The sequence below is a fragment of the Emys orbicularis genome, chromosome 12 (genome assembly GCF_028017835.1).
Source record: "Emys orbicularis isolate rEmyOrb1 chromosome 12, rEmyOrb1.hap1, whole genome shotgun sequence".
In the NCBI taxonomy this organism is placed as follows: Eukaryota; Metazoa; Chordata; order Testudines; family Emydidae; genus Emys; species Emys orbicularis.
Window position 1 is genome coordinate 36,441,850 of NC_088694.1, and position 72,089 is coordinate 36,513,938.

Genomic DNA, 72,089 nt, shown 5'->3' on the forward strand with positions numbered 1-72,089 from the left:
TCTTTTGTAGCATTCCAATGGCACACAGCTAGAGGGAATCAAACTGGAAACCTATCTGCAAGCATTTACAAAAACATCTTAATCTGATTCACTTGCAGGTGGCTGTTAAATTGGGAAAATCCAAACAGAAGGCAAAAAAGTCTATTTTGATAAAGGCCAAAAAGAGAATACTTGAAAAATTCGAGATCAGGTGATGCTCCTATCATATGCTGTATCAGAACATAATTTATGTAAATTAATTAACTGGACCATGGAGGTACTTATATACTGTCACCTCTTACTCTTCCTACAGGGGTATATCAGTGATGAGCAGGGAGGTGGTATTACTGATATGTACAAGGCTGAATTCCTACTCTGTCACTCTGAGTGCAGAAGGTGGGAGCCCACAAGGATTCTAAAAATAATACTGGCCATTCCAGGCTTTATTAAACTCCTAAGGTTACAGCTTTTCTCTGACTTTGGCTTGGTAAACGCTGCCACCACCCAAATTAAAAAAAAAAAAACTTTGACCGAGGAAGGAGCACTTGGGAATTCCTCCCTGCAAGGTACCCTCAAGCCCTTTCACCCCCTCCCCCGGGGGAAAGCTGAGAAAGAAAACAAAGGAGATTAGTTGTTGCCACCAGCTAATCAAACAGCATATGCACAAACCTCTTAGGACACCAAAAATCCAATCCTGTTCTTAAAAAAAGGTAAATTTTATTAAAAACTAAAAGAAAGAAAATACATCTGGAACTTAGGCTTTTGCTAGATTTTAAAAGAGCAACTCCAAAAATCAAGCACACAAAATAGCTTTCTTGGGGGTTCAGCTTAAAGGTTACAAGCAAACAAAAGCATCTGGGGTTAGAACAGAGGAGTCCACAAGCCAATAAGAAATAAAAGAAATAACCCAAATCATTTCTTTTTAGCCATTCCCTAATTTTACTTACATATCTGAGGCTCCAGATAAGTAGGTTCAAGGTATGAATTGATAATCTATAATCATACCTGGCTTAAAGCTGCTTACAACATTACTGCTCCCTGTCCCTGCAGCCCAGAGAACAACAGACATAGGGAACGTTTCTTTCCCCATTTTAAAAAATTCTAGCCTTCCCATTGGCTCTTTTGGTCAGGTGCCCACTTTTTTTTTTCTTTACCTGGGGGACTTTTTAACCCTTTACAGGTAAAGCAAGTAAAGAACAGCTACCAAGAGGGATTTTACATGTAACTGGCTGTCTGGGTGTCCATCAAAGGGAGCTACCCCCCCCCCATACTTTATTTATCACAGCCTATCTTAGGGGTATGATTTTGAGCAATTAGACAGCTTTTTAATCTGAAACAAAAGCACAGAAGGAGACCCAGTGACTGGAAGCTGAATCCAGACTGATTCAGACTAGAAATAAAGTGGAATTTTTTAGGCGAGGGTAATTAAGCATGGGGATAACTGAACTCAAGTCCGTGTGCCTTCCCCATCACTGGGGTCTCTAAAGGGACACAGTTGTCTTTCTGAAAGATCTGCATTAGTTCAAACAGGAGCTAAGGGTTAGAGGCAGGAATTGCTGGATCAGGTTGTGTGAGCTATACATTGCAGCAGATCGCACAAGATGATCATAATAGGCCCCTAAGTCTTTAAGTCAACCAAAAGAGTCATCTAAAAACCCAAAAGCTTCATCTCTAAATAGTGACTTATATCAATTTGGAGTCATTCATGTGGATCACCCACTAGTGCCCCTGGTGCTCACTTTACAGTATAGCTGCTCCTTCCTCACCCCTCCTCCTTCTGCCATCACTCCAGCTCGGGTGCCAGGGGTAGCTGCCCACCCGCTCCCAGTCCAGCGGGGCCCATGGAGGAGATGGCGGCAGGGCCATTGCCAGGCATGGGAGAGGGACCACCCCAGGGGGAGGTTTCCTTTCCCACTGCTGTTCCCCCTTGCTGCCCCATCCCATGGCACCATCGCCCTTGCCCCCTGGCCCTGCCCCTGCTGCCAGGCCCTCCGCCTCCACCTTGGATGGCTGGGTACTCGTGCAGAGGAAGCGTGGCAAAAGGAATTCTCAGGCTCAAAACCTCCCCCTTGATGTGGAGGGGGTGGAGGCCCCCAACAAGACCATGAGGGGGGCCACCACTGCAGAGACATCCAGGTCTCAAGACAGTTCAGCAAGTGAAGCCATCCGGGAATGCCATGGCAGCGGAGAGGGGCGGGATCGCCCCCCTCTCGGAGTCTCTCCCTGAGGAAGCCTCAGATGGAGCCCCCCCAGCCCTTTTGTTACCTGTGCCCCCCATCAGTGCCGAGGTGATTGTTGCCTCAGTTGCAGGCGGGGAGGACTCTGGGGTGGTGAGGGGAGACTTCAACTCCATCATTGAGGAGATCGAGGCCCTGGGTCTGACCCCAATCACCCAGGGGGAGGACGACCCTTTGCCAGCGGGCCTCGATCTGGGTGGTGGCTTGGTTATGCCACCCCCCTCCTCCTCTTTCCCCTTTATCCCAGGCTACCACCCCCACTCTTGATATTGGCGAGCCCCTGGATTCATCCACCTGCCCAGCCGCAGATGGCACCCTGCTCGTGGCCGCCGAGACCCTGGTGGCGACAGCCGGTGCCGAGCGACCAGGCCCTGAGCCCTTGGGTGCGCCCCTCTCTGAGGCGGGGCAACCGCCTCCCTTCCTGATTGGGGGCCCTGCCGCTGATGCCATCATGCCTGATGCTGTGGTTGAGGCCTCCTCAAGGCTTCAAGCCATTCAGTGGAGTGTGGGTCCACTGCTCTATCTCGGCATTTACCTTTCTGCCATGCATCCTTCTCCACTGGAGAACTGGCAGGATTTGGAGGCCAGGGTGGGTGAGCGGCTGCGGAGATGGACAGGATTGCTCCGTTGCCTCTCCCTGCGGGGGAGGGTCCTGGTACTGAACCAACTAGTCCTGTCCATACTCTGGCACCGGCTCAACATCCTGAGTCCAGCCCTGGGGATCCTGGCCTGGCTCCTGAAAGTCGCTCTGGAGTTCTTCTGGCCAGGACTGCACTGGGTCTCTGCAGGGGTCCTGAGTCTTCCTCTGGAGGATGGAGGACAGAACCTGGTCTGCCTCTGCAGCCGGGTCCATGTCTTCCACCTCTAGGCCCTGCAGAGACTCCTTTATGGTGCAGATAGTCCGACGTGGAGCACGTTGGCGCACGCCTTCCTCCACCACCTCCGAGGGCTCCAATACGACTGGCAGCTCTTTTTTCTCCACCCGAGGGGTCTTCCGCAAGACCTCTCCGAGCTGCCAGTCTTCTACCAGGACCTCCGCCAGACCTGGAAGCTGTTCTCGGCGACCAGGTCTCTTGTGGCCACCGAGGGGGCGGACCTCCTCGCGGAGCCCCTGCTACACAACCCCAACATACGTGTGCAGGTGGCAGAGTCCCCGCTCCCCCCCCCCCCAGTGCACAGGAGGCTGGTCCTGGCAGAAACCACCAGAATCGGAGACCTTCTGAACTATGATGGGGGGACTGGGTGGATCCCTGAGCACTCGGTCGGTGCATGGGGCTCTCCAACCTCCTGACCCCCCTATGTGTGCTCCAGTAGGTGGGGGCAGCCTTGTCGCCCACCTCTCGTGTTTTCCTTGAGCAGGTACTGCAAGAGGATGCTCCCTACCCACCCCTCACCCCGGGCCCTCCGGACCTTTTCATCGGGCCCCTGTCCCGTGAGCCCTCCCAGGCCCATCCCTTCCACAATCCGAGCCGGCTGCATGCCCTGCAGCCAGTCCACTTCCAAACCATGCCAAGGAAACAACTATACATGCTTGTGCTCCACACGTTTCACTTCCTCACACTCATGTCCCGCCCTAATACCAAATGGCGGGACTATCTACCACCTGTGGAGGGTGAGGAACCCCGGTGGGCCAGCCTCTATTCTACCCTGGTCCCACGGTCCACTGGGGACATTGGTTGGTGGCTCCTCCATGGAGCCGTGAGCACTGGAGTGTCCCTGGAACAGTTCACCCCATTCCCGACTCCTGCCCCTTTTGCAGCATGAGGGAGAAGCTGGTGCACGGTTATCTCAAATGCACCAGGTTGCAGCCCCTATTCCGGCTCCTCCACTTTTCCACACACCTGTTTCTTTTCACACACCCTGTCCACGGCCCCACCAAGTCTCGAGACCTCCTCGTCAACCTCCTCCCGGCCCTGGCCAAAGTGGCCATCTACAACACCAGGAGGAGGATGCTTGACGACGGGGTGCTCTGCAACTGTGGGGCCTATTTCTGCTCCTCCCAGGTCTCACGCATCCAGGCAGAGTTCCTCTGGGTGGCGTCCGCTGGCTCCCTAGACAGCTTTGAGGAGCAGTGGGCGCTGTCTGGGGTTCTCTGCTCGGTGTCTCCCCCTGCATCCCTAGTTTTGAACCTGTGAGCTTTACTCCTGATCCTGTTATTCATTAGTTGCCCACCATCTTCAGTTGGTTCCCAGGTCCCGTGGTCCCTCCAGCAAGGCTAGGGGAGGGGCCTTTAGACATTGGTTGGCTTGTGCCCACCCACCTCCCAGGATTTCCAATAAGGCCTCATTACATGGTCCTAGTACCCATTATACAGCAGAGCTGCCCCTTCCCACCTCAACCCTCAGCTGCCCCCAGTGGCCTTTATACAGTATATCTGCCCCTTTCCTACCCCATACCCTCTGCTGCCTGCACTGGGCATAACACAGTATAGCCACCCTCTTCTGCGATGTTTTGCATATTAACACACTAATAGCAAGGGAAATCTATTTTCTCTGCATCTGTAAGTAACTTGAGTCTCAGTATAAATTCTGGCAGGCCAATACTATGTTTCTGGTCTGCGTGCTCTGTGAATCAATTCTACCAGGAGTGATCTCTGCCAGCCTGGGAGGAGGGAAGTCCATATTTTGTCATTCATATCCTTGGGGGTCTGTGATGTGTGTGTGTCTGAGGCAGAGCTCAGAGCAGCTGGACAGGGAGGCTTTTCTTTGCTGGAGAGTAGGGTTTGTGAGGGGAGATATTTGTATTAGATTTTGATATTGCCCTTTGACTGAAAGGAGGGAAAGTTCTTGATTTAACTGCACAAAAGAACTTCACAGCAGTTGCAAATTGAGTGTGTTCCTGGAGGCCTTCTGTATGGGGTTCATGGAGCGTTGTTGGCCAAGTTGTGTCCTCTCCAGCAGGAGACAGTAATCCCACCCCTTTCTCTCTCTCTCTCTCTCTCTCTCTCTCTCTCTCTCTCTCTCTCTCTCTCTCTCTCACACACACACACACACACACACACACACACACACACACACACACAGAGTTTTAAAAGCAGAAAACCACCAGTGCAGATCCAGAGTTCACATTCTTCAGGGTCTAGACACCCACACTCACATACCTGCCCACAGACAGGTAGAACATATGTTCAGAAATGTAAGCACAGCAAACTGCGGGTGTGGGGACGGAGCTTCACAGAATGCAATTTAGGGCTGGAGTTATCAAAGGAGCGGAGGGAATTCCAATGAGGTTTGTCCCCTTAACTTCCTAGAGTGCTTCCCAGAGCCTGCAAGGGCCCTAAATTGATTTCCATACAAATTGACTGCTGTCTGTCTACCAGTTACAATGCCCTCTGCCAAATTTTCACAGGGAAGTAACTTTAAAATTAAAAGTCAGGTTGACACCCTGGCACTTGGGCTGAATGGAACCAGAATAAACAGAGCCCCAAATGGGGAGTGGGGGCTGTGTCTATTTTCTCAGCTCTTTCTCTCACCTAAAGGTTTCTAACAGGGATTTGCTGTTTTCTGTGCTCACAGTGACACACCAAGATCAGAAATGTCTGTCTGGCTATCTCCACACACCCCTCTCCCTCCCTCTCCCCCATATATACACTTTATAAGAAGGGCAGGCTTGGGAACATGAACCATCATCAATTGCTGTTGTAGCAGGAGAGAAATGTTATTACTAGGGTCTGTGGGGGATTTTTTTGTTTGCTTTTTGTTTTAAATCTGAACCTCATCACCACCACCCATTTTTTCTCTCTTATTTGTATTTGGAAAGTGGAACTTCTAAACCAACCACACTCCATGTTAGCTTATTTTCTTTTACATTTCCAGGTGGAGACAGGATTTCAACTCCTAACTCCCTTAGACTCTTTGGAAATTCCACTCGACATCCCTATGGGATGATACTAAATGTTCCTTTTCTCTGAAACAGCCACAGAAAGAAGAAAACAACAGTTAGAGGTTGACTTGGTCCTCCCATCAAGACGCTCCCTGAAGAGTACGTTTGCCACTGAAGAAAGAATTCCACATCACCAGGAGCTGTACGGGGAAATCTGGGAGAAGCTATGAAAAGATTTCAATGGAGAAAGGTAAATTATTTGTCCTACAGAAACGTGTTTTGTTCGACCCAGAGTAGATTTCTTTCAATTTGACAAAACTTTCGCAATTTTTGAACCAACTTTATTTCCCAATTTCTCAGAACTTCAGTGAAGCGAAAAATCAGTCATTTGCCCACCTCCACCTGTAACCTTGGCTGAGGTTTCCAGGTACAGTCATAATACAAATGTAAAGAGTAAATCCTTGGAAAACTCCAGGGACCGGGTGTTATTTGTGCACAGGCCCCATGTCTCCACTCTATGGCAGCCTTTGGAGAGATGAGATATTTTATTGTATTTTATTTTTGGCAGGATGATAGAACTATCCGACTTTCCCATGAGCTCTCGAAGGGTGAGAAAGAAGCCACTGAGAACAGAAAGGCAAAAGTTCTGGAGTGCCTCAAGAGCCTTGGTATTGCCCGTGATGAGGTAGGGGCCCATTGTGCCTCATAGCACTAAGGAGAACAATATAGGATGTTAGTCATGTGGATGGTGATTGAGGTGCCTGGTACAGTGGGAGGAAATGCCTCCAAAATCCTGCTCTATGGAGATGTTCCCCTTGAAATACAACATTCCCAAAGCACCAGGGAGGCAACCCATGGCCACAGACATACAAACCTTATGTCCTTTGGCAGGCTCAAACTTGGGGGCCTTCAGTGCTAAAAGCACAAGCCCCTACCCCTTCAGCAGCAGTAAGGGGCTTGCTGAGGCTAACCTCTGGAGAGCTGCATACTCACGTGAATTCAGTCAGTGCTTCCTAAAGCCCCTTTGCAGTGTGTGTGTATATACCACTGTGATTTTGAGGCCAGACAGAGCCTGCAGCAGAGAACAGATGGGAAGGGGAGATTAGAGCCGTCACTGTAGCGCATAGACAGCATTAGAGGGACAGAGTTGGTTGAGCTACTAATACTTGTCTGACTTATTACTAATATTAGTAATGAATAGTGAGTATGTAACATACTTTCTACATGTATCACAGCCCCCTCTGCTGGTTGAACCTTACAGAGGGTAAAAGCCAACTACTGCTGCCCACACCCCGTGGTTACTCTGTTAGTTGGCATGGTGGAGAAATTTGAGGAACATCCCAGGATTGTTACCCATCATTGAAAAGTGGTGGTCCTTAGGGGGATGCGGACTCCTGTGGACCTCACATATTTGGGAACATCTCCCCTCTGACGGCTTTGCAAATCTCAGCCTAAGAGTCTTCCACTGCTTCTTCTTCACAGTATTCTTCCTTCATCTGAAGGGAGAGTGACCTGGGTTTTTTTTGGTGCTCAGGGTTCAGTAACCATTTGTAACGATGCTGCCTCTGGCAGGACACAACTGAGAGTATCAATTCAGGACAAATTGCTTAGAGCAGGGCAATTACAGCTCAAGGCTGGGTTTCCTTTATTATTAAGGCACACCAAACCAGCCAAACAGAGAAGACTTCGGTCTCACCCCACTGGCTAACCATAAGTCATACAAGCAATTCCCTTAGACTCCAGTTTCCCAGTATCACCACCAGTGCCACTCCTTATGGGGACGAATGGTTATGAAAACCAGTACCTCAGTAAAAGAAAAAAGGTTCTCTCGATTCCAAAGGACCAAGCCCCAGACCCAAGTCAATGTACAAGTCAGATCTTACCCACAAATCACGCTGTTGCCAATCTTTTAGAATCTAAAATCTAAAGGTTTATTTATAAAAGGAAAAAGATATAGATGAGAGCTGGAATTGGTTAAATGGAATCAATTACATACAGTAATGGCAAAGTTCTTGGTTCAGGCTTGTAGCAGTGATGGAATAAACTGCAGGATTAAATCAAGTCTCTGGAGTACATCCACAGCTGGGATGGGTCATTCAGTCCTTTGTTCAGAGCTTTAGTTTATAGCAAAGTTTCTCCAGAGGTCAGAAACAGGATTGAAGACAAAATGGAGATGCTGCTGCTGCCTTTTATAGTCCTTTTGCCATGTGGCTTGTGCTTTCTTTGTTCCAACCACAAGTCTCCCAGCACATGGCATGGAAAAACCTTAGAGTTCGGTCAATAGGCATGTCCCTGCATGCCTTGCTGAGTCACAAGGTGATCTGCCTTCTCTCAATGGGTCAGTTGTATAGCTGATGGTCCATAATGGGCCATCAAGCAGACTAGGCAGTGCTGAGACCACATTGTCTGGGGTGTCACCCAGAAGCATAGCACAAGTTTGAAATACAGATAATATAGAGCCAATACTTATAACTCTAAACACAAAAATGATACATGCATACAGACAGCACAATCATAACCAGCAAATCATAACCCCCTCATAGACACCTCACACGACAACCTTTGTATAATATTTGTTGCAAATATATAATAGTGGTTGCAGTTTATGTCAATAATGTCACACCCCTAATGCAAAATTGACGCAGGAAGGGATGACACAAACATTGCTGACTGCATCCCAAGAGCTCCCCATCCTTGGTTCTCTCTTACTACAGCTAGTATTGGTGTATAACAGAAAAGGTTTATTCAAGTCAGGTTCAATAACATGATTGAATCTCTTTACAAACTCAAGGTAAAACTTGGTTATAAAAATATTAATCATAAATTAATTAACCATTAATTATTCATTCATTAATTAACCAACAATTATTAATTAATGTTAACCATTAATTAATATTAACCATTAATTAACCATTAATGGTCTGGAGGATGGTGTGGATTGCACCCTCTGCAAGTTTGCAGATGACACTAAACTGGGAGGATTGGTAAATACGCTGAAGGGTAGGGATAAGATACAGAGGGACCTAGACAAATTAGAGGACTGGGCAAAAAGAAATCTGATGAGATACAACAAGGACAAGTGCAGAGTCCTGCACATAGGACGGAAGAAACCCATGCACTGCTACAGACTAGGGACCGAGTGGCTAGGCAGCAGTGCTGCAGAAAAGGACCTAGGGGTTACAGTGGACAAGAAGCTGGATATGAGTCAACAGTGTGCCCTTGTTGACAAGAAGGCTAAGAGCATTTTGGGCTATATAAGTAGGGGCATTGCCAGCAGATCGAAGGATGTGATCATTCCCCTCTATTCGACATTGGTGAGGCCTCGTCTGGAGTACTGTGTCCAGTTTTGGGCCCCACACTACAAGGAGGATGTGGAAAAATTGGAAAGAGTCCAGCAGAGGGCAACAAAAATGATTAGGGGGCTGGAGCACATGATTTATGAGGAGAGGCTGAGGGAACTGGGATTATTTAGTCTGAAGAAGAGAAGAACGAGGAGGGGATTTGTTAGGTGCTTTCAACTACCTGAAAGGGGGTTACAAAGAGGATGGATCTAGACTGTTCTCAGTGGTAGCAGATGACAGAACAAGGAGTAATGGTCTCAAGTTGCAGTGGGGGAGGTTTAAATTGGATATTAGGGAAAAAACGTTTTCTCTAGGAGGGTGGTGAAGCACTGGAATGGGTTACCTAGGGAAGTGATGGAATCTCCTTCCTTAGAGGTTTTTACGGTCAGGCTTGACAAAGCACTGACTGGAATATGTTAGTTGGTGTTGGTCCTGCTTTGAGCAGGGGGTTTCACTAGATGACCTCCTGAGGTCCCTTCCAATCCTGAAAATCCATGATTGTATGATTCTATGAATAGTGGATTGGATCTGCTCTTGCAGCATGGTTCCTGTATGTCTCATGTGATCTTTCCAAGAGCTAAAGAACATAGCTACTTTATCCAAACAAGCTCTGGCAAATGTTTGGAACCCAATTAACATCAAGTATCAGAGGGGTAGCCGTGTTAGTCTGGATCTGTAAAAAATGACAAAGAGTTCTGTGGCGCCTTATAGACTAACAGACGTATTGGAGCATAAGCTTTCGTGGGTGAATACCCTCTTCATCAGATGCATGTAGTGGAAATTTCCAGAGGCAGGTATAAATATGCAGGCAAGAATCAGTCTAGAGAATAATGAAGTTAGTTCAATCAGGGAAGATGAGGCCCTCTTCTAGCAGTTGAGGTGTGAACACCAAGTTAACATCAAGTTACTGTAGATATTAATGTTGTCCATAGTATAGGAATCTTGGCATTTAGTATTGAAAGCCGGTGATAGTGTGCCTCAGTTTCCCTTTTCCCATACAGCACATTAGGTTTGGAATGTCTTTTCTCCTGTGAAAAGTTCCAAGACTGTTTACAAGCACTAACTGTGAAACATTAGTATAAGGCCTTTTAACATAAAGTGTGTTCTTATGTATTACTTTTAACATGTTCAAGGGATTTTCCAAAACATAAGGCACATTGTATATTTTTACAGTTCTTGGTAATAGCAACACATTAGTTACAAAAATCACCATTAGCCATAGGCTCTGCACCCACCGGCAGCTCCCCGCCTCCCCACCCAGCTCACCTCTGCCTCCTCCCCTGAGTGCGCCACGTGCCCACTTTTCCCCACTAGCTCCCAGCACTTCCTGCCACAAAACAGCTGTTTTGCGCGGCTGGGAGGGAGGGGGGAGGAGGGGGAACGTGGCGCGCTTGGGGAAGAGGCGGGGCTGGGGCTGGGATTTGGGGAAGGGGTCCAATAGGGGCAGGGAGGGGACGGTGTTGGGAAGGGGACTTTGGGGAAGGGGTTGGAATGGCGTTGGGGCAGGGGCGGGGGCGGGGAAAGGGTGAAGTTGGGGCGGGGCAGGGGAGGAGTGAGTTCCTACCAGTGCCGGGGAAAGTTGGCGCCTATGCCATTAGCAATAACAACAAATTCATTGCAAGTGCCTATATACAACTATTTTTGTCATGCCACACCTCTGGCCCAATACCATTGGTGTTCTGGCATTTTAGGGTTACCCTGTGGCTTCTCTTTGCAAAAGTAAATTATCTTTTTCCTCCTTGTCCTGAAGGATCAAACCCTCATTTCTCTTGCTTAACAGAATTCACTGGCTGATTGGGTGTGCTCTCTTTGCTCACAGCTATTAGCAAGTCTTTCTTCTCCCTGTTAGTGAGGTGATTTGCATCAACACAGACAGGAGCCTGTTCAACAGTTTTCAGATCCTTAACTGCTACCAATTCCAAGGCTGGACTCTGTCTTAAAGAGATACCACACAAATCCAAAGAGTCTGAGGATGACAGTTTCCTTGTTCTCCCCTGCATCCTTAAGCATTCAGATGTAAAACTGCTGTGCTTTGAAACACCAGTAACCAAATCTGTCCTTAGACCCTGAAGCACAGACTGCTCCCTTAAAGAATTAGCATGGAGACATTCCTGTTCCAACACCATTGTCTTCCCAACAAGCTGGCCAAACACAGCCACTTGGTCACAGGGCTGTTTAAATTCCCTGACACTTTTCATTTCATCTGAGACCTTTTCTAAGCAATCCACACTGGATCTTTCAAAAGGAAAGTTAGTGGATCCATTCACAACAGAAAATTTCTGGCTGTTAGGAACTGAAACTTTCTTGATTAAATTACTTCCACACCCTTCAGTTGCAGCAAATTGCTTGCACAAATTACCATGAGAATTCCTTTCCCTAGGAGCTTCTCTAAGCAACAATTCACCCCTCACAGAAATTCTGCCCTTACCCTCTTCACTTACAGCTTGTTCTAAAGGAACATTTTCCTGAGCAACAACAGGCTCTTTCTGGGTCTCACTTACCTCCAGGATCACCTTTGGCTCATCAGGCGGATTTCTACACAATTCCCTTTCAGGCAAACTGATAGATTTCATAGTCAAAAGGTCAAAGGCATTCTCCTTCCCTTTGCCACACACAAGTTTAGGATTTTTTTCCTTCTTGCTACAAGTTTTCAAACTGTCACTAGGTAACACAATCAAATCACCTTTATGCTTTTCTGCAGAACTGCAATGCTCCTACTAATAAAGCCCAATATGCCATTAGCCTTCTTGGCAACAAGGGCACACTGCTGACTCATATCCAGCTTCTCATCCACTGTAATCCCCAGGTCCCTTTCTGCAGAACTGCCGCTTAGCCAGTCGGTCCCTAGCCTGTAGCGGTGTATGGGATTCTTCCTTCCTAAGTGCAGAACTCTGCACTTGTCCTTGTTGAACGTCATCAGATTTCTTTTGGCCCAGACCTCCAATTTGTCTAGATCACTCTGGACCCTATCCGTACCCTCCAGCATATCTACCTCCCCCCCTCCCAGCTTAGTGTCATCTGCAAACTTGCTGAGGGTGCAATCCATCCCATCATTCAGATCATTAATAAAGATGTTGAAGAAAACCAGCCCTAGGGCCGACCCCTGGGGCACTCCCCTTGATACCGGCTGCCAACTAGACATCGAGCCGTTGATCACTACCTGTTGAGCCCAACAATCTAACCAGCTTTCTATCCACCTTATAGTCCATTCATCCAATCCATACTTTTTTAGCTTACTGGCAAGAATACTGTGGGAGACGATATCAAAAGCTTTGCTAAAGTCAAGATATATCACATCCACCACTTTCCCCATATCCACAGAGCCAGTTATCTCATCATAGAAGGCAATCAGGTTGGTCAGGCATGACTTGCCCTTGGTGAATCCATGTCAACTGTTCCTGATCACCTTCCTCTCCTCCAAGTGCTTCAAAATGGAAAAAAAACCAGTCCTATATTACAAGTTTGTCTAAACAAACAAACAAACAAACCAACAAAAACTCACTCCCATGAATTATTGAGAGCAAGGGACATCAACATGAAGAACAGTAAAGTTAGGCACTAAATTGCTTAGTTGCTTTTGAAATGCCTTCTAGGTACTTATCTGCATCTCTTTGAAAATTCTGGTCCCGGTCTGTTGGTTGGTGCATAAGACATTAAACACAAAGGAAAAGGTTCAGAAAAGAGCAACAATCATGATATAGGGGTATGGAATAGCTTCAGTATGAGCAGAGATTAATAAGATTGTGACTTCCAGCTTGGAAAAGAGACTACTAAGGGCGGACATGATAGAGGTCTAGAAAATCATGACTGGTGTGGAGAAAGTAAATAAGAAATTGTTATTTACTTCTTCTGATAACACAAGAACTAGGGGTCATAACTTGAAATTAATAGGCAGAAGGTTTAAAACAAACAAAAGGAAGTATTTTGTCACACAATGCACTGTGAAACCTGTGGAACTCTTTGCCAGAGGATGTTGTGAAGGCCAAAATTATAACAGGATTCAAAAAAGAACTAAATGAATTTATGGAGGATAAGTCCATCATTGACTATCAGCCACGATGGGCAGCGATGGTGTCCGTAGCCTCTGTTTTCAGAAGCTAGGAATGGGCGACAGGTGTCAAAGTCAGATTCAGGACTCGCAATTTGTCAGATCACTCTGTTTATTAGCAAAGCGCTCTGCTAATACACCCAGATAATGTGAGCACTATGCAAGACTCAAACTATCTTATTTATACAGATAAAAGGGTGCGAACTTAACAAGATAACAAAAGGAAGCAGAACTGATAAGTTTACCTGGGGCTAGACATACATATCTTATTTCCTTACTAACTATTACCGATCTCCTGTTAATGTCCCACCATTAGCTTAATTGGACCCATTGTTTCATACCTTAATGTTTCTCTTCCTGACAACTATATTTCAACATTCCTTATTCCTGCTTAAAGGAACATACAGCATTTCTTTAATCCATTCTATTTTTACAATATAATTCATTCTACTTTCACACAGGGTATGGATGACTTGATGATTACCTCTTCTTTTCATTCCCTCTTGGGCACCTGGCACTGGCCACTGTTGGAAGACAGGATACTGGGCTAGATGGACCTTTGGTCTGACCCAGTATGGCCGTTTTTATGTTCTTATGAGTTTCAAAGGGCCCTAAGAGATACGGGGCTACCACTGTGTGATTATGGTTGAATATGCAGGATAAAATGCATTTGCTCTTGAGTCATCATGGGGCAAAGGTCATTGGGCACCTGATAAGGAATGCTTCCTAATATAAGGCAAACAAGTCTTGGAACTTGAGGTTCTGTGTGAATTTCTTGAAAGGATATGTACCAAGAGCTGAATAGCAGAGATGCCTCAGCATTTATAGTTCATTTGTCATTGACTCTTTTCCCTCACCCAGGATACAAAGGATGACATGCCCAATATCGCTGTTCTAGGATCAGGCGGAGGTCTACGGGCCATGATAGCCCTTCAAGGATCCTTGGTGGAGATGAAGAAGCAGGGCCTGTTGGACGCTGTCCTGTATCTGTGTGGGGTATCGGGTTCCACCTGGTAGGTGCATGTCAGCAGAAGTGAGAATGAGCCAGTTTTCCTGCACAGAGTTGGTGGCCACTGGGGCATTCTTCTTATTATTTATCTCTGTAAATTTTCAATGCATTATGGGTGAGATTTTCAAAAGCACCTAAGGGTATGTCTACACTGCAAACAGGGAGTGTGATGTAGCATGCATAGACATACCTGAGCTAGCTTTAACCTTGCTAGCTCAGGCACCAATAGCAGTGAAGCTCTGGGTATACAGCATGGGCTGTACAAGGCTGCCGAGGAACCTCAGCAAGCCCTCACAGAGGTCCATGCTTCTTCAGCTTCACTGCAATTGGCACTCATGCTAGCTTGATCAAAACTAGCACAGGTGTGTCTACTCATGCTGCGGTCACACCTCTGATTGCAGGGCAGACATACCCTGTGACTGACCCTTTGACTTGCATTCCTAAGTCACTTTTGGAAATCCCACTTTTAAGCAGAGAAGTCTGGAAAAGCATGCAAAGTGAAACAGAGCTGTGTGACATGTGTAAGGTCACACAGCAGAGCTGGGACTAGATCATGGAACTCTTGAGCTTTAACCCAGCGTCCTACCCACTGGACAGCTGCCTCCTAGCCAGGCATAGGTGACAACTCTGTGGGTGTTCTGGGGCTGGGAAATGTTAGCGGGTGCTCTGCACCCACCAACAGCCAAACTCCCCCCTCCTCACATCCTTCTCCTCGCCAGTGTGCTGTATCCCCAATGCTCCCCCTCCCTCCCAGTGATTCCCGCCCTCCCTCCACCTAACAGCTGTTTGGCGGCTCTTAGGACTTTCCAGGAGGGAGGGGGAGGAGTGGTGACCTGGCTCGGTCAGGGGAGGAGGTGGAGAAGAGGCAGGGCAGGGGCGGGGACTTGGGGGAAGGGGTGGAATGGGGGTGGGGCGAGGGTGGTGCAGAAGTGGGAAGAAGCAGGGCAGGGACTTGGGGGAAGGGGTGGAATAGGGGTGGAGTGAGGGCAGTGCAGGGGTGGGAAGAGGCGAGGTGGGGCGGGGGCAGGGGTGGGGGGGAGCTGAGCACCCACCGGGCAGAGGGGAAGTCAGTGCCTATGTAGCCGGGCATGGAGAGATGATGTTGGGGATCCAAGGTGGTGGGTGACATGATTAGAAGACATAGAGGCATTCTTGGCAGACTGAAGAGCTGTAGAAGTGAGGATCAGTGGAGACCAGAGAAATGATGTTTACAAAAACCAAGGTGACAGAGGATAGGGTTCCAGTAGTGAGGACAGTGAGAAAAGGGCAATGTGTGGGGATGGTTAAGGGTTTGGGGATTCACTGGGGTTTACCAAGAGATTTAGAATACACAGAGGGAAGGAGGGGGAAGAGTCAAACAGGTCCCCAGTATTGAGGCTTGGAAGGAAGCAAAAAGAATGGACTTGTCAACGAAGAAAGAGATGGGGAAAGGAAAATCTTCAGAAACCTCTCTCTCTCTCTCGTGCTTGCTGAGTAGAACTTTACTCTGATAGTCACCCCATTGAAGTGAACTACAGTGGCAGAAAATGAGAAGGGTGATCAAGGGTGGCCTATTGAAATGGGCTGTGTGTGTGTGTGTGTGTGTGTGTGTGTGTGTGTGTGTGTGTGTGTGTGTGTGTGTGTGTGTGTGTGTGTGACCACTGCCTTCTGCTGGGAGGGATCAAAATTTCTCCTCCCCATGTCATACACCCTGAACTCCAATGTATTTTCCCCAGTAGCTCAAGAAGAGCCCTGGGCTCTGGGTCACACTCAGAATGGCCTGAGTAGTGTGCTCACCACTGCGCTCTGTTGGATAGAGTCACAATGGCTTATTCATACATCATAGGGGCCTTGGCATTCAGCAGAGGATCTTAGCTCTATCCCTGTTATTGCCATACATTTCCCAGCGGCCATGATGACAGACAGCCGTGAATAAAGTCCTTGTTAAGTCACATATTTGTTACAATGCCAGGATGATAATTAGAATTCCCTGTATGAAAAATAAAAGGTATAAAGATTAAAAGGGGGAGGGGAATTCCCCATCCTATTCCCTTAGTCTCAGCCATATCCCTTCTGGTTCATTAAAAGGTGCATGTCTACCCTCTACAAAGACAAGGACTGGACAGAGAAAGTACAGGACTTGGAAGAACGCCTGTGTGATACACTTTCCAAATCTTCATGGGATCTTCATAAGGCATACGCTCTTGTGTGCCAGGCAGCTAAAGATGAACTCTTCTCTCTCACTGATGTCTGGGCCTCTTTCGTTGTCTACAAAATATTGAATCAGGTGGGTTGCTACGTAAATCCAGAGTGGTTCCACTGAAAAGTCAATGCATTTACTTAATGTATTTTCCCCCTGCCCCCCATTGTCAACAGTACTTGGATACAGGAGCAAAATAGTAGAAGTATAATAATAACTCCTGACAATATTTTCAAAGCTATTTGAACCCACGGGTAACTTTGTAAATGTCAGCCTCTTCCCATGAGCTCTCAGAGATCACTGAGGTATCTGAGCATTTCTAAAGAGAGGACTTCAAGGCTGTATAAGGGATTTGGATACCCATTTCCCATTAAAACTAGTGGGAGTTTGGCCTCTAAATCCTTTAGGTGGTTTTGAAAATCTCACCCTAGCATATGATCCCAAGATCCTTGACTTTCCAAAATATGAAGAGCGCTAGAAGGCATGAAAGTCTCAATCACAGTCTTGATTTTTTTAAATAGTAGGCTCTTCAATCTAGCAGAGAAAATGTCTAATACAAATCAATGGCTGGAAGTTGAAACTAGAGAGATTCTGACTGGAGAAAAACTGTCTAGATTTTAGAAAATGGGAATAATAACTATTGAAACAGCTTACCAAGGATTGTGGTGGATTCTCCATCACTGACAATTTTAAATCAGCATTGGATGGTTTTCTAAAAGATTATTCAACCCCAAATTTTGTTTGTTTTTTGGTTGGTTTCTGGTCATCGTTGGAGTGTATGATAAATGAAGGGTGGAGAATAGCTCCCTTTTATGGACACCCAGCCAGCCAGTTAGCTATAAAATCTTTCTTGGTAGTTGTTCTCTACTTGCTTTACCTGTAAAGGGTTAAAAAGTCTCACTGTGATGCATAGGTAAAAGGAAGTAAGTGGGCAGCTGGCCAAAAGAGCCAAGGGAAGGCTAGAACTTTTTAAAATTGAGAAAAAAATCCCCCTTTGTCTGTCTGTTGTTGTTCTCTCGAGGGCAGAGGCGGACAGGGCAGCAACTATGCTGTAAGAAGCTTGGGGACAGGTATGAAAAATCATCTAGGAAGATGTGATTAGGTTTCTCTCTTTTTATTTCTTTATGGCTTGTGGATTCCTCTGTGCTAACCCCATGTGCTTTTGTTTTGCTTGTAACCTTTAAACTGGACCTCAAGAAAGCTATTCTTGGTGCTTAATCCTTGTAATTGCTCTTTTAAAACCTAGAAATAGCCTAAGTTTCCAGATGTATTCTTTCTTTCTTTCTTTCATAAAATTTACATTTTTTAAGAACAGGATGGATTTCTGTGTGTTAAGAGGTTTGTGCATATGTTTTTTAGTTAGCTGGTGGCAACAGCTGATCTCTCTTTTTTTTTTCTTTTCCATTCTCAGCTTTTCCCCAGAGGTTGGTTATGAAAGCGCTTGAGGGTACCCAACAGGAAGGAATTCCCATGTGCACCTTCCTGGGCTCTCAAAAGGGTTTTGCACTTGGGTGGTGGCAGCATCTACCAATCCAAGGTCAGCGAAAAGCTGTAACTTTAATACAAGCCTAGGGTGGCCAGTATTAATTTTTAGAGTCCTTGCGGGCCCCCACCTTCTGCACTCAAAGTGCCAGAGTGGGGAATCAGCCTTGACAGAGGGTTTTTTTTATACACTTTTATTTTCAATTTACCTAATTTTTCAAGTGAAATACCATTTCAAAAGAAAACTTTAAACTGTTTAATTTCAAAACAGCCAAAATAAAGCATTTAAACTTTTTTACCATTTTTTCTCAGATGGAAGAATTCAACAAATTTGACCTGAATTCACAAATAATTTCAATGCTCTGAAAATGAATTTTTAATTGAATTTACTATTCACTGAAAACATTTTGTCTGACATTACTGCTCCCTAATTCCTATTCATTTTGATGAAACTCAGGCTATGTTTACACTGGAGCTGGAAATTTAATTCCCAGTTCAAGGAAACATACCCATTTGAGCTGTGATTTAGAACTTAGGTACATTCTCAAGGTGGTTAGCCCCTCCCTCTGCTTCTGCTGCTTCAGCTACACCGATATTTTTATCATGTTAGTGCTGGTGTATCTCCACCTGGTAATCAGACCTTCCTTCTCCAGGATAGACATATCCCAAGGCATTTACTTGCTAAGGTGCTTTTGAAAAGTCCACTACGTGCCTAATTGCATCTTTAGGTGCCTAAATATTTTTTAAAATCTGGGCCGAATTCCCTTAGGTCTATTTGAAAGTCACCACCATGGACTGTAAATACCCTGTTGTTTGTCCATACAATGCTGTGACGTTCCCCTCTGGTGTTATCTGGACCGGTGATCTGCTAGGTCACCCCAATCCTTGACTCTGGGAGGCAGCCTTACCCTGCTCAGCTGTGAGAACCCCCACTCCTGGGCTGTTCACGCACAGCCTCTGGCATGTAAGCTGCTCCTTGGATTCTGCCACCGAATGACACTAGCCAGTATCTCCAGTCCCAGAGACAACCCTAGGAACCTCAGTCTTGCAGTTATGCCTGTTGGACACTGCAAGCTTATATGAGTTTATCAATTTATCAAAGAAATTGATATGTACCAGGCTTGTTATCCCAAGGGGAGTCTCTGACACGCTTCAGACCAAACACACTGCTTCAGGTAAAATAAACAAATAGATTTACTAACTACAAAGATAGATTTAAAGTGATGATTTTAAGTCAAAGCACATGTCAGATTAGATCAAATGAAATAAAAGAAAAACACATTCTAAGATGATCTTAAAGACTAACAGATTTATTTGGGCATAAGCTTTCGTGGGTAAACCCTGAAGAAGTGTTTTTTTTAAAACCCATGAAAGCTTATGACCAAATAAATCTGTTAGTTTTAAGGTGCCACCGGACTCCTCATTGGTTTTGTGGGTACAGACTAATATGGCTATCCCCTGATACTAAGCTGATCTTAACACTTTCAGTGCCCTTACAAACATATATGCTTCTCACCACAGGCTGGCTGATTGCCCTTCAGCCAGGCTCTCCCCTTGATCAGCACTTCAATTGCTTGGTGGTGGTGGTGTCTGTAGATGTAGGTGGAAGAGAGAGGAAGAGCATGGCAAACGTCTATCACTTTTATCATGTTCTTTCTTTCCTCTTGGCTTTGCCCCACCTTCAGAGCCAGGTGAGCATTACCTGGATGATTTAGTTGGTGTTGGTCCTGCTTTGAGCAGGGGGTTGGACTGGATGACCTCCTGAGGTCTCTTCCAAACCTAATCTTCTATGATTCTGTGATTCATCACACACCCAAATTGACCAAAGGAAGGGGGGGTAACTCACTTGAGAGTCCAACAGATCCTTTTGTTGCTGCCTAGGCCATCGTCCTTTGCTCCTGTGAGGCTGGGCTGGGTTTGTCCCATACCTGCCCTGATGAGGTGTGAACTGCCTCCCTGCTCTTGGAGAGTTTTTGGCTGGGCTTATTTTAAGCCATGAAGACACATTTTCAGCCTCATAACTATATACATGCAATTATAAATTATAACATTACTATAACGTTACTGTAACAACAATTACTATAACATCACTATGACAACAATGCTCAGTGCATCATGAGCCTTCCAAAGACACCCGACATGACAAACTTTGCATTAGATACCACACAATCATATTATAAGGATGAACATGGGGGTGTAGGTTGTTTCCACGAGGTACAGAAAAAAAGCACTAGAATGAGGGAACAATGATGAAGATGATGATGGTCTCAGCAAAAAGGGTCTTTCTAATTCCTAGCCTGAACTAATTAGACAGGAACAGAATTACAGGGAACATCACCAAAACATGTGTATTTCTGTGCTCATCAATTCTTAACTTTCCAGTATGATCAGACCAAGTTATCTCAACAAGACGATGCCTCCACAAGTGGGACAAATCCTTACCCCATCTATGCGGCAGTGGAAGCAAAGATATTGCATAAAGCACATGAAAACAGCCCAGGTAAAACAATAACACACTGGTGATATTAATGAGAGAAACCACATCTGAAATGTCAAGTACTCTGGAAAAAATAAATATTGATGTTGCCTCTTGCCCTTTCTGCTACTGTAAACACTACTAGGTGGAGTCACTATTTAATAGAGTTGAATGCAATCTAACAATGTATTTTTTTAGTCTAAAAATGGCCTTTTAAGAAAATGTTTGGGTTTTTTTTGCATAAACCTCTTTACCAAAATGGTTATTGATGTTCCTCATTTAAAACAACAACAACAACAACAACAAACCTGGTTTTTCAGTAAATGACAAATTCCCATAATTGTTTCAATAGTGACTTTGTAAGTTTGTGATATATTGCCTAATGAGGAACAGTTTCAGAAATGAAAAGAACTTGGAAAACTTCAGAAAATATGAAATTGATGTTTCTATTTTTTGATTAGCTCTACAGTTAAATATATCACTTTTAGATTTGACTCATTTTGAGTATTTTTTTCTTTATACTTTTGGGTCAGAGTTAGAGATAGGTGGTTGGAGGGAGGGTGGAGAGAGGCTGTGGTGGCCCCAAAGGCTTGCTGGCCTAAGGAGGAAACACCAGATGGAGAAGGTCACCATAGAAAATGACTTGAAAATGATCATGCTAGAGCAAACAGAATGGTCAGGGAATTGAGAAATTATTGCAATCATCCATGAAGGGGAGAACAAGAAGCTGGCACTTGAAAGGGCCTTTTTATAAACCCTATCTATGTTTCACAGGCACCTGGTTTGAATTCACCCCTCATGAGTCTGGCTTTCCTGGCCTGGGGGCATTTGTGTGCACCAAAGACTTGGGAAGCAAATTCGAGAATGGGAAGTTGAAAGATAACAGCGAAGAGAAAAGTATTTGCTACCTGCAAGGTAAGCATTCAAGTCCCTGATTCTCAGCCAATAGATAGATAGGTATTGCAGGTTTGTTACCCAGGATTTTCAGAACCCAAAGCAGTGGTAACTTAACTGTTTCACTCCAGGCATTGTCAGGATGAAATCAATGGGAACACATCAATTTTCATCTGATAAATGATTGATACAAATAAGCGGTGCTTTTAACTAAAATGACAATTTATTAGATTTAAGCACATCCAGATATAAGCAATAGATTTAGAACATCCCAAAGCATTACATAGAATCTGAGATGGTATTGAGTACTTTGCAGCAGGGTGGTAATGGCCAGTTGCTTCCCCGCTGGGGAGTATGGTGTCACGAAAAACATCTCTCTGGATAGCTGCAGAGAATTTCCCCAAAGTAAACTCTATTATCTAGTCCTTTTTGTAACTAACTTTTACAAAACACATGGATCATAGTGACCCCCTACTGTGTCATCACTTCTCCCAATATAAATAAACTAGTTGTCAATCTACGTTCCTAACAAACTTAGTCATAATAAACTTCTATATTAAAGGCAGAAGCTGCAAACCTACAACTAGCATTTGACCTTGCCTCCAGAAGCCCTGCTTGTTCAAATTAACCTTTAACTATGTAGTGTTCTATTTTTTTTAATTCATGATGCCTGAATGCACATAATATGGTTGCAATTAGCTTCATCAAATTCTGGAGTACACGCACCCCTCAAATCTGGGGCAATAAGTCCACTATGTTATTCTAATGCAGTGTGAGATTTACCTCATATTATATACCTATTAGGAATGTTTCCAGCCACCCAATCCTGTAGGTCTCATTCCAATTTCAGAGCTCTCTTGCCAGTTGCTTGTATCTACTCAGCTTTCCTCCCCCCCATACTCCATTCAATCTTCCTTCTGTACCCACACTCCAATTTCCACCTCACTCATGACATTCATTCACATGTAACCCCCTTTGCTCACCCTTCTTCCACCATCTCACCTTTTTGTCAACCCACTTAGATCCTCCTGAAATGGTTACCATTTATATAGATAGCACATCCCATCCATGGATATCAATATGCTTTTCAAAAATTAGTATCAAGATACCCATTTTACAGAGAAGGAAACTGAGTCACTGAGAGGGGAAGTGGCTTCTCCAAGGTCATGATGGTTGGAAATGGGGGCGGGGAATAGAAGTCAGGTGTCCAAATGCCTAAGATACTGCTCTGTCACTAGAGCTGGGAATTTCTAAGGTGTCTAGGGAAGTTTGGAAGCCCAACTTGCATTGAATGCCAGTGGAATTTGGGCACCTAACTCCCATGGTCTCCTTTGAAAATCCCTGCCAGGAACATTCATCTTCCTATTAGTTAATATCCAGTGTAAGCATGTCTTGTTCTTTTATATTTATTTATTTAGATAGGGAATTTCCAAAGGGTCTAAAAGGATGAGGCAATTGTGCACGTGTGTGTATGTAGGGAGGAGATTTTCGAAGGGATGAAGGACAGTTAGGCACTCAACTCCCATACAAATTCAATGGGCTTTGTGGTTGTGATTTCTGAAAGCACCTAAGTGATTTAGAAGCTTAATCATAGAATCACAGAAGATTGGGGTTGGAAGGGACCTCAGGAGGTCATTTAGTCCAACCCCCTACTCAAAGCAGGACCAATCCCCAACTAAATCATCTCAGCCACGGCTTTGTCAAGCCTAACCTTAAAAACCTCTAAGGAAGGAGATTCTACCACCTCCCTATGTAACCCATTCCAGTGCTTCACCACCCTCCTAGTGAAAAAGTTTTCCTAGTATCCAATTTAATCCTCCCCCACTGCAACTTGAGACCATTACTCCTTGTTCTGTCATCTGGTACCACTGAAAACAGTCTAGCTCCATCTTCTTTGGAAGCCCCTTTCAGGGAGCTGAAAGCAGCTAACAAATCCCCCCCCCCCATTCTTCTCTTCTGCAGACTAAATAATTCCAATTCCCTAAGCCTCTCCTCATAAGTCATGTGCTCCAGCCCCCTAACATTTGTGTTGCCCGTTGGACTCTTTCCAATTTTTCCACATCCTTCTTGTAGTATGGGGCCCAAAACTGGACACAGTACTCCAGTTGAGGCCTCACCAATGCCGAATAGAGGGCAATGATCACATCTCTTGATCTGCTGGCAATGCTCCTACTTATACACCCTAAAATGCGGTATAAGGATCATTTGATGTCAATGGAGATGTGTGCTCCTAAGCCAATTAGTTGTTTTTGAAAATCCCACCCTGGGTATCAAACTGCCTTACTTCCTTTGAATATTCCAGCTTCATTCATTCATTCAAATTTGAAATATACCAATTAAACACAGTCCATCCTAGCTCTGGGTGCCTTTGACAATTCTTCAAAATACATCTCCTAATGTATGATAACTCAAGCAATTATTTATCCTTAAGGGGGAAAATAAACTTTCCAAGTGAAAAGGTAGGTAAACTCTGGATTAGGTTTCCAAGGAAGGATGTGGAATCCCCATCACTGGAGGTTTTTAAGAACAGGTTGGACAAACATCCATCAGGGATGGTCTAGATTTATTTGGTCCTGCCTCATTGTGGGGGGATACACAAGAAGACCTCTCAAGGTCCCTTCTAGACCTATATTTCCATGATCCTGAGATAAAAGTAATCCTGTTAGGATTATAAACATAATAAATACATTTAACACACCCATCTCTCAACTGACTATAGGGCAGAGATGTTCCAAAAGTTATCAAACTCTGGGCAGGGAATGTCTTTCTTTCTTTTGTCTGTACAGCACCTAATGCAATGGGGTCATTCTTCATTCCTGTGTCACATAGGCACTGCGATATTACAAATACTAATACTATTTATTAGGGCTGTTGAAAATTTGGTATTTACATTTATAGGAAATGTGGAAATTTGTTTATATTCCGAATCAGGACTAAAACACAAAATTCTGACCTTTCCCACAAAATGATTTCAATTTTGGGTCAATTGAAATGTTCTGTTTTTATAAAATTGAAACATTGCCTTCCTATTTCTGTAATAGTTTCATTTACACTGAATTATAAAAGCCAATAAATTTGGGAATGAAAGGTAATTTCAAAATGAAAAAATTGAAAGATTCTGTTCCAATAGGTCAACATGTTTCCTTTCACATTTATTTTTCAAATGAAATTTTGTCAAAATCAACAAGTTCCCATGGAAAGTTTAAATTTTGACAAAAGAGTATTTTCTGATGCAAAAATATTACATTGGAAATTTGTTGACCGCCTCAACTTACAATACGTTTTTTCAGTTATGGATGAATGTGTGAATCAAATTGCAAAAGCACATAACCCATCAGAAACTGGCCTGCCAGTGCCCCCTTGACTTTTCTACCAGTGGGGCTTTTAGCCAGGCAACTCTTTATGTAGTATTAAAGGGAAAGGGTTTAATGAACTCTTACTTGTGCCATTGTAAATAAGGTATTTTCCTTCTTGTTTTCAGGTTTATGGGGAAGTGTCTTTGGATGCATAGAGGAAAACATGAAATATTTAAAAGGTACTGACATTTCTGCATATTGAAGTTATGGACAGGTCATCAGTGGAATCAGCACAGGTCCCCATTGGAGGAGCTACTGCACCATTCTGTAGCAATGATCCCAATGCCCTACTGTTTATCACAGTGATACTGTCATGTGTCCAACAATCTTAGTATTAGTAGCAGTAGCCTAAAGCAGCCCATGGGTGTCTGCCAGTTGTGGTTGGGTTGGATTTTCAAGGGTGCCAAAGGGAGACAGAGCACCTAACTCTCATTTTTTGCCTTTCAAAATCTCCAGCATTCCAGATAATTTCCAGATTATTATATCTAAAGATGAGATTTTCAAAGCTGACTTGGGTGTTTGGAGCCTAATTTCCACTAATTTTAAAGAAGAGTTGGGCATAATCTAATCTCATGCTTCAGTCACCTGGAGGAATCAGGAAGGAATTTGTTCCCTGGTGCACATTTGTAAGCTGTTTCTTAATTATTATTAGCCTTCCTTTGAAGCATCCAAAATCAGCCACCTCTAGAGATGGGACAGCAGCTGGGGTAGGCTGATGCTCTGAGGTGGTACTGACAATTCTGTTTCTAGATGCTTGGTTGGTGAGTCATGCTACAGGTCCAACAGATTTGGGATCAGGAAGGAATTTTCCCCCAGGTCACATTGGCAGGAACTATGGGGATTTATTCACCTTTCTTAGCAGCATTGTGTGCAGGTCACCTGCTGAGATTATATAGGCATGTCTCACCTAATCATTCCCTGCTATTGCAGGACCTCTGCCTCATGTGCACCTCAGTATCTCCTGTTCTCGGGCTGTGGCACACAACAGTTCAGCACTGCCTCAGTTTAAATGAGGTCACTGGGTTCCACCAGGGATATCTGTGTGAAATGTAATGGCCTTCTCATCTCAAATTCTACGAGTGCAATGAACAATGAAATTCAGTTCCTTTAGGTGGCTTTGAAATTCTCAGTTGAGATGAAATCCTGATCTTGAACTTCATTCTGATTTTGGAACTATCTACACTTGGGCAAATTCTGGCCTCACTTACACCTGCATAAATCAGGAGCAAATGATTAGCAATCAGTGGAATTCCCCTTAGTTCATACCAGCATAAGTGACATCAGGCCCACTGTACAGAGGTGTCAGGGAAATCCGAAACTAGCTGATTAGTTACTGATGATTTTAAAGGGAAGCAAATGCTCAAGATTGGCCTTAATATTTGTGGTGGTGTTTTTTTTTTAAATAATGATCAGATTATAAAACCTAGATAATGATAAAATCCAAGGTTTGATTCTGGTTTCAGGCTGATTTTACACAGGCGTAACTCCACAGTGACAAATTGTGTCTTCATTTACAGTACCATGAATCAGGAATAATTCCAGTGAAAACAGCAGAGTTACTTTTGAATAGAGCCAGTTCAAACATTTTGACTAAACCGTTTTCCACCAGAAAATCCTGCATTATGATAATCAAAAGTTTTGTGGGAATGTGTCGATTCTGATTTTTGATGGAAAATTTTCAAAATGCTACAAAATCAAAATGGAGTGTTTTGTTTTGACTTTATCATTTTGTGTCAATTTTATTATTTCATTTGGTTTCAATTTTTATTTATTTTTTAACTAGCTAGCTAAAATATATATTAACTTATATTTTATATTATATATTTATAGGTAATATTTTTGTTACCTTATAATGCTTCACTATTGTTCAAAGGAAACATTTAGTACGGTCATTTTGATAATTCTGAATTGAAATATTTCACAATTGCAATCCTCCAAGATATTTTGAAGTTTTTACTTTTTGAATCAATTTGAGATGAAAACAAATTTCAGAATGTCCAAAGTTTCCGACAGGCTAGAAGTTCTGTTCCTTACCCACTATCCTGCTGAGTTACACTAATTCAGATCAGATCAAAACCATGTCCCTGATGTCTAGAGTTAAGAAAACCTCAAACCTTAAAGAAAAAAAAATGACTCCCTTTAAAAACCCTGGGTGACAGATCTTCAATGCCTTGTAACTGAATTTTGATTTCCTAGCTCAGTGGTTATCAATCCTTTTTTTTTTTTTTTGGAATCTGCAGAGATCTAAAAATTTTCAAATAGAGGAGCTTTGGAAATCTTAGACATAATCTGCAGTCCCCAAGGGGTCCACAGACCATAGGTTGAAAACCACTATTTTATGGTAATGACAACCTTTTGCGGACCCCTTAGACATTGTCTGTGGATCCCTAGGGGTCCACAGGTTAAAACCCACAGTCCTAGATGATATGGTTAGTGTCCTTAACTATGTGAAATGACTCATAATGTGCGTGTTTTCTTTTCTGTTTTCAGAGCTTGTTCTCCAAATATTTTCTGGAGGACTGAGAGGAAAACATGAGTATGCAGTAGGTGGAGCAGGTGAGTCATTCTATTTCTGGAACCATGGGCCAATTTTTCTTATAACTCACATTGGGTTTATCCTGCCATGACTCCACTGATATGAAAGGAGCTAGTTCTGATCTGCACCACTATGAGCAGCTATAGCTGCACTACAGCCCCCCTATCATAGATGTGGCAAACAGCAACAGTTCTTCTGCCAGTATCAGAGGTGAAAGTAAGCCAGTCCGGTCCGGTCCGGTCCGGTATGGCGTACCGGCAAAAGCCAGTACGCCGTGCCGGACCACACTGGCTTCGGCGGCGGGGATTAAAGGGCTCGGGGCTCCCTAGCGGCCGGGGTGATTTAAAGGCCCTGGGGCTCCCAGCCACAGCCGGTGCCCCAGGGCCTTTAAATCTTGAGAGGCCCCGCCTCTTCCGGATGAGGCCACGCCTCTTCCAGATGAGGCCATGCCCTCCTCAGGACTCCGGCAGTACCGGTAAGTCCTGTAAGTTACTTTCACCACTGGCCAGTATATTATCACTACTTCCCCCAACAACATTAGCTACGTTGACAGAAGTACTCTTCCATCTTCATAGCTGCGTCTACACTGAGTTGGGGGAGGAGGGGTTGTCATAGCGATGTGTGTGTTTTTTTCACTCCTGTGACTAACTCACATATGCCTTATAAGTGTAGACCAAGTCAGAGCTAAATCAAGCCATTTGCATTAATGATATATGTGAGTTTCATGGGTCTCATTCCCCCTTTCTAATGAATGTTAACACACATAGTATCTTTTTGATAAATGCTTGCCCAGAACAAAATCACCCTGAAAGCAAATATGTGACTTCTCTACATGGGAAATTTTTACCAGTTATCCAAGTATAGTTATACCAGAATAACCCTCATGTGGACGCTCTTGTTCTGGTATAAGAGTGGCTTTCTTGCATTACCTTAAACCACTTTCAATGAGCTATAATCTAAATCTAAAAAGGCAGAAATTATTATCCACAAGACAGTCACAGATTCCAAGGCCTGAAGGGACCAGTGTGACCATCTAGCCCAACCTGCTGTATAACACAGGCCAGAGAACTGTCCCAAAATAATTCATAGAGCAGTTGCTTTTAGTAAAAATACCCAATTTGGATGTAAAAATTGCCTGTGATGGAGAATTTACCATGACCTTTGGTAAGGTTTTCCAGTGGAAAATTATTCTCAAAGTTAAAAAAATTACACATTATTTCCAGTCTGAATTTGTCTAGATTCTATGTCTGGCCATTGGATCTTGTGATATCATTACAAGTACAAGCAGTGGATGTGTTATTCCTTGACTTTAGCAAAGCTTTTGATACCATCTCCCACAGTATTCTTGTCAGCAAGTTAAATAAGTATGGGCTGGATGAATAGACTATAAGGTAGATAGAAATCAGGCTAGATCATCGGGCTCAACGAGTAGTGATCAATGGCTCCGTGTCTAGTTGGCAGCCAGTATCAAGCAGAGTGCCCCAAGGGTCGGTCCTGGGGCTAGTTTTGTTCAATATCTTCATTAATGATCTAGAAAATGGCATGGATTGCACTCTCAGCAAGTTTTCAGATGACACTAAACTGGGAGGAGTGGTAGATACGCTGGAGGGTAGGAATAGTATACAGAGGGACCTAGACAAAGTAGAGGATTGGTCCAAAAGAAATCTGATGAGATTCAACAAGGACAAGTGCAGAGTCCCGCACTTAGGATGGAAGAATCATATGCACTGATACAGACTAGGGTCTGAGTGGCTAGGCAGCAGTTCTGCAGAAAAGAACCTAGGGGTTACAGTGGACGAGAAGCTGGATATGATTCAACAGTGTGCCCTTGTTGCCAAGAAGACTAAGAGCATTTTGGGCTGTATAAGTAGGAGCGTTGCCAGCAGATCAAGGGACATGATCATTCCCCTCTATTTGGCATTGGTGAGGCCTCATCTGGAGTACTGTGTCCAGTTCTGGGCCCCACACTACAGGAAAGATGTGGAAAAATTGGGAAGAGTCCAGCAGAGGGCAACAAAAATGATTAGGGGGCTGGGGAACATGACTGAGGAGAGGTTGAGGGAACTGAGTTTATTTAGTCTGCAGAAGAGAAGAATGGGGAGGGGGGGATATGATAGCTGCTTTCAACTGCCTGTAAGGGGGTTCCAAAGAGGATGGATCTAGACTGTTCTCAGTGGTAGCAGATGACAGAACAAGGAATAATGGTCTTAAGTTGCAGTGGGGGAGGTTTAGGTTGGATATTAGGAAAAACTTTTTCACTAGGAAGGTGGTGAAGCACTGGAATGGGTTACCTAGGGAGATGGTGGAATCTCCTTCCTTAGAGGTTTTTAAGGTCAGGCTTGACAAAGCCCTGTCTGGGATGATTTAGTTGGGGATTGGTCCTGTTTTGAGCAGGAGTTTGGAGTAGATGATCTCCTGAGGTCCCTTTCAACCCTGATATTCTATGATTCTATGATTATCAGTTCTGTTCATTCCCTCTGGGGCACCTGGCATTGGCCACTGTCGGAAGACAGAATACTGTCGTAGATGGTTTGATCCAGTATGGCCGTTCTTATGTTTTTATGCTGAACTAATTAGGTGGACAGGGAGGATGACTGATTTTTTTGACTGGCTGGAGGGTGTGTGAGTTAGGTGTCATGGAGGTGATAATTATAGAATACTAATGGGGTGTTGGTTTGCTTCTCATGGGAGGTCTACAAGAAACAGTATATTTTAGGCTTTTCAGTGGTACGTGGACTTATCCTAGTGGGTCCAAATGGCAAAGTCAGCATGAGGTGGCTCAAACCTCAAACTCATTGTCATTTGAGCCTGAGTAGGAAATGTCCCTAACCCTTATCTGATTGTACCTGTGGAAAATCTAGTGACTTCAGGTTTGGTAGTGTTGTCTGAAGAGGCATTTCTGTTGGTGTCCTTGTACCATTACAATCCCTCGCCACATGGGAATATCACCCGTTATAACCCTAAACCTCTGCTAAGAATTGGCTAGGTGGAGTTGTTCCAGGTGCAGAAGGTGTTTGAAGTTGATGCAAGAAGGCCATTTAGAGAGGTATGAAAGTGTGCATTGAGGGGGTCAGGCTGACAAGTGAGGAAGATAATTTTAGTGCTTTAATTTGGAGCAGACTGGACAGAGCCAGCTGCAGATGGTTGGAAGCCGGAGAGGAGCTAACTATATAATCCTAATGAGTTTTTGCATTATTTCTTCTAAGACAGCTGTCAGACATGCCTACACATGGAAGATGTGGGTATTATATTCCTCGGATCACTGGCCTGATTCACCTCTCCCATACCAGGCTTAACCCAGTTCAACCCAGTTAAGCTGGACAACCCCCCTGCAAGGAACAGAGTTTCTTGTAGTTACTTCTCTGTCTCAACTGCCTGACAGATGGAGGTGAACTTTCCTTTACCTCTGTAGGTCCAGGACCAGCTGGGTGATGCTAAGCAGTGGTAGTTGCATTTATCCTAGAATGCCCAAAAGGCGTCCTCAGAGTTTAGTCAGCAAGAAGCAGCTCAAAGCTGAAACTGGTTGATATTTCAGTATGTGTGGGGAATATTCCCCTGTCCTTCTCTGTTTGCACCTCTGGAGAAACCCATGATTGTGGGTTTGGCAGCATGGCTGAAAGGAGTTTCTTGTGGGCTCCTTGTTCCATCGCAGTCCTGCACCACATGGGAATGTCAACCATTGTGACCCCAACATTCTGTTAAGAGTTGGCCTGGGTGGAGTTGTGCTAGGTACTGAGGATATTTCAGATTGATGCAAGAAGATGCTGAGGGTGGGACCAAAGAGGGGGCTGATGGAGTCAGGTTGACAGGTGAGGAAAATGCTGCTAATGTTTGAATTTCGGACAGGCTGGCAGGGGCAGGCTTTGGGTGTTAGGAGGCCAGAGAATCAGTAACTACATAATTCTAACTGGTGGTTTGATTGTTTCTTGCAGAAAACACATCAGAAATGGCCATGCCTCCACTTGGAGGAGGTAAGTCATTATATAGCTGGATATACAGGTTGTCATTCACAGCCTTTATTAACTACCACCCCTCCCCCCCCCCCAGCTCTGCCATGCCACATGACAGTCTATTCTTTAATGATGGGATTTTCAGAAGAATGTAAAATTTAATGGAAGTTGAATTCCTACCTCCCTGAGGTTTGCTTGATAATTGTAGCCCCAGTCCTTCAAGATGCTGATGAATAACTTTAGCATCAATGGTGGGATTTTTTAAAATGAGCCTAATGGAATTAGGTGCCTGACTTCCATTAAATTTCAATAGAAGTTGGGTACCTAAATCCTAGATCTATAGGGTGAAATCCATAGGGAATACACTTCTACCTGGCATGCGCATTTATCTCTACAGGGCTCAAGTTGTTTTCACATCACCACTAGAACGCATTGAAAAGTGTTTTCTGTGAGAAGTTGGGGAAGGTTCACACAATAAACCAAAACTGAGGCTGATTTTTTCTGGATATGGTAAAACATTTCAGTTTTTGGTAAAATGTATGAGAGAAAAAATGCTCATTTTCAAAGTAAAAAACAAAAACAAAAAAAAACAAAATAATTTATGTGAAACCAAACCAGTGAATACAGTTTATTGTGTTACACAAGAGGTCAGACTAGTTGACTGCAGTGGTCTCTTCTGGCGTTGGAATATATCAATGGATTATTTTAATCAAAATTTGTGTTTTCAGTTTTTCATCTGAAAACTAATTCTTTTTAACTAAAATTCCAATTTGGTTGAACAGTCATTTTTAATAAAATAAATAAATACATAAAATTTGAGGAGTCCTGGTCAGCCCCAGGTAGCTCACACCGTAAGCTGGGTGCCATTGGAAGGTGAGTTCTAACCATTACACTCCTTCTACTGAAGTGCGGCCTGATGTTCTAGGACACCAGGTCAAACAGATTCAGCAGCCAGGTGTCTGACTCTACACTGGCTGTTTCATCCCTGCTCTCAAGAGACTTGGGCACTGAGGACATGAGTCTTTCCTCTCTCCACATCTGGGTGCTCACAGGATAAACAGCTGCCTGTTGGCCACATTATGTTCTCTTTCCTCCCAGGTACTCATTGCACTTGTACACATTGTTGGAGTGCCCTCCTCCTCCTGGAGTTTCACGGTCATGCCTCAGCTGGGGAAGACTGCGAGGGAGTCTTTGGGAAGCTGAAGGAAGTCCTGAAAGGCAAGTGGACCAGCGAGACTAGATTTACTAGATGTCCCTGTGTCTAATCATTTAAAATGGGATTTTCAAATGGGTCTAAAGTTGACTTCCTTAGGCACCTTAGGTAATCCCAATTATCAGGTGAATGAATTGCTGCCTGCTTGGTTCCATGACAACATAACAATATTTTCACAAATGCCCAGGGCTGTCCAGTACACGCAGGCTGAGGTTTTCAAAAGGGCCTAAGGGAGTTAACAGCCCAAATCCTGTTGCCTTTCCATGGGAGCTAGGCACTGAAACTGCCTTCACACCCCTTTGAAAATCCCTGTGCCCCTGAACACATCTGAAGCTTGTCCCAAATCTAACCTAATTTCACCCATTATTTAAGCAGAACACAAGGGCAAGAATTCCTACCAGAAGTGTTGTGAAATGAGTGAGACCTGGAGTTCAAAGACCTTGGCAGCAAGAATGGAGGAGTGTGCTGAATTCGGCAGGATTTTTGAAACAGAACATGGAGGCAAGTTTTATAGAAATATTTTGTCACTTAGACGGGGCTTTTCAAAGAAAGCCAGCCTCTTGGCTTTCCGAATTATTGCTCCAGAGGTGGGAACAAAGAACCAGATATGTCCTAAAAGGAAGAACATTCGTAATTTAACAATTTCTCTGCATAATTCATCATTCTGAGTGTTTCAGCTCTTTCTTCTACTGCTCCCTCCACTCCCCGTCACTTTAAGGGGAAAACCGAGAGATTTCTGATAATTCTTCTGGTAAAAATAACTAGGAGTACTTGTGGCACCTTAGAGACTAACACATTTATTTAAGCATAAGCTTTTGTGGGCTAGAACCCATTTCATTGGATGCATGCAGTGGAAAATACAGTAGGAAGATATATATAGATAGATAGATAGATAGATAGATAGATAGATAGATAGATAGATAGATAGATAGATAGATATACACAGAAAACATGAAAAAATGGGTGTTGCCATACCAACTATTACAAGTGTAATCAGTTAAGGTGGGCTATTGTCAGCAGGAGATTAAAAAAAAATGTAGTGATAATCAGGATGGCCCATTTCCAACAATTGACAAGAAGGTGTGACTAACAGTAGGGGGAATAGTTCTACTTTGTGTAATGACCCATCCACTCCCAGTCTTTATTCAAGCCTAATTTAATGGTGTCTATTCCCAGTGATTTAGATTTTTGAATTTGGCTTGGTACAATTTGGTTTTTAATTTTTCCGATTTTTAATTGCTTTAAATTTTCACAGCTGTGGGAAATTGTGGGGAGAGAGACTATAATTTAATGGCAGCAGATGCAGAGAGTCAGCAAATAAAAGCTTTATAAATAGTTAAAATGCAAACTGTTGACATCACATTAAAAATATACAAAGTTAATATCCTCAAATCAACAAATCTCACCTGTTTTTACAATTCACTTGCTACTCCTAACTTTCCTAGGCACTTTTGAAAATCCAACTCGGCACCTATCTGCATCTTTAGGTGCCTAAATACTTTCAAAACTCTTACCCTTAGATTTCAGATAAGAACATAAGAACTGCCTAATAGTCTGAACGATGGTTCATCTGGCCCATTATCCTGTCTCCGACAGTGGCCAGTCCCAGACCTTAGAACAGGCCAATTTTTGAGAGATCCACCCCTGATTTTCCCTCCAGGCTTCTGGCAGGTAGAGGTTTAGGGTTACACCAAGCACGGGCTTACACCCCTGATCATTTTAGTGAATATCATTTGACCTATCTTCCATGAACTTATCTAGTTGGGTTTTTTTTAAGCCATTTGTATTTTGACCATCACAACATTCCATGGCAATGAGTTCCACAGGTTAATTGCGCATTGTGTGCAAAAACTATTTCCTTTTGTTTGTATTACACCTGCTGCCTACTAATTTCAGCCACTCTTCACCCCTGCCCACTCACTCCATAACCCCCTTGTTCCATGCACATGTGCTACTCTTGCCTCACACTCCATCCTCATTCCATGTCCTGTCATACTAGAGATGCTCCTGAATTATGTGTATGTAAATGCAAAGAAACTTCCATTTTCAGTGGGGGCTACAACCACTCCTAATGGCCCAGCACATAGGAGAACCTGCATCATGATGTTCTGGCAGCACAGGCTCTGTCAGTCAGTCTGGGAGCTAGAAAACCAGACAGGCACACCCTGTTCTTCTGAGTCCAGCAGCCCCAGGGGAAGAATACCCTCTGTGTTTATTGAAATTATTCTACAAGGGGCACTACGCTACCTCAGTGCCTTTGGATCAACAAATACCCATCTCTGTCCCTACTCACACGTACTAAAAACTGAGGGGGAAAAAAGGAAGAACATGTCTACAGATTTCCTCTAGTTATTTGTTTTTACTTATTTTCAGCTTTGATTTTATTTTTATTAATTTATTTATTTTCCTTAACAGGAAGTGTATCGAGTGCATGTCAATTGTTTTGGAAAATCTGTATCTGTATCTTCCACTGGAGATGGGGGAGCACCCATAACTTTCTGTACAAATGTCGTAAGCAAAATGCCTTTGAATTGTACTTTCCACATGTATGTACATCCATGGGGTGAATTGCTCTCTTTTTCAAGGTTCTGTTTTGGCAGTGAATAGATTAAACAGAAAGGAATGAGAAAAGGGCAGTTGTGTTGTATAATAGGCTGCAGATGAGAACATAAGAATGACCATACTGGCTCAGACAAATGGCCTTCAAGTATAATGGGCACTAAGGGCAGCAGAGGTTGGGGGTGGGGAAGGGGTGCTATACTGTATAATGGGCACTAGGGACAGCAGAGGGTGGGGTGGGGAAGGGGCAGCTGTATAGTATAATGGGCATTAGGGGGTGGCAGAGGTTGGGTGTTGGGAAGGGAAGGTGATACTGTATAATGGGCAATAGGGGCAGCAGAGGGGTGGACATGGGAGGGGATGACTATACTATAGCCAATAAAGAGCTTTGAAGATAGTGTCATGAAAATTATCACGAATTCTGTATTTGGTAATCCCTATTGCCATATTACCCTAGTACCCCATGACAGGTAAAAATTTCCTTCTAGACAGAGACCTCTTATTATTCCCTTTGAACCAATGGAGAACAGAGGTACAAAAATGAGAAATGACTTTTTCAAGGTCACAGAGGGAGGATGTTGAGGACTATGACAATTATCACAGACCTACAAACATTCTTGTGCACGAGAGAGCATAAAAGTAGCAGTAAAAAGGGAATTTCTGTTTTTTGTTCCAACAAACTTTTTTGAATATTTTTTAATTTGCATTATCCACTCACGGCTATTTGAGAGCCAGTGTGGAAACATACTTTACAAGGATTTATTAGAAAGATATTACAAGGAGTCCACGTTTATCTGTAAGGCATGAGGTGCTCTCTGGAGCTGGTCAACATTTCACAAATGATATATTCATTGTGAGTAGAAAATGGCCATTTTCTAAACTCAACTTTTTCACAGAAAAAAATGTATCAAAGTTTTCTGGGGAATTACTGTATTGAAATCTCTGTCATTGTTGTTCATGAAAAACAGAAAATGAATCCGCTTCCATCCCTGTAGAATGAAACCACTTTGAAATTTCAACAGTTTTGGGGAGGTGGAAGAAATTACTTTTTTTCAGTTTTTGACCAGCTCTAATTGACTTTTTGAGTGTTCATGAGAAGTAAATAAAAGGGACTAAATGCAACTGAAGGGAATGTGGGGCTTTTTTTGAATACATGATTGTCAATGCATTGTTGCTGTGGTTGCCCACTCTGTTGTGAGCTAGGGTCAAAGCAGACGTTTGTCGTGCCTGGTTCTAGTATGATTCTGAATTTTCCCTGACTCAGAACTTCTTAATAAGTCATCCAGGATTCTCCTAAAATGCATACTTATCAAATGCTGGTTTGAATATGTGTTAATAGATGATGCCCATGTGCTACTGAGCCGGTTTAGAGGCTAATTTCTCAACATTAAAGCTGAGGTTTTCAAAGTGGCTAAGGGCAAGATTTTGGTGCCTAAAGATACGGACAGACGTCTGAGGTTAATGGGAGTTAGACACCCAGACTCAGATTGTTAAAGGTATTTAGATGTTGCTGTACTCAGCGTTGCAACATGTGACTGATCTGTCAATGGGGTTTTGGCTCCTAAGTGCCTAAATCCCTTTTTAAAATTGAGATGTAGTCTCCTAAATCTGTTAGGCACCACACACAGCAGCACCTAAATATCTTTAACATTCTGGGACCTGGGCACTTTTGAAAATCCCATTGGGCATCTCTGTATCCTTCGGCACCGACCCACCTTTGCAAGTCTGCCCCCTAGTGGTAATTACAGAAGCACCCAGCAGGTTAGGCACCTAACTCCCACTAATTTCAATTGGAATTAGGTACCTGTCAGTGACAAGGATGGGGGCGGTCATGCATAACAGTTAGAACAGGAGTCGGGCCTAGGGGTTACAGCAGGCACCAGTAGCTGGAATCAGAGCTGAGGGTCAAAGCCAAAGTCAGAGGCCAGGAATCAGAGCCAGTTACCTGCAGCAAGGCAAGGTGGGCACAAGGCTGAGGACAGGGTAGGAGCAGGAACTCTCACAGCCATGGGTCATAAGAACAGGTCTGCAGATCCCCACAGCCAGTCGGGTGCTTGGGCTAATCAGGTGACTCAGTGGGGGCCCAGCTGTGCTCATTAGACTGCCAAGAGGTTAAGCTAGCATGTAAGCAGACTAGCTGCAGGTCCTTACTCCTGACGGTGCCTAACCTGGTTAGGTTCCTTTGGAAATCCCACTAGGAGTTTATCTGCCAGTTTAGGCACCTTTGAAAATTCACACGGCATTCAGGAGGATTTGGGCACCTACCTCACTGTGACCCATTGGAAAAATCACAGCCTAAAACAATACTTGGATGCACTTTCGCAGGTGATGCTAAATCCACTGGCTTGGATAAGGACGAAGTCATCAACCTGATCGATGCCGGCATTGGCATAAATTCCGCCTACCCCCTTGTTCTGCGTCCAGAGAGGAAAGTGAAACTGATCCTTTCCTTTGACTTCAGCAGTAAGGATCCTTTCAAGGTAACTATTGTTATTTATTGTGATGTCACTCAAAGCCCCATTCAGGATTAAGAATCCATTGCCCAGGGCACTGCACAAATAGTCAGGACTTGACCCATGACACAATGAGGTTACACTGTAGTTAGCAGCAGTAATTTGGATTCCCTGAAGGTGCTGTGTGGATCACAATTTGAAATGTGTGGACGTATAGGATATACTGGGAATATCTACCTTATTCTCTGCCAAGGTCGCTTGTGTTTGGGATAAGGGAGTGTGATCGACCATGAGCGACTCAGTGTGACCTCTCTTTCACTTTGGATGTTATGGATGAAGAGGAAATTCCTTGAAGTTCAGTTTTACTCGGTGTACAAAATGGAAACTGCTTACTCCAAAGGTGTGCCTTTGTGTGTATCACAGTCCTATCTGATGACCGGAATGGTAATCAATAGGTTTGAGCACTTTTTATTTGTTTAGTACCTACAGAAACAAGTTTCAAAGTAGCAGCCGTGTTAGTCTGTATCCGCAAAAAGAACAGGAGTACTTGTGGCACCTGAGAGACTAACAAATTTATTTCAGCATAAGCTTTCGTGGGCTGCAGCTCACTTCTTCAGTTTTCATGAAGTTGATGGATTTCCACTCTATACGGCTAAATGCAGTGCCTTGCATAATGACAGGTTTCAAAGTAGCAGCCTTACTTGTGGCACCTTAGAGACTAACACATTTATTTCAGCATAAGCTTTCGTGGGCTGCAGAAGTGTTAGTCTCTAAGGTGCCACAAGTACTCCTGTTCTTTTTGCGGATACAGACTAACACGGCTGCTACTTTGAAACCTGTCATTATGCAAGGCACTGCATTTAGCCGTATGGAGTGGAAATCCATCAACTTCATGAAAACTGAAGAAGTGAGCTGCAGCCCACGAAAGCTTATGCTGAAATAAATTTGTTAGTCTCTAAGGTGCCACAAGTACTCCTGTTCTTTTTACAGAAACAAGAGCGCTCTAGCAGGAGGAGATGGGGTCAATAGAAATGTGAACTGAGTTCCAAAAGTCAATTAGAACTCTGCAAGCTCACTAAACTCAGGCTTACATATCACCATAAGTGATATTGTCTCCCTCTAGTGGCCACAGCTAGAGATTTTGTTTGAATTTGTAAAAACAAACAAAAAAAATAACAACACTGGTGCTTTTGGAGCTGAATGTCTGGGTTTGTATTCCTGCTTGTTACTTTGAGCTGAAGTTTTCAAGGCCACCTAATGGACTAATTTCAATGCAAACTGGGCATTCATAGCCCTTCGGAGGTTTTGAAAAGCTCAGCCACAGACTATGCATTGTTACACAAAGATTTTGGCTACACGGGTATAGGAACAGGGTCATGTGTGGTTTCCATTGGAGGCCTTCTATTTGTCAGTTCCTTAAGGGCTCTTTGGAATGTTTCCATACCATAGGTTAGGCATATTTTTAACTCTCTAGCCTGGACATATTAGTGGAATCACATTTTATTAGTAGAGTTGGTAATTTTTTATTTATTTATTTTAAAATCACTTTTCCCTCCTTCCCAGACCATCAAGAAAACTGCCGAGTACTGTGAGGCAAATAACATCCCATTTCCCAAGATAGACCCAGAAAAGCTGAAGGACACAGATACCCCTTCCAGTTGCTACATCTTCAGAGGGAAGGACGTTCCCACTGTCATGCACATCCCGCTCTTCAACAAGGAAAATTGTCCAGGTAACTTAATTGTACACCTCTTCTAAAAGTCTATAGGCTAGATTCACAAAGAGACTTAGGCACCTCATTGCCGGTTTACCCAATGAAATGTTAGGATAAGGCCTCACTGGGAATCACAAAACCCCTGCTCCACTGCCACCAGACACCATAGGTGCCTAAATTTGCTCAGTGCTTAAGTTTCTGCAGGAAAGTTCTCTCAGTGCCTATGTGTCAGTCTCTGGGCATGTCCACTGTAGCCCAATCCCGGTCTCCAGAAGCCTCTGGTGCCTGCTGGATCGGGCCCCACATGTGTGCTCTGACAAATGCAGGGGAGGGAGGCCCTCTCTCATGACTATTAGCGCAGTGGTTACAGCAGTCACCGAGGATGTGGAGGGCCCTGGTTCAAGTCCCCGCTTTGCCTGAGGGTGAGAAGGGATTTCATCTGCTACTTGTTAGCTGAACTCCCACTGAGTTGTGGGATATTCTGATGTAAGGCTGCATCAGCCGCCCCTCTTGAAGCTGTTACACTTTGGATAAATAATTGGAGAGTCAGCAGAGTAGAGGGACTGGGCCCCTCACAGCCTGTGTAAGAACTGTAACCACCAGGCTAAAGAGTCTTTGTCTCCACAGCTGAGAACCCCAAGTAAAGACAGGTGCCTCCTTCCAGCCCTGACTTGAATCATAGAATCATAGAATATCAGGGTTGGAAGGGACCTCAGGAGGTCATCTAGTCCATCCCTCTGCTCATAGCAGGACCAATCCCCAACTAAATCATCCCAGACAGGGCTTTGTCAAGCCTGACCTTAAAAACCTCTAAGGAATGAGATTACACCACCTCCCTTGGTAACCCATTGCAGTGCTTCACCACCCCACTAGTGAAAAGGTTTTTCCTAATGTCCAACCTAAACCTCCCCCACTGCAACTTGAGACCATTACTCCTTGTTCTGTCATCTGCTACCACTGAGAACAGTCTAGATCCATCCTCTTTGGAACCCCTTTCAGGTAGTTGAAAGCAGCTACCAAATCCCCCCTCCCCATTCTTCTCTTCTGCAGACTAAATAATCCCAGTTCCCTCAGACTTTCCTCATAAGTCATGTGCCCCAGCCCCCTAATCATTTTTGTTGCCTGCTGCTGGACTCTTTCAAATTTTTCCACATCCTTCTTGTAGTGTGGGGCCCAAAACTGGACATAGTGCTCCAGATGAGGCCTCACCAATGCTGAATAGAGGGGAAAGATCACGTTCCTCGATCTGCTGGCAATGCTCCTACTTATACAGCCCAAAATGCTGTTAGCCTTCTTGGCAACAAGGGCACACTGTTGATTCATATCCAGCTTCTTGTCCACTGTAATCTCTAGGTCCTTTTCTGCAGAACTGCTGCCTAGCCATTCGGTCCCTAGTCTGTAGCAGTGCATGGGATTCTTCCGACCTAAGTGCAGGACTCTGCATTTGACCTTGTTCAACAAGGACTTGGCTGCTGAACTCCCTCAGTGCTTAGCACATACCCCTCTCCTGGTCTTCTCTCATGGATTAGCTTAGGCCGCTCCCAGCCTAGTGCGCTGGCTTTCATGGATCACTTTCCAAGGAACCTGTCTCTCTTCATTCATGCACAGGGAGCCTGGGCACCTAACTCAGCCTTTGTGAATCCCAGTGATTTTCTAGGGGTCTAAAACTTAGGCACCATAACTCTCAGTGTCCCAACACCTGAAGTCCGCTGTGAATCTAGCCCCATGTGTCTGTATCGCTGATTTAAAGGGAGCTACTCCTGATTGACATTGGTGAAAATGAGCAGAGGAGCTCAAATATTGCCACCATCCACCATCTAGCCCTCTTTCCTGACTCTGACAGTGGCCAGCACCATATGAGTCAGAAGGAGGGGCACGAAGCACTGTAATAAATAATTATGAATAAAACTTTCCCAGAAAATTAGCTTATGTATGGGCTGATGCAGGGAGGTTTATATCTTTTACATTATATTTTAATTCAGTCTGATATAATCATGGATTTATAAATAATATCCAATCCTTCCTACAATCCTATTGAGAACCAGGCCCTGCTAGTTCTCTGCAGTATTGAGTTCCACGGATCACTTGTGTGCTCTGCAAAATAGTTCCCCATCACCAGTTTTAAATTTGCTGCTTTTCAGTTCATTGAGAGTCACCGTGGGGACAGAAATTAGCCCATTTGATTCATGCTTTTAAAGCCAAAAGTGCAAATCTTTATTGATCAATGTTTTAAAGTGTTTTATTTATATTTTATCAAAATCAAATGAATTTCTCTGGATTTACACCTTGTGTAATTGAGAGGAGATAATAGAATCATAGAAGATTAGGGTTGGAAGAGATGTCAGGAGGTCATCTAGTCCAATCCCCTGCTCAAAGTAGGACCAACCCCAACTAAATCATCCCAGCCAGGGCTTTGTCAAGCTGGGCTTTTAAAACTCCTAAGGATGGAGATTCCACCACCTCCCTAGGTAACTCATTCCAGTGCTTCACCACCCTCCTAGTGAAATAGTTTTTCCTAATATCCAACCTAGACCTCCCCCACTGCAACTTGAGACCATTGTTCCTTGTTCTGTCATCTGCCACCACTGAGAACAGCCTAGCTCCATCCTCTTCAGGTAGTTGAAGGCTGCTATCAAATCCCCCCTCACTCTTCTCTTCTGCTGACTAAATAAGCCGAGTTCCCTCAGCCTCTCCTCATAAGTCATGTGCCCCAGCCCCCTAATCATTTTCGTTGTCCTCCGCTGGACTCTCTCCAATTTGTTCACATCCTTTCTGTTGTGGGGCCCCCAAAACTGGATGCAGTACTCCAGATGTGTCCTCACCCAGTGCAAAATAATCGCTTCCCTCAATCTGCTGGCAATGCTCTTACTAACACAGCCCAATATGCCGTTAGCCTTCTTGGCAACAAGGACACACTGTTGACTCATATTCAGCTTCTTGTCCACTGTAATCCCCAGGTCCCTTTCTGCAGAACTGCCGCTTAGCCAGTCGGTCCCCAGCCTGTAGCAGTGCATGGGATTCTTCTGTCCTAAGTTCAGGACTCTGCATCAGATTTCTTGTAGCCCAATCGTCCAATTTGTCAAGGTCACTCTGGACCCTATCCCTACCCTCCAGCATATCTACCTCTCCCCCTAGCTTAGTGTCATCCGCGAACTTGCTGTGGGTGCAGTCCACCCACCATCCAGATCATTAATGGCATGAGTAGGCCACCTTCAGCAGGTAGTGGAAAGGAGGCATAACTCATGTCACTTACACTTCCTTTTAGCCTGTCGACATGTGAATTACATGAGATACAGACTTGTTTGGACTCAGTGGACAGATTCAGCTTTGACCTGCTGCACTGTAAATGCAAATGCAGATCCTCAAAAGGATTTAACTCCCATCAACCTTACAGCTGCCCAGCAAACAAAGGTAGCTGGCAGATTACTCTGCATTTTCCCTAGTTTTCAAAGGGAAGGGAAATAAAGTAGATAAACTGAAAGAGTTGGGAAGGGGGAACTCACCATTAAAGCATCTCCTTGTGGCCAGGGGTGGCATAGCAGCTCTCTCCCCATCTACAGCCCCCAGCTGATGGCCGCTCTGGTGGACAAAGGCACCGACTTCCCCTCTGCCCGGTGGGTGCTTGACCCTTGCCCCACCCCGCCCCCTTCCTCCAAGTCCGCGCCCCCCATTCCACCCCTTCTCCCAAGTCCCCGCCCCCCCACCCCTTCTACACCTCCTCCCCTGAGTGTGCCACATCCCCTCTCCTCTCCCTTCCTCCCAGAAAGTCCTAAGCACCGCCAAACAGCTGTTAGGTGGGGGGAGGGAGCACTGGGAGGGAGGGGGAGGAGCGGGAACGCGGTGTGCTCGGTGGGGGAGGAGAAGGAGGTGAGGAGGGGGGAGCTTGGCTGCCGGTGGCTGTGGAGCACCCGATACGTTTTTCCCCGTGAGTGCTCCAGTCCCGGAGCACCCATGGAGTTGGCACCTATGCTGGTGGATCACCTTTTCCCAGGACATGTCCCTTCAGCCAGGTCACAATGTAAATCCACCCCTTTCAGGTACCAGGGTCCCACAAATAAAAGTCCATTGTTCTTATATCACATCTCTGGCACCAAATCTGAGTCCTAGGGACGGTGCACAACCTTACCCCATGGCTTCCAGGCAACCTTGTCCCCTTCCCAATCACTTCATGCCACTTTCTCCAGTGTCTAAGGCTAGTTACACTTTGGAATGGCTTCCAAAGGATGTAGTGGAATCACCATAGAAGATTTTAGGAACAGCTTGGACAAACACTTGTCAGGGATGGTGTAGGTTCACTTGCTCATGTGTCAGCACAGGAAGCTGGACTTAGTGACCTCTTGAGGTCTTTTCAGCCTGACATTTCTATGATTCTATGAAAACCTCAGGAGTTGGCCATGTTGTTCCCATGCCTCTTTAGGTACCTGGATTCTATGCTTCTGGAATCTGTAAAAGTGTAAAACAGTACCACTGTTTTCCTCTCTTTGGCACTTACTCACCCCTTTTATTTCTAGATAAAATACATGACTTCAGAGAGAGGTATTCCACCTTTCATTTTTCCTACAAAGAGGATGATGTCAAAGAACTCCTCAAAAGAGCGAAGATGAACGTATCCAACAACAAGGAGAGGATTCGGGAGGAGATCCAGCAGATTGTGTCCTCCTCCACCAAGAAGTTTTAAAACCATGTCTCTGTTTTGCTCGTGTTCAAGAAGGACGGAAAATCTGAGCCTGGACCTGAGCGGCAATGTGACTATTTCAAACCTAAATGCAGTAGAAGGAGTTAGTTTCCCTGGGTTAGATTCACAAAGGGATTTAGGAACCTATCTGCCACTTTAGGTGCCTCAGTCCCACATTTAGGCACCCCTGGGATTCACAAAAATCTTGTTCAGGTGCTGCGAAATCCTATAGTGCCTAAACTCCCTTGGCACCTAAGTTGTTGCAATGAAATATCCTTAGATGCCTATGTTTCAGCCTCGGGGCATGTGCACTGCAGCCACCATCTTGGTGTCCAGGTTCCTAAACCCCAGAGTGATTCCTGACCTGTGAAAGACAGGCGTTCCTCTGCCTACCTCACCAATGGAGCCTGAGCCGTGATGTGAGAAGGAGGAAGATGGCCTCCCTCATAACTGTTAGCCCAGTCGGTAGCATACTCACCTGGGATGGAGAAGACCGCAGATCAATTTCTCTCTTTGCCTCATGGGGGAAGGGATTTGAAGCATATATGCTACTTATGAGGTGGGTGCCCTCATCACTGGGCAGTGGGGTAGTCTGATCGCGGGGTAGTCTTAAATCCCCCTGTTCAAGCCGTTCCACTGCGGATTAAAGACAATTTTGGCCAGACAGAGAGAAAGCAAGCATGAGAAGGAAAGGTCCTTTCATGAATTGGTAACTGGTTAAAAGATAGGAAACAAAGGGTAGGAATAAATGGTCAGATTTCAGAATGCAGAGAGGTAAATAGTGGTGTCCCCCAGGGGTCTGTACTGGGCCCAGTCCTAGTCAACATATTCATAAATGATCTGAAAAAAGGAGTAAACAGTGAGGTGGCAAAATTTGAATATGATACAAAACTACTCAAAATAGTTAATTCCAGGCAGACTGCAAAGAGCTACAAAAGGATCTCTTAAAACTGGTTGACTGGGAAACAAAATGGCAGATGAAATTCAATGTTGATTAATGCAAAGTAATACACATTGGAAAACATAATACCAACTATACATATAAAATGATGGGGTATAAATTATCTGTTACCATTCAAGAAAGATATCTTGGAGTCATTGTCGGTAGTTCTCTGAATGCATCCATTCAGTGTGCAGTGGCAGTCCAAAAAGTGAACAATATGTTGAGAATCATTAAGAAAGGGATAGATAATAAGACAGAGAATATCATACTGCCTCTATATAAATCCATAGTACGCCCACATCTTGAATACTGCATGCAGATGTGGTCGCCCCATCTTAAAAAAGATATATTGGAATTGCAAAAGGTTCAGAAAAGGGCAACAAAAATTATTAGGGTTTTCAGCTTGGAAAAAAGACGACTAAGGGTGGATATGATAGAAGTCTATAAAATCATGACTGGTGTGGAGAAAGTAAATAGGGAAGTGTTATTTATTCCTTCTCATAACACAAGAACTAGGGGTCACCAAATGAAATTAATAGGCAGTAGATTTAAAACAAATAAAAGGAAGTATTTTTTCACACAACGCACAGTCAACCTGTGGAACTCCTTGCCAGAGGATGTTGTGAAGGCCAAGACTATAACAGGGTTCAATAAAGAACTAGCTATGTTCTTGGAGGATAGGTCCATCAATAGCTATTAGCCAGGATGGGCAGGGATGGTGTCCCTAGCCTCTCTTTGCCAGACACTGGGAAAGGGTGACAAGGAATGGATCACTCAATGATCTGTTCATTCCCTCTGGGCACCTGGCATTCGGCACTATCAGAAGACGGGATACTGGGCTAGCTGGACCTTTGGTCTGACCCAGTATGGCCATTCTTATGTTCTTATGAGAAGCCTGATGGCTCTCAGTTCAGAGACCCAGGCTCCAGTTCCCCAGGTCTACAGCCTACAAAAGTGGGCCCGCAGGTGAGCTATGTGGAGGAATGCCTGTCTTCTCCCAGTTCCCGCACTGCTGTGGGGCTTAGGCATCAGTATGCCTAGAGCAGGACAGCCATGCGCATGCTCAGAGCATCTAGGGAACTCTTACTGCCAAAACTGAGTGTCAACTGAGAAAAGTGTCAACTGAGAAAAGATGTCTACAGGGTCCAGTGACAACTGAGTGGAGGTTTGGTGAATCCAAGTGAGGCCTGACGCTGTGCTTTAGGTGCAGAATATGGTAGCTGGGAGCCAAGTCCTTTTTAGATAGATAGATAGATAGATAGATTTTGTAAGACACACAAACATGCATGTTAGTTTGTCAGTGATCAAATGGCACCACAATAACACAGAAATTTACACTCTTCGGAATCATAATATTACAGCTGCCCAGCAAACAAATGTGTCTGCAAGATTTCACTGTGGGATTTCCTAGTTTACAAAGGGAAAGGAAGAAATGAAGTTTGCGCCCAGCTGTGAGCAATCTTCCAATTTTATATACATGCCTGGTAAATGATGAGTAACTTTACTGAAGCTTTAGAGTGGTAGCCGTATTAGTCTGTATCAGCAAAAACAGCGAGGAGTCCTTGTGGCACCTTAGAGACTAACACATTTATTTAGGATTAGGCCTGAATAAAGACTGGGAGTGGTTGGGTCATTACAAAACCTAAACCTAATTTCCGCAATACTAATTTCCCCCTATTGTTACTCACACCTTCTTGTCAACTGTCTGGAATGGGCCACTCTCATTACCACTTCAAAAATTATTTTTCTTCCCTTGGTATCCTGCTGTCAATTGAATTGTCTCCTTAGACTGACCTGACACTTGGTAAGGCAAATCACATATTTTCATGTATTTATACCTGCTCCTGTATTTTCCACTCCATGCATCTGATGAAGTGGGGTTTAGCCCATGAAAGCTTATGGCAAAATAAATTTGTTAGTCTCTAAGGTGCCACAAGGACTCCTCCTTGTTTTTACTGAAGCTGATGATGTTACTTCACATTTACTCTGTTAGAATCTGGCCTGTTATTTATAATGGTAAAATTTATTGCTTGTTAATTTCCAAATAGTTTTTCTTGTGCTGTGTGTGGCAATAACATTTTACAACCCTCTTTCCTTCTGCATGATGAATATTAAATAAATAAACTATAACGTCCTATCATTTTTCACCCTGTGTGTCTCAGTGCTAGAAATAGCCTCACTTTGTTCCACCACTGTCTGATTCTTCCATAGTAAGTGGGAGCACAAAGAACTAAATTCACAAAGGGACATAGGCTATGTCTATGCTTAAAATGATACAGTTGCACAGCTGTAGCACTTCAGTGTAGACGCTCACTACAGCGATGAGAGGGGTCCTGTAAGTCATTTACCTCCTCTAGAGGCAGAAGCTAGGAAGAATTATTCCGTCAACCTATTGCTGTCTACACCAGGCATTAGGTCAGAATAGCTACATCTCTGTTGATGTACCTTTTCAGTGTAGACCAGCCATTAGGCATTGTAATGCTGAGACATAAATTGCAGGTGCCTAGAAAATCACTGGGATCCACAAATCCTGAATGAGGTGCCCAGGCCCCTATGCAATGAAAAGGCAGGAATAGACATCTAAGAATGGGCTCCATATAAGATACCCCATCCTGGGAGCTGGCCAAGCTAGACCATGGGAGATGCCAAGGAGAGGACTGTGTGCTAAGCCCTGCCCCTCTCAGGATGTTCAGCACCTACCTTAGCTTGGGATGCTCAGCTCTGAACACTGTCTTTGAGTTCGGAGCTTAACGTGTTTTTTGGAAGAAGCCGGAGTGGGGGGAAGAGGAACGAACTCATGACTTTTAGCTCAGTGATTAGATCACTACCCTGGGATGTAAGAACCCCCCCCTCGAAGTCCCCCCTCTGCCTGAGGGGGAGAAAGTATTTCAGCAGAGATCTGCAACCTCTCAGGGGAGTGTTGAAAACACTGGGCTATGGGATATTCAGACATGTAGCACCCCCAGTGACTACTACTGAAGCTATTCCATTGGGGCTGAATAACAAAAGATCAAGGGGGCAGGATTCTGGGCCACTCCCTGTGACATTCTATACCTTGGGGGAGCACCCTGTAACCCCCCATATTCCTCATTTTTATATAATCGTGATCTTACATATAAAGCAGGCCTTGTGAGGTATCGGGAAAAAGATTATGATCTGCTGAAAATCATTTCTCTGTCCATATAGATGTATCATTAATGCATATGAAGTTATGAGAATTGTGTTGTATGGTTGTCACTAAAATATGTTGTAAGCTGGGGAAGCAGCCAGATATTGCCCCAGAGGCAACAGCAAGGCAAGTGACCAACACCCTGTTGGTGTCACTAGGCATAGCTACCAGGTAACTTGGGAGAGTGGAAGGCCAAAAGTGCCGATGAAACTCTTTTGCTCTGGGCCTACCTGAACCACAGAACTCCATCTTGTGAACTCTCACCTACTTCTATGCTAACTGCTTACATGCTAAAGCAAAATATGTAATGGTCAGCTTTTCTCTAGCAGACAGCTGCTGTTTTGCTCACTCACAAACGCCGTAGTGATAAGACGGTGGAAGACTGCTGCACTGCTTGCAAGGCCAAAAGATAAGCAGACGAATGGGAATTTTTCTAATTGTAACTGCTCGAGGAGGGAGGGGAGGGAGGGGTAAGAGGGAGTAACAGACAAAGGCTTACACAGAAACAGCTTGGAGTATAAAAAGGGAAATTTATTTGTATATGCTGCACTTGATTTGAGACGTGTTGGTCTCCTAGTGCCTATTCAGAGCTCTTGAATAAAGTTGGTTTTGCTTCTCCACACCTGGTGTGATTATTGGCGTAAAGCACACCGGGCAACGAACCCTGTTTGCCATCTCGGGGCCCATCTGGGCCTGACAACAGTTTTGGCGCCCAACGTGGGGCTCGAGGCTGAAATTTAGCCTTGCCCGGATCCCTCCTGGCGGCCGACGGATTACAGCGACGACCGACGCCCAGCGCGCACTGGTGACTTCATCAGGGGCCTCGGCGGAGACGTGTTTTGCTCGACCCCGGAGGGCACAACGGTGCAACGCACTCGAGTAGTGGAGAAGCAATTGGGGGCGACGGTGCAGAACCGGACCCTTGGATAAGGTAGGAACAGTCCAGTGGGGACTTTATCTGTTTTGACCTGGGGATGCCCAGAGTCTCCCTCAGTATGGGGCAGGAACAGAGTACAGCTGGCAGGGTACAGTGTACACCCTTAGAATGCATTCTGGGGAACTGGAAAGTGTTTGGATCTGACCAGTTGATTAAAAGTAAATTGAAAAGGTTCTGTACAGTTAATTGGCCTCAGTATCAGCTAGAGTGCCAAGAAAGGTGGCCACCGGAAGGATCACTTAATTACAACACGATCCTTCAGTTACTTTTGTTTTGTCAGAGAACAGGTAAATGGAATGAACATTTCTATGTGTATACGTTTATGGTGTTAAGAAATAGGACTGATATTTTGCTCAAGTGCCATTTGACTCCGACAGACTCGGTAGTAATGGCTGCTAAACCCCAGAACCCTCCTACTGTTGTAATGGCAGAATCGGTGTCCCCTTCGGCTCCTCCACCCCCACAGGCTTCAGAGAGTACCTCCCCCCCGGTGGGATTGTATCCGTTGATTACTGAGAATGTGGTAGTCTGTCCAGGAACACAGAATCGTGCAACCCAGATTGTGTCAGTACCTTTTAACCCTGTACATTTAGCTGCTTTCAAGGCAGAGGCAGGGAAGTTCTCGACGAATCCAAGCAGGTTTATTTCAGTCTTTGAAGGGTGTCTGGCTAGCCATAAGCCTGACTGGGATGATTGCAATATACTTATGAGAACCTTGTTGTCTGAAGTGGAGCGGAATCAGGTTATAGCTAAGTCTAAGGAGGAAGCAAGGAAGAAGGCATTTAAAGTTTAAAAAGAAAAGCTATTGGACACCAGAGGTTGTACAGAGTGGAATCCTCAGAAGTGAGTGTGCTTGTGCTGGTTTGTTGCTTCAAAGCTCTGTATAGAAGTTATGTTACTGAAAGGATGTATAATGGCAATGAGTATGTGTTAGTGGTTGGAGAAAAGGTGTATGAGTGAAGAGTGGAAGGTTCTTTTGTAAGTTAGAAGAAGCCGAGAAAGGGAGAAGGAAAAAGCACAGAATGAGTTAACAGGAAAATATAGCTAGCAGCTCAGTCATGCTGGCTCTATCCAAGGACATTGTTCACAGCAAGGACTTGGCTGACAACCAAGAGAAAGGGGGGCCTGAATGTGCCCAAGCAACTGTGAGATCTGCAAAATACTGCAAGGCATAATGAGGACAACAGAAGGGTTAAAAAGCAGCTTTGCTGGACAGTATTGGCTCAGGGATTTAAAAATTCCCGCCACTCTGTTCGGACAGGCTCTGGCCAGAGACTTGGAGGAGTGGGACAATGAGGACAAAGCCCTCCTTCTGCAATATGTAGATGATTTGCTAACTGCTGCTGTGGGTCTAATCCCTTGTCTTAAAGCTACTGTGAGTCTCCTGAACTTTATTGGACTCCGAGGATATAGGGTAGCTCGAAGCAAAGCTCAAATTGCACTCTCTGAAGTTCAGTATCTGGGATTTCACATCAGACAGAGAGAAAGCCTCCTTTCTGTCATTTAAGAGGCTATCTGCCAAGTTCCTATCCCTAGTAACTGTAAACGTCTTAGAGCATTTTTTTGGGCATGGCAGGTTTTTGCAGAGTATGGATCCCAGAGTTTGGACTGTGGGCTAAACCTCTGTATGAATGTGTTAAGGGAGCGGATCACGACCCCTTTCACTGGTCCCCAGAAGCGAACAGGGCATTTCAGTTACTAGGTACCTGGAAACGTCCCATGGCATATTTCTCTAAGCAACTGGATCAAGTTTCAAAGGGTTGGCCAGCATGTTTGAGGGCCGTCGCAGCCACTGCCCTAGTGCTTGGGGAAGCTGAAAAACTGACACTGGGAGGAACTGTGCAAGTGTATATTCCCCATATGGTTCAAGCCCTGCTGGATACTAAGGGTGGTCTTTGGATCACACAGGCTCGGGTTGCTCGGTACCAAGACAAACTGTTAGAGAATCCTGAAGTTACCCTGCAAACCTGTCCCTCCCTTAATCCAGCTACCCTGTTACCAGAGATAGAAAAGCAGGAACATGACTGTCTAGAAATCATAGATGTACACTACTCTAGCTGCCCAGATTTAAAAGAGCAACCACTCCCAAATGCTGACTTGGAATGGTATATGGATGGCAGTAGTACTGTTGTGGATGGGCAAAGGAGGGCGGGTTATGCTATTGTGTCTCTCCATGATACCGTGGAAGCTAAAAGTTTACCTGCTGGGACATCTGGCCAACTTGCTGAACTAGTGGCCCTAACTCGTGCACTCGGGCTGGCAAAAGACAAACGGGTTAATATCTTTACTGATTCAAAGTATGCTTTTGGGGGTATTGCATGCTCATGCTGGATTGTGGAAGCAAAGGGGAATGCTAACAGCCCAAGGTTCTCCGGTTAAGCATGGGTCTCAAATTCTCCAGCTGTTAGAAGCGGTACAACTCCCCTCAGCAGTAGCAGTGGTACATTGCAAAGCTTATCAGAGGGAAGATCAAGATGTAACCAAGGGCAATGCCAGAGCAGACAGGGAAGCCAAGCATGCTGATACCCTGAAGTCACCAACAGAGGAGAATGCCCAAATGCATGCCCTCATCCCATCAGTGGGTGAGCTTGTAGCCCCTCAGTACTCCCATGATGACAGAAACCTGGCTGACAGTCTCAGTCTCCAGGAAAAGGAGGGATGGCTTTATTCCACACAGGGAAAAATCCTCCTGCCCAAGGGCCTGATCCGACCGGTGTTGCAGAAACTGCATCAAACCACCCACGCAGGCAAAGAGGCTCTTACCCAGCTTATGAATAAATATTTTCTAACCTCTGGACTTAAACCCCTAGCATCACAGGTACAGGCTGAATGTTTAATCTGCCAAAAGAACAACCCTCGACCAGGAGTAGCAGTGTTATCAGTCACTCTGGAACCTACCCCAGGCTCAGGATTGGTGTGGCAAATAGACTTTACTGAGTTTCCCAGGACCCAAGGATACAGGTACCTCCTCGTCTTGGTGGATCGATTCAGTGGATGGCCTGAAGCCTTCCCATGTCGTAACAACACTGCCAAGACAGTGGCTCTTAAGTTTGTCAAGGAGATCATTCCTCGCTTCGGCCTCCCCCAGTGGATGGAATCTGATAATGGAACACACTTCACATCTCAAGTGGTTCAAAAGATATCAAGTGCTCTGCAAATCCCCTGGAAGCTCCACACACCATGGCGACCACAAGCCAGTGGAGGAGTGAAACGCACAAATCAGACACTCAAGCGACACCTCTCAAAGGTCTGTCAGGAGGCCTCTCTTAGGTGGCCTGATGCTTTGCCCCTTGTGTTACTCCTCATTCGTGCTCTCCCCAAGGGTAGGTTAGGGCTTAGTCCCTTCGAGATTATGTTTGGAAGGGCATGGCCTCTGAATGGTACACCGGTTCTGGCAGGGGAGTGGGAGATGGGGTGTGGTTTCTTGTCTCAGTACATGTGCTCTCTGTCTGCTGTTCTTTCTTCTCATCACAGATACACCAAAGATTCACAGCCTCTTCTGCTGGATGCCCCGGTCCACTCCTTTCAACCTGTTGACTCCGTTCTCGTGCGGACCTGGAAGGACGAACCTCTCCAAGAGAAGTGGAAGGGACCCCACATAGTCCTGCTTGTTTCCCACACAGCGGCAAAGGTCGAAGGACACAAGAACTGGATTCATCACTCTCGACTGAAAGCAGTACCCGCTCCTGAACAGTGGACTGTCCAGCCTGCTGAGAAGACTGCTAATGACGATTTGGGACTTAAGCTGTTATTCAAAAGACAGTAAGGGTCTTTGGGAATGCCTGATGATCTCTCTGAACAGCCACAGCATTCTCCACGAGAACCCTGAGCATTGGTTTTATTTTCTCACAGAAGGCCGACCTGGCCTATTGTCATAACTATAAAGGGAAGGGTAACAGTTCTCCTGTGTACAGTACTATAAAGTCCCTCCTGGCCAGAGACTCCAAAATCCTTTTACCTGTAAAGGGTTAAGAAGCTCAGGTAACCTGGCTGACACCTGACCCAAAGGACCAATAAGGGGACAAGATACTTTCAAATCTTGGGGCAGGGGGAGGCTTTTGTTTGTGCTCTTTGTTTTGGGGGTTGTTCGCTCTTGGGACTAAGAGGGACCAGACATCAATCCAGGCTCTCCACATCTTTCTGAACAAGTCTCTCATATTTCAAACTTGTAAGTAAACAGCCAGGCAAGGCGTGTTAGTTTACCTTTGTTTTCTCAACTTGTAAATGTACCTTTTACTAGGGTGTTTACCTCTGTTTGCTGTAACTTTGAACCTAAGGCTAGAGGGGGGTCCTCTGGGCTCTTTAAGTTTGATTACCCTGTCAAGTTATTTTTCATCCTTTTTTTACAGAGATGATTTTTACCTTTTTCTTTAATTAAAAGCCTTCTTTTTAAGAACCTGATTGATTTTCCTTGTTTTTAGATCCAAGGGGGTTGGATCTTGATCCACCAGGAGTTGGTGGAAGGGAGGAGGGGGGATGGTTAATTTCTCCTGGTTTTAAGATCCAAGGGGTTTGGATCTGTATTCACCAGGGAATTGGTGAAGAGTCTCTCAAGGCTACCCAGGGAAGGGAATTAGCATCGAGAGTGGTGGCAGTGGACCAGATCTAAGCTGGTAGTTAAGCTTAGAAGTTTTCATGCAGGCCTCCACATTTGTACCCTAAAGTTCAGAGTGGGGAAGCAGCCTTGAGACCTATGTATTTGGTCTTGTTATTTTTTAACTTGTTTAGTGTCAATAATTCTTATCTTCTGGGCATTTGGGTTGTTGTAATCACAATATGGGTTCAGGTTTAGGATCTCTCACAACATTCCTTTTTGTCACAGAAGCACTCCTTCTGTTACCTAATGTTTCATCCACATCGCATGCAGGATGGGGAGCCATCCCTGCAGACATGGCTACCAACTCATACGAGGCCCTAAAAATTGCCTTTGCCCGTGAGTTCAATCTCTCCAACTGTTGGATATGTGCCCAGACTCCCCACCATTCGGCTGGATTGCCCTGGAGAGTAGTTCCCCAAAATTGGTCAGACTATTATCAAAGGTGGATGGTTACCAGCAGTAGCACCTCTGACAATTTGAGTTTGCGATCTAACTGTACTGCAGAAGCTCCTTATGGCCTACACAATGGCTCTTGGAATTCCCACTATAGTAGTACTCTTAAGCCCCAGCCTATTCGTCTACACTCTCCACCCACTGGTCTCATATGTTATCAGCAAGCCAGTACAAGTAATCATACCTGGTTTGCAGGCATTAGTAGGTGCAGATTTTATATTGGTCCTGGTATAAGTCTCACTGTTCCTTTACTAAATGCCACTGGTTGGCAAACCGGCGCTGCATTCTTTGCCCTTTCCCACAAGCCACCCTATGGGACCTACAAGGTACCAATGGAAAGGCTAGTTATGGTGAAGCATTCTGGGTTTGTGGTACTAGTGCCTACAAATGGCTTCTTAATGGTTGGCATGGTAGCTGTTACAAAGGCTATCTCGCTCCTCCCCTCCACGTTCTCACCAAGGTTCCCTCAGGTCACCCTAGGTACTATCAGTCCCTGAGAGCTACCATTGAACCCATTGGTGAAGGAGACAGGTTTGGGATGATATTCCTCCCTACCTATGGAGTGGGACAGCTAACCCAACTCTACAGAAGACTGTCTAAATTTCTCACTCAGTTTGCCAGTGATACCCTGGCCATAGAGAAATGCATAAATTCTGAGCTGTACCAGCTTCGACTGCTGGCTTTGCAGAACCGCCAAGCCCTAGATTATGTGTTAGCTTTACGGGGCGGTGTATGTGCCCTTATTGGAGAAGAATGTTGTACCTATGTCCCAGAGTTGTCACAGGATATTAACAAGCATATCTTGTCAGCCAAACAGGCCTTGAATCAGTGGAAGGCCCAGGAAGGGGAACCCACTATTTTTAATTCCCTTTGGGGTTGGTTACCTGGTCTAGGAGGACTAGGGGGAGGCATTGTTCGCATCTTGTTCACAGGTGTTGTGATATGTTTTGTCCTTTTCCTTTTGCTCGCTTGCTGTAAAGTGCTAATATGTAAGATTTGTACCTCCCATACCCCAGAAGTTCCTTTATATTCTCTTATTGATAATCCTGATTGTATGGAGCTTAATCACATTTTGTCTTTAAAGTATGAGAAAACTCTGACAAAGGTTTGTTGAGTGTTCTCAAAGGAGGGGTTGTTGGTGTCACTAGGCATAGCTACCAGGTAACTCGGGAGAGTGGAAAGCCAAAAGTGCCGATGAAACTCTTTTGCTCTGGGCCTATCTGAACCACAGAACTCCATCTTGTGAACTCTCACCTACTTCTATGCTAACTGCTTACATGCTAAAGCAAAATATGTAATGGTCAGCTTTTCTCTAGCAGACAGCTGCTGTTTTGCTCACTCACAAACGCCGTAGTGATAAGACGGTGGAAGACTGCTGCACTGCTTGCAAGGCCAAAAGATAAGCAGACAAATTGGAATTTTTCTAATTGTAACTGCTCGAGGAGGGAGGGGAGGGAGGGGTAAGAGGGAGTAACAGACAAAGGCTTACACAGAAACAGCTTGGAGTATAAAAAGGGAAATTTATTTGTATATGCTGCGCTTGATTTGAGACGTGTTGGTCTCCTAGTGGCTATTCAGAGCTTTTGAATAAAGTTGGTTTTGCTTCTCCACACCTGGTGTGATTATTGGCGTAAAGCACACCGGGCAACGAACCCTGTTTGCCATCTCGGGGCCCATCTGGGCCCGGCAACAACCCGGTTAGGGTGACAAACAACCCATCAACAACCATTGTCCAGCAAAGGAGCTACAATTCAATGACCCACCTGCATGAGGCCACACCAGGGGAATTGCTCAACCTTGCCTGGAGACTCAGCAATGCCCCCAGACATGCCTGGACTTGTGCTTCCCAAGCACATAGGACTGAGGCTATAAAACAGAACACAGTGGCCACAAGCTGGGCCTTTCTCCTTCACCCACCTATGCTGCAAGCAACAAAGACATGGAACAAGACTTGAGACTCCAACAGAGGAGACTGGCCCATATTTAAGGTACAAATCTTTATATTAAGGACTGCAATATCCACTACAGTAAGAAAAACTGCTTAATCTAGCTATTGCCCAGTCTAATAGGGTTGAGAGTTTAGAGTACGTGCTTATATTTTATTTTCTTTTGGTAACTAACTCTGACTTTTAATATCATTTAAAATCTACCTTTTATAGTCAATAAATTTGTTTAATTGCTTATCTTTACCAGAGAGTTTGTATGAAGTGTGGGACAAATCTGCTCAGGTTTGACAAAGCCTGGTGTATGTCCACTTTCCATTGCTGAAGTGGTGAACCAATTAATACATTTGCACTGCCCATCTTGAGCAGTGCAAAACGGTATATTCCTGAGGTACAGTGCTGGGAGCTGGAGGGATTTGGCTCTGGTGTCTTTCTCTGTGTGATTCATGAGTGGCTCTGGGAGCATTCATGCAATCTAGCTGGGTGTGGGGCTCCACATGCTGTTGCGCTGAGTGATCACAGTGCCTGGAGGGGCTTGCTGCTGGTCACTAGCAAGGCATTGTGAGAGACAGCCCAGGTTGGAGAGAGTTAAGTGGTCCCACAGTCCCAGGCTACACCCTGGGGGGGATCCCGTCACACTCCCTTCCTAGGTAAGTGCTCTAACTGTCAGGCTATAGAGTCATTCTCATGCTCTCTCACTGTCTCTTGGACCCAGTGTCTCTCTTATCCACAGTGGAACAGCTTCAACGAAAGAGAGTGAGGCAGACCCCATATCAGAACATCTCATCACCCAGTGGTTAGACCACAAATCTTCCAGTCCTACACTTCTATGTTTCTATATTGAGAATTTATAAAACTAATAAAATAGGTTACTATTGCACTCATAGAAATTTTCATTGCTCACTTAACACTCTTAAGCTCCTTTGAAAATCCTAGCAAAATGTTTAAGAGGCATCTGATTCCTGAAAGAAGTGTGCAGTGTGAACGTACCTCCAGAGAGAGAGACACCTGCTAAGACCAGGGTGAGGGACTAATTGAAATATTTTGCTTATAATTTTCTTCAGAGATGCTTTTAACTCCTTGTTTCTCAGGCTATATCTGGATTCAGCACTGGAGTCACCACTCAATAGAACACAGCAGCCAGAAGGTCCTGAGATGATGGAGATGCAGACCTGGGTTTCATTAAATATAATATTCAATTTAGAATGAAATAGCATGAGAAAGTTGAATAAAATACTCCATTTTGATTTCAAATCATGTCAAAATTTTCCCATCAAAAATTTCATTAATCTTGATACATACCTACGAAACACTGAGATTTCAAAAAAACATAACTTTCCAATAGGAAACCATTCCATAATTTTTTTTTGAATTAGCTCTATTGGTTACAAAACATTCTAGTCCCTCTCCACTGGAATGCTCCCAGCTTAGTCCCTCTCCATTGGCATACTCTATCTTCCTTCTTTAAAGTTAGTATCAGGAGGTCAGAGTTAAATCACTTTTGAAGTAGGAAGGAGTTAATGCTATCTTTGAGATGTACAGTGTTTAATTTAATTTCATTTATTTTAAAAATAAAATAAAATGTGATGACTCAAATTAAACTTACTGGGATGGAGTTTGTAGATGACCCCTGATTTATAATGTGTTTCCTCCGCCAACTTCAAGGTTCTGCTGGTCAATAAGGGAAATGGATTGTTCAGCATTATCTATTGGTCTAAGCCTCTGTTGCTGTCTTCAGATGAGCTGCGTATAGCTAATTGTAGTCTTCACTTGCAGCAAAGGCATGTAGCTTTGGGGTAGTGTTCTATCCATGTCCATTCTTTAAGGGCTTTTGGGGATTAATTCCCTGGAACCCTGCACATCTCAGAAGTGGAGGACCAGAGGCAACACTTAACTTGATTATGCTGTGTGTTTCTAAAATTTCATCAAACTAATGTGAAAACAGAGACACAGGGCAGAATGGGAAGCCAGGGACTCCTGACTTCTAACCATGGTCATGTTGGAACGATGGCTGTGGTTCCTACCCACTGACAGTGTGTTCTTATCATTTCTCTATCAAGGCATTGTAAATATGCAGTCCATGTCCTATGCTTGTCCATGGTGTCTGGTCAGGCCAGTGCACAGGACATCTCAGACCTCGTGCAGGCCCACTTCTTTATGCATAAGTGCTTAGCATGAAAGTAGGGTTGTGAGGGAATGAAGAATAGGATGACGATTTAAACGTGACCTTCCTCAGGAAATGCAGTTCTATCGCAACACAAATGTTTGTTGGAAAGTGTCAATCTCAACAACACTTTTGAGGAATCTTTTTGACTCTCTTGTTTTGTCTTGATTATGGCAGAACATTTTGTTTCAACTATATCTTTTTGATTCAAGTTGTTTTGAATTTTATATTATATTCAAATAAAAAACAGAAATATACATAACAGGTCATGGCTCGGAGACTACTCTGAGCTTGGATATCATGTGATATAACCATGCTAAGGAACATAAAAATTATGACCATAGGTTATGGGCAGATGGCAAAAAGGTTTATATTGGCCTTACATAGAAGGAACTCTGAGCAGCAAATGTAGAACACAAATATTTAAAAGAAAGAGATGAATCAGACAAAAGCCCCAAGGGAATCATCCAAATCATGTGTATCAGAGCAGAAGAGATTTAGTAACTTTGGGATATTGAAAAAATATTACCACAAGAACATAAGAACAGCCATACTGTGTCAGACCAAAAATCCATCTAGCCCAGTATCTTGGCTTCTGAAAGTGGCCAATGCCAGGTGCCCCAAAGGGAATGAACAGAACAGATAATCATCAAGTGATCCACACCCTGTTACCCATTCCCAGCTTCTGGCAAACAGAGGCTAGGGACACCATCCCTGCCCATCCTGGCTAATAGCCATTGATGGACCTATCCTCGATGAACTTATCTAGTTCTTTTTTGAACTCTGTTATAGTATTGGCCTTCACAACATCCTCTGGCAAGGAGTTCCACAGGTTGAAAAAATACTTCCTTTTGTTTGTTTTAAAGCTGCTGCCTATTAATTTCATTTGGTCGCCCCTAGTCCTTGTGTTATGAGAAGGAGTAAATAACACTTCCTTATTTACTTTCTCCACACCAGTCATGATTTTATAAACCTCTATCATACCCCCCTTAGTTATCTCTTTTCCCAGCTGAAAAGTCCCAGTCTGATTAATCTCTCCTCATTCTGATGCTGCATCGGCATGTCCTCATCACATAACAGCACCATGGCACCACTCTACAGCTCAGTCACTGCAAAGCAGTGCCTTTGGAACCACAATCATATCAGGCCTCTCTGCTGCTTTGTCTGATGACCAGTCAGCTCAGTCTCAGCTTTTCCAGCCCCCACAGATTGAAACTGTCCATTCTAAACCGATCCCTCTATCAGACGTAGGAGAAAACCTTGTGTTGTTCCAGAAGGCTGACCTCTTCTCTGTTTGTTACCAAGGTGGCTCCGGTTGCCTGGCAATGCCACAGTAGATTATCTTTGGGAACAATTCCCATGTGGGCACCAAAGGATATAGAGGTGATTGTAATGCAGCACATGGGGAATGGTGCTGTGAAATTGATAATCTGTGTCTGTGCAGGTTCATTAGGTAGGAGTTTATAGAGGGACATTAAACAATAGGAGGAGGAGAAGAAAAAGAAGAAGAAAACACCTCTCTTTTGGTGTCATTCTCCTCTCACTTACCCCAGTTTTCAAGCAGTGCATCTCCCTTGGCTTCAGTGCAGCTATTCCTGATTTATACTGGGGTAAGTGGGAGAGGAATTGTTTCTCAATTAACTCCTTAAAATGCTTAAATCTTCATTTTTATTTTCCATGTTAACCCAGTCATTGTAATGAACTTTTAAGTGAGCACATTTCTTTATATTTCTTGATTTATTTATATTTTATTGATTTCCCACAGAAAATGAAATTGTTGGGAAAATAGAAAGAAGACAAAAAAAGAACAGAAAGTTAAAGGATTTGGATGAGAGGCAAAAAGAGGGAGGTAGGCGGGCACGGAGGGGAAAGGATGGTGATATCTCAGTTTTCATCCATTAGTGATTAATCAAAGGCTTTTAAAAGTTAGAACTATTTTTTCCAAATTTGTCTGAGGACCTTCTTCTTCCAAATGTTACCTGCTCTTTAGCTGCCCTGTCAGCCAGGTCACTGTGGCAGGCTTCTATCACTGGAGGCAGTTGGCTTATTCATCCGCTAATAGCTGGAAGCCTGTGCAGTCACACCAGGGTAATTTGGAAACTCATGTGTATTACAAAAAACAAAAATGGATGAGAACTAGCAAACTGGCCAACAACAGACCGTAAATCCCATTGATAATGGAACCTGAAGATATGCTAAAAAGAAAGAGTTCTGAACCATTCTCTTAACTCTTTGCATCATGTGATACAGACTCAATAGACAGTCTGGTGTTCAGAGTGATGTTTGGGGTTATTGTGTGTGCTGGTGAAGCTGTGTATTTGTTTGTATTGATTTATGTGTAGAATGTGTTGTACTGGAACATTTGTGTTGATTTTTGTGTGTGGTAAATAAGGGATTTGTGTTTCGGTAGTGGGCTATGTGTGATTGGGTTTATTGTGTGTGCTGGTTGAATTGCAGTGTGAATGGTTGTGATGATTTATGTGGGGGTTATGTTATGCTGGCAGATTTGGGTTGATCTGTGTGGGTGTGTGCTGCAGTGAGATGCTGTGTGTGTTTGAGATTATGTGTGAGATAGTTGTTTTATTGAGAGGGTGGTTGTACAGATTTGTCAGCCTTCTTGATGTCATTCATTATAAGCTAACATCCCCTACTAAGTAGTTGACCTGCTCTTTCATTTTTTTTCTTGCTGCTAATGTACTTATAATTCCTTTTCTTATTGCCTTTTATGTCCCTTGCTAGGTGCAAGTCATCTTGCACCGTAGCCTTTCAGATTGTGCTCCTACATCCTTGTTGTATACTTTTCTAGTCATCCTTATCTATTTGTCCATGTGTCCACCTTTTGTACAGCTCCATTTTGATTTTCAGGCTTAATATGATTCAGAATGAAACACAGTCACAATGCTGGAATCTTATTTGTATGGACTGTCACCAAGTCAGTCACAGAGAAAGGTTAGAATTTCAACCTATTTGCCCCATTTTTTCCATTGAAATTTTCTGTCTATGGCAATTCGGTGAATATGTCCCATTGAAATGACTTTCAGCCTTTCACAATCCTCAGCTTCTGCATTCGGTCAAAATTCTAAGATGGGCTAATTATCTTCTGGGTGGCCCCAGGTTCTGCATTTCATGTTTCCCCTGTATGTGAGTCATGCTCCTGCAGCCACTCGAAAATTACTAGATTCTCCTGACTAGGACATGCAGACCTCTATAACTGTGTGCCTGGGGTTGTGTGCCTCTGTGTACGTGGAACTATTCCAAAGTCTTTGTCTGAATTCAGAAATATTGGGTTCTAGCTATAGGCTGGATTTTTTAAGGCGCTGGGTTCATGAATAGGGGATGAGCACTAATTGGCGTGAGTACTCTGTACTTAGAACTATTTAGGAATGTGTGCTTTTGCAATATCAGCCTTGTTTTTTTCCAGATTTTGTAAGCAGGTCTCTCATACAATGGCTTATGTCTCAGGGTCTCTTCCTGCTACATACTCTCACCCTTTGTTTCCTATCTTTTAACTAGTTACTGATCCTTGAGAGGACCTTCTCTCTTATCCCATGACCACTTACTTTGATTACGGAACTTTTCAAAGTCTTTCTGAAAGTCTAAGTACACTATATCTACTGGATCACCTTTCTCCACATGCTTGTTGAACTCCTCAAAGAATTCTTATAAATCTAATAGATTGTTGAGGCATGATTTCCCTGTAAAAAGGCATATTGACTCTTCTCCAACAAATCATGTTCATCTATGTGCCTGGTCATTCTGTTCTTTACCATAATTTCAACCAATTTGCCTGATACTGAAGTTCGGCTTACCAGCCGGTAATTACCAGAATCTCTTCTGGAGACTTTTTAAAAAATATTTATGTCATATTATCTATCCTCCGCTCATCTGTTGCAGAAGCTGATTTAAATGATACCACACTTAATAGTTCTGCAATTTCACAATGGAGTTCCTTCCAACCTCTTGGGTAAATACCATTTGGTTATGATAACTTATTATTGTTTAATTTATCAATTTGTTCCAAAACCTCCTCAAGTGGCACCTCAATCTGGGAGTTCCTCAGATTTGTCACCTAAAAAGAATGGCTCAGGTGTGGAAATATCCTTCACATCCTCTACCATGAAGACTGAAGAAAGGAATTCATTTAGTTTATCCACAATGGCCTTATCTTCCTTGAGTGATCTTTTAGCACTTGATCGTCCAGTTATCCCACTAATTGTTTAGCAGACTTCCTGCTTCTGATGTACTTAGAAACAATTTTGCTGCTATTTTGTTGTTGTTGTTGAGTTTTTTGCTAGTTGCTCTTCAAATTCTTTTTTTGGCCTGCTTAATTACACTTGCACACTTGAGTTTATGCTCCTTTCTCTTTTGCCCAGTAGAATTTAACTTCCAGTTTTTATAGAACATAAGTATATAAGAACATAAGAACAGCCTTACTGGGTCAGACCAAAGGTTCATATAGCCCAGTATCCTGTCTTCTGCCAGTGCCAGATGCACCAGAGGTACTGAAGAGAGCAGGTAATCATCAAGAGATCCTTACCTGCTGCCCATTCCCAACTTCTGGCAAACAGAGGCTAGGGACACCATCCCTGCCCATCCTGGCTAATAGCCATTGATGCATCTATCCTCCATGAACTTATCTAGTTCTTTTTTGAACCCTGTTGTAGCCTTGGCTTTCACAATATCATCTGGCAAATAGTTCCACAGGTTGACTGTGCATTGTGTGAAAAAATACTTCCTTTCATTTGTTTTAAATCTGGTGTCTATTAATTTCATTTGGTGTTATGAGAAGGAGTAAATGACACTTATTTACTTTCTCCACACCACTCATGATTTTATAGACCTCTATCATATCCCCCCTTAGTTGTCTCTTTTCCAAGCTGAAATTTCCCAGTTTTATTAATCTCTCCTCATACTGCAGCTGTTCCATACCCCTAATCATTTTTGTTGCCCTTTTCTGAACCTTTTCCAATCCCAATATATCTTTTTTGAGATGGGGCGACCACATCTGCATGCATATCCAAGATATGGGGGTACAATGGATTTATATAGAGGCTATATGATATTTTCTGTCTTATTATCTATCCCTTTCTTAATGATTCCCAAGTTTTTGTTAGCTTTTTGATTGGCACTGCACATTGAGTGGATGTTTTCAGAGAACTATCCACAATGAGTCCAAGATATCTTTTTTGAGTAATTTAGACCCCATCATCTTATATGTATAGCTGGGATTATATTTTCCAATGTGCATTAGTTTGTATTTATCAACATTCAATTTCAGCTAACATTTTGTTGCCCAGTCACCCAGTTTTGTGAGATTCCTTTCAAATTCAAAAAAGAGCTAGATAAGTTCATGGAGGATATGTCCATCAATGGCTATTAGCCAGGATGGACAGGGATGTTGTCCCTAGCCTCTGTTTGCCAGAAGCTGGGAATGGGTGACAGGAGATGGATCACTTGATGATTACCTGTTCTGTTCATTCCCTCTGAGGCACCTGACATTGGCTACTGTCGGAAGACAGGATACTGGGCTACATCGAATTTTGGTCTGACCCAGTACTGCCGTTCTTATGTTCTTTGTAGCTCTTCACAGCCTGATTTGGATTTGAGTTTTGTATCATCTGCAAATTTTTCCACCTCACTATTTACCCATTTTTCTAGATCATTTATGAATATGTTGAATAGTACTGGTCCCAGTGCACACTGCTGGGGAACACCACTATTTACCTCTTTCCATTCTGAAAACTGACCATTTATTCCTATCATTTGTTTCCTAGCTTTTAACCAGTTTCTGATCCATGAGAAGACCTTCCCTCTCATCCCATGACTGCTTACTTTGCTTAAGTTCCTTTCATGAGGGAGCTTGTCAAAGGCTTTCTGAAAATCTAAGTTCACTATATCCACTGGATCCCCCTTGTTCGCATGCTTATTGACCCCCACAAATAATTCTAGTAGATTGGTGAGGCATGATTTCCCTTTACAAAAACCATATTGAGTCTTTCCCAACAAATTACCTTTGCCTCTACTGCTTCTTTTATTTTGTTGTTTAGCAATGATGGCACTTTTTGTGGCCCTCTTACTATGTTTTTTTTATTTATTTATTTGGGGTATGTATTTAATTCAAGCCTCTATTATGGTGTTTTGAAAAAGTTTCCATGCAGCCTGAAGGCATTTCACTTTGGAGACAGTTCCTTTTAATTTACTTTGAACCAGCATCCTCATTTTTGTGAAGTTCCCCCATTATTATTGAGTTTTCTATTTTTATAGCCTCTCTAATCTCCCTGAGCATGTCACATTCACCATCTTGGTTAGGCGGTCATTAGCATATCCCTACTGTTATACTCTTATTATTCAAGCATGGAATTTCTATCCATAGAGATTCTAGAGTACAGTTTGATTCATTTAAGATTTTTGACTACATTTCAATCTACTACACTTTCTTTCACAGATAGTGCCATTCCCCCAATTGCATGACCTACTCTGCCATTCCTATACTATACAATTCCATCAAGTTTCTGTAATGCACCTGTTTATTTTCCCAAGCCCTTAGTTTAAAAACTCCTTTACGACATTTTTAATTTTACATGCAAGCAATATGGTGCCATTTTGGTTTAGGTGGATACCATCCTTCTGCTATAGTCTCCTTCTTCCACAAACAGTTCTTCAGTTCCGAATAAATCTAACCCACTCCTCAAAATACTATAATCTCATCCACTCATTGAGACCCTGAAGTTATGCCTGTCTGACTGGCCCTCGGGAGGAAATTGAAACGTTTCAGAGAATGCTACCAGGTGCTGGATTTTAATCTCTTAAATTATCTGCCTCAATTTGGCCTGCAGTAACTCTCTTCTATCTTTTCCTTTGTCATTGGCACCTATGTGTTACCACGACCACGGGCTCCTCCCCAGCATTGCACATAAGCCTGTTTGGGTGTGTTGAGCGATTAGCATCCTTCACAACTGGCAGGCAATTCAGCACGTGGTTCACCCAACTATCTATGTTTCTAATGGTTGAATCCTCCTGGATATTCTTAGTGAGTGTGTATCCCTCCCTAGGACAGGTATCATCAGGACAAGAGGATGCCATGACATCATCTGAAAGGAGGGTCCCTACTATGGGATAGTTTCTCTCTACTCCACTTTGGTGTTCTCCTTCCCCAAGACTTTCATCCTCCTCAACAGCACAGAAACTGTCAGACTGGGGGTGGAATTGCTCTACTGTGCCCCAGAAAGTCTTATCTATGTACCTCTCTATCTCCCTTAGCTCCTGCAGTTCAGCCACTCTGGTCTCCAGAACCTGTACTCGGTCTCTGAGGGTCGTAAGCTCCTTGCACCAAATGCACATATACCCCATCTGCTCACAAGGCAGGTAATGGTACATGCTGCATTCAGTGCAATGAATTGGATAACCCACACTCTGCTGCTGGACTTTTGCCTGCATTATTTTTTCTTTTGAGGCTTTTTTTTTTTGTTGGGTATTGTTTCTCTGTGTTTTTGGGGGTGGAAGGAATGGGGGAGGGTGTATTGCCCTAAGTTTAGAGAATGCTTATCAGGTGTGCAGTGGCAGTCAAAAAAGCAAACAGGATGTTAGGAATCATTAAAAAGGGATAGAGAATAAGACAGAGAATATCGTATTGCCCTTATATAAATCCATGATACTGTTATGTAGACAAAACTACACAGGATCTTTTCAGAGGGCAAGACAAAGATGCCACATTTATTATGATAACACAATTTGATTTATGACCAATAACTAATACCTATACACACACACACACACATCCATCAGATGTTCTGCAGCTGCTGTATAGTTACCAGCCTGAACATAGCTTGAGTTCGTGGCTTGAGTTTGCAGCTTGGTTTCGTAGCTCGTGGCGGCTAACTGGCCAGGAAAGCCGGGCACAAGGAAGGGCTGGGTCTCTGTTGGGCATGCACCGACGCCCTTCCATGTTGGCAGCAGAATGTTACCCTCCAAAGTCTTCCATCTCACCCATCCTTTTTGTAGGCTTTAGTTTGAATCCAGAGTCTATAGGTCTTGCTGTGTCACGCTGCCTCTGGGTTTGGTGATTGATCACCCGTCAATTGCAGACATGACTTTCAGCCTAGGACCTGGCTTTGATGATCCTTCTATTGTACCTTTGTTCTTTTCTTTTTAGGGTGGACTCTTCTTTCTTTGTTAGGGCTGTTGTCTGCATCTTCAACCGTTGGTGTTTGAACTCTATTTCATCAGGACAGGCTGGTGCTGGAGGTTGATTCCATCATCCATACATACCTCATTCACACATCTAACCTAAACTAATAAGATTACAGCAGGGTTTGCAAAAATGAAGGTTGGAGCCAGCTTTTACAAAATGGAGTAAGTGTTTTAAAATGGGGTTTGAATTACAATATGGCAAACAGTGAACAGAAGTTACAATATAGACAAGTGTAGTGGATGGCAAACAGTGAACAGAAGTTACAATGTAGGCAAGTGTAATGAATGGTGAACAGAAGTTACAATACTGAAACAGTGCAAGTCTCAGTGATTTAAGCAGGAATTGGATTGATAGTGAAATTTACAAAGGCAGCAGGCTGAACAACTGTGGCTCTTAACAAGCATCTTAATTGTCAATTAGCCAGGTATTGGTTTAACCGGTTTTGAATGTTGTTTCATTCATAAACTTTACATATGAAGTTACATTAATAAAGTGAACAATTAAAAACAATTTCATTCATCAGTTCTACAATACGCCCACATCTTGAATACTGCGTACAGTTGTGGTCTCCTCATCTCAAAAAAGATATACTGGCATTAGAAAAAGTTCAGAAAAGAGCAACTAAAATTATTAGGGGTTTGGAACGGGTCCCATATGAGGAGATATTAAAGAGACTAGGACTTTTCAGCTTGAAAAAGAGGAGACTAAGGGGGATATGATAGAGTTATATAAAATCATGAGTGGTGTGGAGAAAGTGAATAAGGAAAAGTTATTTACTTGTTCCCATAATATAAGAACTTGAGGCCACCAATGAAATTAATGGGCAGCAGGTTTAAAACAATTAAAAGGAAGTTCTTCTTCACACAGCACACAGTCAACCTGTGGAACTCCTTGCCTGAGGAGGTTGTAAAGGCTAGGACTATGGGGGAGGGATAGCTCAGTGGTTTGAGCATTGGCCTGCTAAACCCAGGGTTGTGAGCTCAATCCCTGAGGGGGCCACTTAGGGATCTGGGGCAAAAATCAGTACTTGGTCCTGATAGTGAAGGCAGGGGGCTGGACTCGATGACTTTTCAGGGTCCCTTCAAGGTCTATGAGATAGGTATAAGAGGGTTCAAAAAAGAACTAGATAAATCATGGAGGTTAAGTCCATTAATGGCTATTAGCCAGGAAGGGTGTCCCTAGCCTCTGTTTGTCAGAGGGTGGAGATAGATGGCAGGAGAGAGATCACTTGATCGTTACCTATTAGGTTCACTCCCTCTGGGACACCTGGCATTGGCCACTATCGGTAGAGAGGATACTGGGCGACACAGTATGGCCGTTCTTATGTATCTAGCTCTCCCACTCCCTCTCTAAACTCCCTTGCAAACCTCCCCGTTTTGCTGCTTCTCTGATCATTTGGGAGCTGGCTTTTTAAAACTCTGTTCTCCTTGAATAGCTTCACCCCCTGGCTATGGGTTAATGGGAGCTGAAGGGTCTAGGGATCAAAGCCTCATTAGTAAGTCTACAGACATGTCTAGCAGGCACGTAGGCTGAGCACACAGACCCCCTCCCCCCACCAAAAAAAACCCTAGACCACATTATAATGTCAGTGAAGCAGCAAGCACACAACAAACAGACCACAAACTCACCACTTTGGATTAATGAATCCCCTATGGGTTTCTTTGTTGGGCCAATTCCAAATATTGGTCAAAGGGAAAACTTAGCTTGAGACATAACATCCTGGATCATTTACTTTCTCGAAACAGACACCAGATTGTTATGATTGGATCGAACCTCTAAATCCCATGTGTTGCTGATGCACTTGGATATGAGAAATATCTGGCCAATATTCATAGACATGGATCTCTCAACACTCCCACTCTTACACCAGGTGCAAGACATTCAGTGTCGATGGCCCTTGATACGATAGTCACTGCTACCGAGGCATGGCTTCCCCATGACCTATTCCATGTTTCCTTCTACAAAAGAGTTAATCCCATCCAGGATGATGGTTCCAGTTAGAAATGACATTTACAAAACTAAATGGAATGATAAAATGGACAAAGACAAGTTCCCCAAACTGTCACAGAAACCGTAGCAAAGGAAGCATTGGGAGACCTCCTTAACCAAACTATCCATCCTAGGTTCATTCACACGGTATCTCAGGGCAAGATGGACTCTGCAGTGCAAATATGTGTAAATGAAGTATCAGCTCAGCAACAGGATTATTCTGAGGTTTCCATATGAAGCCAATGTAGTGACATTTAATTCCCCTTAATCTACAATGATAACCTTAGACATTGTACTATAGTAATACACAGATATGTTCAGGAAGCTGAAGGTGAGATGTGTTCATCCATAGAGATACCGGGCAGTAGTTACATTTCCAATGTCAATTAACATTGGCCTTTTTTTTGAAACTTTTACCCCAAATGCCAACACCCTCTGGATTCTTGACTCAACTGTTGAGATGGCTACCAGCAGGGAGAAGCCAGTATTGAAAATATGACTGTTTTATAATGGACATTAGATTCTCATTGCAAATTTCTTTTATTTCTCCTAGATGAAATTGATGACAAACATACATGAGAGAAATCAAATGAACATCACAGAATTCATCCTCCTGGGATTTGGGGATCTCCCTCAACTTCATATTCTTCTTTTCCTGGTGTTTCTAGTGATCTATGCTGTGACCGTGGCTGGGAACATCCTCATCATTGTGCTAGTTGTGATGGATCAGCACCTTCACACCCCCATGTACTTCTTCCTGGGGAACTTGTCCTGCTTGGAGACCTGCTACACCTCCACCATCCTGCCCAGGGTGCTGGCCAGTCTCCTGACTGGGGACAGAACCATTTCTGTTACGGGCTGCATTGCACAATTATATGTCTTTGGTTCTCTAGCAGGCACAGAATGTTTTCTCTTATCTGTGATGTCCTATGATCGGTATTTAGCGATATGCAAACCTCTGCATTACGCAGTAGTTATGAATGGCAGGTTGTGCCTCCAGCTAGTAGTTGGGTTGTGGATAGGGGGATTTATGTCTGTTTCCATCTTTATATTTATGATTTCACAATTAACATTCTGTGGCCCCAATGAAATTGACCATTTCTTTTGTGATTTTCGTCCAATAATAAAACTCTCCTGCACTGACACCCACATGGTGGAAGTTGCTAGTTTCATATCTTCCTCCATATTCACCCTGCCTCCATTTCTATTGACGGTGGCATCCTATGTTTATATCATTTCTACCATCCTGCGAATCCCTTCCACCACCGGGAGGCAAAAGGCCTTTTCCACTTGCTCCTCTCACCTCATTGTGGTGACAATTTTCTATGGGACTCTCATCATGGTGTATTTGGTCTCAGAGTCTGATGCATTGAGGGACCTGAACAAAGTGTTCTCTGTCTTCTATGGAGTCCTGACCCCATTGCTCAACCCCCTCATATACAGCCTGAGAAACAAGGAGGTAAAGGAAGCCTTGAGAAAAGCTCTCCTTAGATTTTTTGTTTTTTAAATGAATACAGCATGATTCTCAGAATCAAAACTTCTTGAATCCAAGTGTAGAGTCTGAGTGTTGCCTACCTGCAGCCATCTGACTCATTTTGGAGGAAAATTAGGACACTGAGCCATATCCCTAGATATTCACTGCACCTTCAGACTCACACTCATGTCTGAAGAAACCTGTGCATTCTCCCTGCATTTGGATTATTCTCCTTTGAGAGTGGATGAATTTGCAAGTAAATATTTTAATTAGTTCATGAGAATAAAATAATTAAAATAAGACCCTTAAGAAATTTAGCATTGGTCATCTCTAGTTTTGTCCCGCGTGATCTTAAAACTGGACTAAAAGATACTCTTCACACTTTCTTTAATGTTAGAACTCATTTGAAATATTTGTGTAGGTTACATTTGAAGACATTAGGTGGTAATGAAGCTCTAGGTTAAGAAGAATGTTGTCAAATAACAAGATTAGGAATAAATTTTACTCATGGTCAGGTCAGTAGTTCAGGATACTTTGTACTGGGACCATGGTGACATCAGGGGTAAATCTTCCAATCCCCACTCTTCATCTCCTGTAATATGAATGTTTCAGTTTGATGACCTGAAATTAGTGAAGAAGGGAAGGTAAATAGACAGGTGGGCCAAGAGTTCTCATTGATGCCTTGGCCCCCATGAGTGTTATTCACACAAGCTTATATATTTACACTATGGCACCACATTCACAAAACTGTCTGAATTCTTACTGATCCACCAAACAGGAGAAATGGGAGCCAGCATGGCTGCAGCATGCACAGACATTCCAATTGCCCTCAGCTATGGAACAAGTTTCTAGAGCTGAGGGATGTCAAACCTGTGCTATACACCTTTACATATTAAGTTTCAGGGAGAATGGATTAGGACATGGGGTCAAAATCCAATCGTCTGTGAGTCCTCGGGCCTCATTGTGACCAATGTGAGTTGCTCAATTAACCTCACTGGAAGTTTGTCTCAGTAAGAATTCAGTCAGTCCCTCAATGTGTGGCACTCAAATGGGAGTTGCTGTACATCTCTATCATGGAGAGAATGTATTGGAGAGGCACTTTCCAGGCTGTGGTAGACATAAGGAGAAAAGATGGCTGGCTGGAAAAGAGGAGCAATCCCTATTATTGAATGTGATATAATGGAAAGTTCAGGATGTGCTGAAGAAACAGAACATCTCCACAAGACCCCACACAGGGCCTTGTTCTTCCTGCTGGCCACAGTGTACAACACGGTTTTAACTATTCATGAATTGTGGAAGGAGGGTCACACCCTAGGAAGGGCTTGGAGATGAAGAAGGGAACAAAGACACCCATTCAGGAGGAGGAAACATTTGCCTTCTCTCCCCCATGCAGGAAGAGTGAGGGACATACTGAAATGTTGAAGGAAAGAGGTAATGAAGGTCTAACTGCATCAGGCTCATGGAGGGTCACCTGTAACCATGGGGCATGAGGCTGGCTGAGATTTTACAACATCTGCATTCGGATGCTGCATCTGCATGTCCACATCACATTACAGCAGCATGGGACTACTCTACAGCACAGTCATTGCAGTGCAATGCCTTAGGAACCACAATCATATTCGGTCTCTCTGCTGCTTTGACTCATGACCAGTCAGCTCGGTCTCAGCTTTTCCAGCCCCCACAGATTGAAGCTGTCCATTCTAAACTCATCCCTCTATCAGACGTAAGAGAAAACCTTGTGTTGTTCCGGAAGGCTGACCTCTTTGCCATTTATTACTAAGGTGGTTCAGGTTGCCTGGCAACACCACAGTAGATTCTCTTTGGGAACAATTCCCATGTGGGCACCAAACCATATAGAAGTGATTGCAAATCATCACATGGGGAATGGTGCTGTGAAAGTGATAATCTGTGTCTGTGCATGTGCATTAGGTAGGACTTTATATAGGGACATTAAACAATAGAAGAAGACGAAGAAGAAGAAGAAGATACCTCTCTTTTGGTGTCATTCTCTCATTTACCCCAGCTTTTGAGCAGTGCATCTCTCTTGGCTTCAGTGCAGTTTTTCCTGATTTATATTGGGGTAAGTGAGGGAGGAATTGTTTTCCAATTAACTCCTTAAAATGCTTAAATCTTAATTTCATTTTCCATGTTAACCAGTTATTTTAATGCACTTTTAAATGTGCACATTTCTCTATATTTATTGATTGGTTTATATTTTATTGATTCCCCCCACAAAACCTAAAAAAAAGAATGGTAAACGGTCTCGATGGGAGGGAAAAAGAAGGAGAAAGGAAGGCATGGAGGGG

The 72,089-nt window shown here is 43.9% G+C and overlaps 2 protein-coding genes across 3 annotated transcripts; both read left to right on the plus strand.

Moving 5' to 3' along the window:
• The first annotated feature begins 6,264 nt into the window (after window positions 1-6,264).
• Window positions 6,265-43,926, plus strand: LOC135887184 (cytosolic phospholipase A2 gamma-like). The gene is made up of 15 exons (XM_065414961.1): window positions 6,265-6,288; window positions 6,607-6,723; window positions 14,289-14,440; window positions 16,504-16,702; window positions 20,480-20,597; window positions 21,348-21,488; window positions 24,949-25,002; window positions 27,314-27,379; window positions 31,292-31,330; window positions 32,408-32,527; window positions 32,898-33,027; window positions 34,942-35,033; window positions 37,407-37,561; window positions 39,098-39,266; window positions 43,760-43,926. Exons 1-15 carry the CDS (start codon window positions 6,265-6,267, stop codon window positions 43,924-43,926), a joined length of 1,743 nt encoding a protein of 580 aa, XP_065271033.1.
• A 23,527-nt stretch (window positions 43,927-67,453) lies between these two features.
• On the plus strand, window positions 67,454-69,816 carry LOC135886634 (olfactory receptor 6N1-like). Of its 2 annotated transcripts, XM_065414410.1 has the most exons (2): window positions 67,454-67,464; window positions 68,892-69,816. In XM_065414410.1, exons 1-2 carry the CDS (start codon window positions 67,454-67,456, stop codon window positions 69,814-69,816), a joined length of 936 nt encoding a protein of 311 aa, XP_065270482.1. The 2 variants fall into 2 exon arrangements, with proteins under 2 accessions (XP_065270482.1, XP_065270481.1); XM_065414409.1 differs by lacking the exon at window positions 67,454-67,464 and having other exon boundaries at window positions 68,863-69,816.
• Window positions 69,817-72,089: the final 2,273 nt, after the last annotated feature.

Excerpts from the sequence above, each read along its gene's own strand:
- LOC135887184 (XM_065414961.1), top strand. The coding sequence starts at position 6,265 with ATGAAAAGATTTCAATGGAGAAAG. Across the intron at positions 6,289-6,606 it reads AAAGATTTCAATGGAGAAAG|GATGATAGAACTATCCGACT; the intron begins GTAAATTATTTG and ends TATTTTTGGCAG. Across the intron at positions 37,562-39,097 it reads GCAGTAAGGATCCTTTCAAG|ACCATCAAGAAAACTGCCGA; the intron begins GTAACTATTGTT and ends CCTCCTTCCCAG.
- LOC135886634 (XM_065414409.1), top strand. The coding sequence starts at position 68,863 with ATGAAATTGATGACAAACATACATGAGAGAAATCAAATGAACATCACA.